This window comes from Artemia sp. Qi Xiang Cuo, chromosome 1 (genome assembly GCF_049724085.1).
Source record: "Artemia sp. Qi Xiang Cuo chromosome 1, ASM4972408v1, whole genome shotgun sequence".
Lineage (NCBI taxonomy): Eukaryota > Metazoa > Arthropoda > Branchiopoda > Anostraca > Artemiidae > Artemia > Artemia sp. Qi Xiang Cuo.
Window position 1 is genome coordinate 2,784,853 of NC_142794.1, and position 72,089 is coordinate 2,856,941.

A 72,089-nucleotide genomic window follows, 5' to 3' on the forward strand; every position below is an offset into this window, starting at 1 on the left:
CTGCACAACGTGCCCTAGCCACCCCAACCTTTCTTTCATTATAGCCCTAGAGAGTGGTATTTGAACCACGTTTTTCGTACAGCCTATTGTTTGAAATACGGTCAGTCAGCCCGATACCCAGAACAATTCGTAGGCAATTTCTCTAGAAAATATCTAACAAATCTTTATCCGCTTTTCGAATCGCCCATGCTTCAGAACCATATTTGATCACTGTAGCTTCCAATATTCTAATCTTGGTTTGCAGACTTATCTTCCTATTCTTCTAAACTTTTTTCAACTGTGAAAAAAACACCCTGGGCCTCGGCTATTCTACTTTTAACATTTTCACTGTTCCCATCGTCTTTACTAACAATACTACCAAGATAAGTGAAGCTGTCTACCTGATCAATCTTTTCTTTACCCAACGTCAGCTTTTCATCTTCATTTATTCCTAGCCTTAGTGACTTAGTCATCTTAACATTAATTTTTAAACCTATTCTAGCACCCTGAACTCGCAAAACCTCTAAAAGTTCATTCATTTTGCTCACACTTTCATCCAGAATATGTCCATCAAAATAATCCATATAAAGGGGGATAGAACACAACCCTGCTTAACTCCTGACTCATTGGTGATGGAATTGTGGAGGGTGAGCTTAATGTCCAAGAGGCATTCACTTCATTCTTCGCTAATATTGGTAAGAATATTACTTCTACAGTTACTTTGTCTCGGCCTAACCCGGACTTTAGATCTTACCTCGGGCCGTCTTGTGTTAAGTCTATGTTTCAAGAGACAGTAACAGTAAGTGAAATTACTAAAATTGTTAATGGCTTGAAAAACTCGTCCTCAAGATTCTATCCCTAATAAGGTAGTTAAATCTATTCTTCCTTCAATAGTATTGCCTCTAACTAACAAAACTAGTTAATCTTTCATTTGAATTTGGAGTTTTCCGGATGCTCTCAAGCGTGCTCGGATTATTATTTTGTATAAGGGTGGACCAAGAAATGATCCGGTAAATTATCAACCAATTTCAATTTTATCAGTATTTGGTAAAATATTTGAAAAGGCTATGCTTTCTCGTCTCCTTACTTTCTTAAAATCTAAAATTTCCTTCATGATTTTAAATTTGCTTTCCGAATGAAGCACTCCACTGAACATGCCTCTATGGCCCTTTTGAATTTTATTCATTCTGCGTTAGATTCAGGATTGATTCCGGCTGCTATATTCCTGGATATTCGTAATTCGATTCCTTAACCCATGAAATCCTTCTATCGAAGATGTCTCATTTTGGAATAAGGGGAAATGTATTTTTTTGGTTTCAGTCTTATTTGAAGGATAGTTTAATTTCTGTTGATCAACTTTTCTGGTCACCCTTGCAAGTGAATTTTGGTGTCCCCCAGGGATCAGTTTTAGGGCCTGTGCTATTTTTGATTTATGTAAATGCTCTTAATTATGTTGTAAAAAAGCAGAAACTTATTAATTGCTGTAGACTTTGTCATCCTAAGCTTTCCTTTGCCCTTAGTGGCAACTATAGTTCGCTTTCTTCTGATGTCCTTGTTTGTTTTGCTGATGATAGCAAACTTGGTACTTTGGGAAACTGCGAATCCGAGCTTCGATTAAATTTGGAAAATTTATTTGAGAGGGTGATTTTGTGGCTTGATGCTAATTATCTTACCCTAAATTTTTCAAAGTCCAGTTTTTTTATTTTTTCACGTGTTTCTCAGGTTTATCCCGAGTTATCAGAAATTCACCGGCCAAATGGAATAATTCACAGATCTAAAGACCGATATGTTCGTTTTTTGGGCATTCTTGTTGATGAAAACCTATCTTTCAAACGTAGCATTGATTTTATTAAAATGAAGATATTCAGGAGTCTCGGTATTTTAAGGTAACTTAGACATACTTCTCCTGGATCAATTTTGAAAATCCTTTTTTACTGCTTGATCCAATTTTACGTTTCTTACTGTCCAATTGTGTGGATGTCAGTCTTTCCTTCACTGTTAAAACCACTTTTTAAGGTTTGCAATAAAGAAAGAAACCTCATTAGGAAAACTGACCGTTCATTAGTTATACCATTACATGATCTTGAGTCACTATACATTCTTTCATGTGCATGTTTTACTTTTTCACAGCTCATGGTGACCTCCCCCGTCCCCGAAGTTTTCGCTATCTTTTATCTCTGATCAAAATAATTATAATCTTCGCAATATGACAAATCATGTTCAAGTTCCATTTACTCTATGCATAAGGTCAGATTTTAATCCTCTAATGGCTTGTCATATTGTTTGAAATAAGTTGCCTAAATCAGCTCGAGGGTGCCACTCATTCGGATCGTTTAAAAAAATTGTTAAAAATTCTTTGGCTTCGCAGAAGTTATTTTTATTCATGTTTTTATTTTATTTTTTTGTCTATTTTATTTACTCTAATTAATTAATTTAGTTTATATATTCTATTTTTTCTATAATTTTTTATTTTATCTATATTTTCTTTTATTCTCCTTCGTATGTGAGTAAGTGATCATTTTAAATTTTCTTTTGCTTTTCATCTCTGAGTAAGCAACTCATTTGTCTTTCCCCTTCTTTACACGCCAATGAGCCTTTGGGGGATAATAACATGTAATATTTTATGTGTAGCTAATGAAGCATAAATCTTATCTTAATACAAAACCAGCTGCTAACCTCATTTCCTACCTTAACCGCAGCAGTGTTATTCTCATACATAGCACTGATCACTTTAATATATTTGTCTGGTATACAATGTAAGGATAAAACCTTTACTAAAGCTTTTCGATCAACAGAATCGAATGCTTGCTCATAATTTATAAAACTGAGAACCACAGGTTTTTGACAACTCAGGCACTTCTCAATTATTAACCTAAGAGTGAAAATTTGGTTGACACATCCTATACCTTTTTTAAAACCGCACTGTTCTTCTCTTAAGACTTTGTCTACGGCATCTCTCAGTCTAAAAAGTATCATATTACTTAGTAATTTGCTACCTACAGAGACCAGACTAATGCCTCGATAGTTACCACACTCACTTTTATCACCTTTCTTATAAAGTGGCTTAACTAAGGTTCTCCTAAAATCGTTAGGAACTTCCCCTTTTTCAAAGATCATATTCATAATCTTCAGTAACTTATTTCTAACCCCAGAGCCACCATATCTAAGAAACTAATTTACCACCCTATCAGCATCTGGAGCCTTATTATTTTTCAATCCTTTTAGTACTGTCGCTAATTCTTCCTCACAAAACAAATCTTCCTTCACATACAAGGCATCACAAAATTTTTCATTTTCCTCTATACCTTTTCACGCAACTCTATCTCGGTTTAGCAAATTCTCAAAATGTTCTGCTCATCTTACTTTAATTCTTTCCTTATGGCTAATTGTGGCCCCATTCCTGCTACTAAACTACTCCAACTACTACTTCAATTGCAACAACTTGTAATGCTTAGAGTATTAAGGTGAAAAGGGCGTCAAAAGAATGTCAAAAGCGCACATCAACACTTTTTTTGGAATGGCTTACCGTGTCAAGTTGAAACATTTGGGGCATCATGAAAGCGATATTCATCTGACCACAACTGATGCTATTACTGCTACTATTAATACTTATACAACACTAACACTGTAACTACCTTTACTATCACCGAAACTACTGTGATAATCAAACAGTTCGTGGTAACGAACTGTAAGTAAGGAGCGACCCGGCTTAGTAATAAACGAAACTCTAAGAAACGGAATTTTGATACCAATAGATACACAAAAAAAGTTGGCGTATTATGCTGATTTCAAATATATAAGTTTCATTAAGTTTAGTTTTATCCATTAACTGCTACAAGCCTGAGAAAATTTGCCTTATTTTTGAAAAAAGGAGGAAACATCCCTTAAAAGTGATACAATCATGAAAATCACACCATCATATTCAGCATATTAGAAAATTCTACTGAATAGGTTTCAACCTCCTATGTGCAAAAATGTGGAATTTACACTGTTGGTACGTTTTCTTCCTAGCCCCTTACACCTCATGGAGCTTGATATAGCCCTAGGCTATTACACACGTTTATGGGCTATGGCTTTGCATTATTTTGTTTTTTGCCAAATAAAACCAACTTTTAAACCAACCCATAAAATCAGAAAACCTTTGTATATAGCCTAGGGTTATACCTAGCTCTTTTATGGGGGAGGGAGCTGTGACGCGAGCAAAACGTTATTGATTAGTATATTTAAAAACACATTGAATAGGAAACCAGATGGTGTTTTTTCTCTATCTGATTTCTGCTCTATAGCACAGATTTCAACAAAGCTATTTTGTGTCAATGACTCTTTTTGTGATGACCATATTCAGTTTTATAGATTAAACAATACCAAATTAATTTATTAAAATCAGACAAGTATTCCTGCTTCGTCCTTCAATGAGACGCTAGGCTGGCTGGCACTGAAATATTTCGACTATTACGAAGCCAAAAAACATTGCCATCTATATGAACAAACTCCTGTACAGAATAACACCTGTTATCAATGACTTCTCCTGACATTGGAAACTGTATCAAAAATTAAATGTGTATCAAACAAAAATTTAAAAGTAGGCTAAACGATCCACTATACTGCATATAACTAAGTTAGCAATGCATCCTTAATATTTTTAGATGGGAAAAATTTACTTCACTATCATTATTTTGGAAGAAGGAGAGTATTAAAATTTGAAAATGATTACAGCTCTGATACTTTCCTTGTTAATTGTGCTTGGTAATAAACTCTTGTATTTTAAAGTTTTTTCGATTGTTGGGTGCATTTTAATAGACTGAGAGAGATATTGAATGAATAACTTACAGCAAAAACTTGGATTGTTAGGTTTCTCTTAAATCCTTAACTTACTTGATCACCCTGGGATAACATTGCTGTGTATAGGTTTTCTTAAAAGAAGTATTACAGTGAAAAAAGGTAATTTTTTTGCAGATCATATTATTGACTTACAAACAAAGTAAACAAACCACTCAATGCCTTTTATTATGCTCTTTTCAAATATATTTATTATTTGCAGAAATGAATTTTACTCCCACCCCTATTTATACAAATTCAGGGTATATATTTGCACATTGGGGGGGGGGGGTAAATTTTATTTCAGATGTAAATGAGAGGTAAGTTTAAACTTTCCCCCACCCCTCTAATGTGCAGATATACCTAGGGTTAAAAAACAGTATCCAATTGAGCAAAATTATGTAAAACTAAAACCCTCACATTTTGTTACCAAAGAGGAATTGAGAAGGATCGGGTATATTAATGAATAGCTACAAGTCTAAGCAATGCATCAATATGGTTGTTATTCAAATTATTTAATATCAACCACTTAAAACTAGGCTATTAATTTATTGACTTACCTGCAGGGACCTCTTTTTGGAAATACCAATTGTCTTATTTTGATGTATATAATCCTTTTAGTGTTTCAGTTTTATTCATATATTAACAGAAAGCTGATTTTCTTCTGATTCTATAAATATAACTTTTATTGCTTGATATTTATTCTATACATCACAAATATTTAAATATAATTTTTCTTTTCAATTGCTTTTCAAAACAGAGACCACATTTTCAATTTATCCTGAAAAATCATTGGTGAAAATTTGACCAAGAAGGCGGGGTTCTTGTTACTGCCCTCACATTGCTTCATGTTGTAGTAAGAAGGGGTGGTCCAAAAACCCATTGCTATTTTTCCGGAATGCCAAAGAACAGTGGTCTTTCCCAAAAAGAGGTCTTTTACCCTACTCTTAATTGGTATATATAGGGGTGGGGCTGAAATTCATTTCTGACAAAAATAATTATTATATTTAGGAAGAGCATAAAAAAGGCATTGAGTGGCATGTTTACTTTATTTGTAAGTCAATAATATGATCTGCAAAAAATATACAAAAAAAAATTAGTTGACTTCCATTAAATTCCCCAAATAACACCCTTTGTAAATGTTGGCCGGGCTAAGAATAGGGTAGGGTAGCCTACTCATTTAAAGTAGAGTATAATGAGCTTGACTTATCTAACATATTTTCAAGCATCAATGGACATTTTATCAATCCATCAATAAACATCTGATGCCATTTGAAGGAGTTTCAGACTCTTTGGCAATAATTACAAGGGGTCAATATCTACCAAATCATATTATTGAGTTAGGACTAAAGTGAATACACCATTTGATGCCTTTTTTAATGCTGATTACGAATATAATAAGCATTTCTATTGGAAATTAATTTCAGCCCCCCCCCCCTATATATGCCAATTCAGGGTAAGGTTAGGTGTAGCCTATATAGGGGAGGGGGCTGAAATTCATTTCTGATAGAAATGCTTAATATATTCGTAATCAGCATAAAAAAAGGCATTGAACAATGTATTCACTTTATTCCTAACTCAATAATATGATTTGGTAGATATTGACCTTACAAGGTCTATTTGCAAAGCTAAATAATTGTTAGGCTATTATTTGTGAATCAGCATCCATTTGAAAATGATCTTCACTAGTTAGGTTGGTAAAACTCTACTTTAGCTGATTTTGGCTATCTTGGAAAGGGATTGGGTTAAGAAAATGAAACTTTTCAGGGATGGGTCTACAAGCTAAAGTATGTCCTAGGAAGGTATTTTGAAGTATCTGCCTCCACTCCTTCTCCCTCTAGGAGGTCCTGAAATTTGCCTACATGACAGGTCTAGACCTATACCTATTGAAATTTTGACAAAACAACATCTTACCTTAATTTTCAGTTATCAGTTTTTTTTTCTTGGGCTTTAGTTCTGAAAATGCAATTCCTGTTATTTGAGTTTAATTTTAAGCAATATCAACATTTTTTTCCAAAATTTAGGAAATGGATTTACATATCTTTAAAACCTTAGCCTATTAATTGGGATTGAGCAAATTTGTGAAGTTGAAAACAATTTTGTTGTACTTCATTTAAGCAGTAGATCTACTCTACTCTTATGACACAGAGATGTTTAAAAGTCATCTAAGGTCAGGACCCTCTAGAGAGAGAAGGAGTAGACATAGCACTTCAAAATACCTTCTCAAGACAAACTTCAGCCTGTAGACTCATCCCTGAAAGTTTCATTTCCCTAACCTAACCCTTTTCCAAGATAGTCAAAAGTTGTTAAAGTAGAATTTTACTGGTAGGTTTTTATATCTTTCAAAATATTTTGCAATTTACCATTGTTATTTCAGTACTTTCTCATTATGTGAACACCTCTAAAAAGTCAAGTTTGGTTAATGCTACTGAAATAAAACAAAATAGGATGAATATATAATAGTTTATAAACAAATTTGGGCTATATTTTTGCACATTAGGGGGGGGGGTGCGGGGTAAAGCATTGCATATATTAAAAATACATATATTAAACCAAAGGCAGATACCCAGTTATAATGGTTTATTAACATAACTACAAGAATTACATGTTACAATTATCCCAAATTGTAATTTTAACACTCATATTAGATCACCTGTTACACTCCATTCCACTGTAACAACTGTTTTAGTTCCAGGTTGATAGCTGTCTCACCCATTTCACTGTTAGCATTAACCAAACTTGACTTTTTGAGGTGTCCACATAATGGGAAAGTACCATTATTCCTTCAATGGCATTGCAATAAAAACTAAAGATTAAGATAAAAAGTACAGCATTGGTCTTTACAGTATCTACTGGTGGTGAAGATCTCCATTGCATGGCCGTTCAGCCAGGAAGTGCAATGAGGGACTGGGGGCCACCCTTCCTTTGCTTTTGCACATACTTTCTCTTTACCTTCCCCAGATTTCTCTAGGTACCCATTTAGAGCTGGTTTGACTCTGCTTAAGTGTACAAAATTGGGCCTCTGACCCATTAAACACTAGGATTCAAACCCCCTGTCATCATGTGCAAAGTATTTTAAGTTTATTATGCTTAAATTTGACTTGACCTTGGCAGAAAATTAGGATATGGATAATTTGCTTGGGACTTCTCAAAAGCTATATGAATATCATCCTAGTTTTAGATGTTGAATTGCCACATTTGTCTCTAAATATTAAGTTACACAGTTCATACAAAATAGAGTCAGGTATCCACTATTGTATTATTGAGCACAAGCTTTAGAAAATTTGGGGAAGTCAGTGAATTTTTTATCTTATAAGAAGGGGTTCTGGAAACCCTCAAATTTGTAGTTTTTAGGGCCAAAATCTTGTGAGCAGTTCTTTTGATCAATATGAAGAGACAATTTAACTTCTATTGTCTCTTCAGCTGGAGGAACATATTTAAATTATGCATGTGGTTAGGCTATAGAATGGAATTTTACTTCCAAATTATCATAAATTATTTTTGTAGTGAATTAAAAGATTGTATTTACATTATACTATTGGATGAATTTTATGTAAATCAGTTTATTTTGATTAGAATCTATTTAGTTACTATTTTTTAAATTTTGTTTTTTGCCCTGACCCAGTGGATTCCAGCTAGACCCCGGCGCCGCGCCGATGAGGGAAGACTAGCGGCGGCGGGGCAAAAAACAGCACGCCGCGCCGCCGGCGGTGCGCCGCCTGTAAGATGTTGGTGGCGCGCCACCAGCGTGATCAATGTTGACCGCAAACATTAATATTTTCATCAGTCTTTCTCAAATCACAGCTTAAATTTACAACAGATTCGAGCCTATTCATGAGTTCAAAAATTCACAAGTTGCTGGCTGAAAACTGATCTTCTTTGTTATTCATCAAGAGAAGTAGAAATCTGGTAGAAACAAAATGGCTGTGGCGTTTCAGAACCCTTGCATAATACAAGTTGTTCAAGTATCTATTAGCTATGTATTCTTAACATAAATAATTATCAAAATTAGTAGTTTTTTTCATCGAGCATTACTGCATACAAAACTTCAAATGCCATATCACAAAATTCGTCAGTTATCTAGGTAATAACTTTGAACTTAAAAGCTTAATATTTTCATAATGCCTTTTGCCTATATCTGTTTTGTCACCTTTAAAACAGTTGAAATGGGCAACTTTGATATTGATTGTTTTTTTTTTTTCTCTTTTTGATTCCTAAGAAGCCTTCTTGTATTAAAAACTGATTTTTAATTACAATTTTAAAAGAATGCATTTTAAAGTTTTTTTTTGGCTTCTTTATAGAATATATGTCATGTAGGCTAAGGCTGAACTGCTGCTTTTTTATCGCTTTCGGCTGCTCTTTTGGATATTATTCATTTTTTCTTTTGGGGATTCATTCTAAATTATAAACTGATAAATACCTAATATCAGTCAAATTATAAACTGTATCTAAAAGGAGTAAATTTATCAAATTGAAAAATACATGATGAACACTTCACATGAGAACACTTCAATTACAATGACACAAAAAATGCTTAATAGTTTATTTGCTATGAAGAAAAATGAAGTAGCTATTTTCTTAGGTAAAAAATGAAAAGCTTATCTGTTTTAAGTGTAATTAAATGAAATAATATGCAGACTGAAGTAGCTCCAGGAAGATGTTGAAATGTTCATCCTAGTTCGTCACTTTTAATCCAAGCAAAATGTGAGGAGACCTAGTATCAGTTATTGAGTTTAAGCTTTGATTTCCAAATGCTCACAAGAATTACCAAATTTAAGAAAGTCACAACAATAAGTCACCTGTGGTCAAAATATTTAGACACGTCTTTGATCCCCACCCAGGCTCAAAGCTTCTGCTATGGTCATTTCCATGGAAATCTCTAAAGAGTTTCTTTTTAAAATAGCTTTCAAGCGTAGTTAGGGGTATTTAGACTTTTTTGCTTTTCTTCAAAGCTTTGAAAAAAATGTTATAATATTCCAAATGTTACATTTGTGCATATTTTTGGTAATCATTTATGGGGTGATCAAATTTTCTAAACCACGGTAGATACGTAAGAACGTTGCAACATCTAGTACCCTGAGGTCATAAGACTGTCAAAGACTCCTCCTTGAACCTCCCAAATTGAAAGCTTTTATTATGACCTGGCCTTTTAATGTAACTTGGGCACTGGACCAAGGGCGCCATTGTTACTTGAGCTAACATTAGGTGGGGATGTCGATATCGCTTTCATCACACCAATTTGTTTTAGTGTGAATCTGCCTGGTACATATGAATGAAAGTTTTCAAAGTAAACCTGTTTCATCAATAGGAAAAAAAAACCGGATTGGATGCATATGTCCCTTTCCCTTTGGACGATAAAACCATGCAAGTCCTGTATCAAGTATAATTCACGAAAATCTTGTTAATTTTGTCAACTTTTCAACTTTTTGGCATCCCTGCTTTCAATTGAAAAAAAATCAAGGTACTATCACTTAAATATAATAACTCCCTTTGCCCCCCTTCTGGATACCATCTTGATAGGATACCGTCTCTGCTTTAAATAAAAAAAATAATTAACTTATTGGCACCCCTGCTTTAAAAAAAATTGAGATGTTATCATTTAAATATGATAGCTCAATACCCCCACCCCCTCTGGATACCACCTTGATAGGATGCCGTCTCTGCTTTAGATTAAAAAAAAAGAACTTTTTGGGATCCCTGCTTTCAATAAATAAAATTTCGAGCTATTATCATTTAAATATAATACCTCCCTACCCCCCCCCCCCCCCTCGAGAGACCACCTTGATATGATACCGTCTCAGCTTTCATTTGAAAAATAATTTACTGAAGAAGTAACACGGTCACGATAGGGTTCAAACAAATACGAAAAATACCGCTAAACCGATTAGTGTTCCTTGAAAAAAATTGAGGGTATGAGTAAAGGAGTACAAAGACAACAACAAAAATGTCGAAATTATTCAGATATACCTCAAATTATTGGAAAACTGAGTGATAGATTCGCCATGGCATTCCATAAGATCCAAAGAATCAAAATAAAAGGGAGCACACACAAAAGCCAAATAAGGCCAGTAGCCTATGAGAAATCGCAAAATACCCAAGACAATGAACAAGTCCTAATGGGGGCCCCTGGGTCTGTCAAAATATTTCAATGGTTTCCCAGGGAATTTGATATCATTTTCTTGTCTCCACTTTAAATGAAAAAAATAATTATCTTTTTGGCCTCTCTGCTTTCAATAAAAAATTTTAGGTATTATCATTTAAAAATGATAGCCCCCTATCCCCCTCCCCTATAGGCAATAATTTACAATTTATTTATGAATCATATTTTTGGGGTAACTTCCAGCTCAATCTTCAATTCCCCAACCTTGTACATAGCTAAGTCTATAGCTAAATTTTGTCTCAACCGAAGGCTGTTTTTTTTTGGGGGGGGGGGGGTAAAAATGTTACAGAAAGAAGATTCTATTTTCTATAAGGTGTTCAATAATTGAGTATTAAACATTAAGAAAATCTTATCTAAAAACAGCAAACAAAAAAAAAAAAATCTGCAAACTTACAATTCAGCTGTAGAAACAATCTGTCGGCTGTCAATTTCAAAATCCAACAAAAGGCTGAAGCTGTATAGCAGTGAATGCATTCTATAATTCTATTCAACTTGAAAATAAACTTCTTGACTACAAATGATGTAAGAAACAGCAATTGGGAAACTGCACTTGAAATGATTTAAACTCATTTCGTAAATACGATACTTTTTTTTGTCAACAAATGAAAAACTGTGTATATTGCAATATTTGCAATAGCATATTGCATGTGTCTGGTTTTTCTGCAAAGTAACAAAAGAGCCGAAAATTAATGAACAAGAGAGCAGTGAAGAATTATGGTATGCAAAGTAATATTTGGCAGGGAAAGTTACTGGTGATAAATCACTAGGGGTGGCACCATGATTGCGTGATTTTCGGGGATTCAGGAAACCAAATTTTTTTTCGGGGTGACGCATAGATTTTCGGGGAAATACCCGAATTTCGGGGATAGTGCAAACTACGCTTGATTTCTAATCAGGAAAATCGAAATACTAAACCACACGAGAAGGAAAAGCTCTGACTTTGCGGTTGATGCAATAATAATTGCCGTAAAAATAATTTGAAGTCGACCAAATGCCGCCACCTCTGTCGGCGGCGGCGTGCCTGCGGCGCGCTGGCGGCGTTACGACTCTTCGGCGGCGTTCGACCGGGCTTCTTGTCGGCGGTGTTCAGTCGATCCGCCGGCGCGGCGCCGGGGTCTAGTTCCAACACTATATGATATGAGGAATTCACCAGGAATAATATTTTGCAGTGAATTCTCATCTAAAAATATAATTGTAACAACATGAGGCTGTAATTTCAGGAGCTGTAAGTAGGTCAGCTACTCCTATCAGTTGGTTGAATGTGGCTTTAGTGTTTTCTCAAAAGAACAGCAACTCTAAATTTTCTTATGGTTCATTATCATGCATCAAAGAAGAGGATGTTGCTTGATCAGATGATGTCAGGGTAATGAGGAAGTAGAACAGGAAAAAAGTAATAATGTTGGCGTTTAAGTCCCTCTTTAAAAAAAGTATTAAATGGACAGTTTTTGAGGGACTTTTTTCTGTTTTGAGGCATTGTAAATGCAAAAGTTAAACTTTGGCATAAAAGCTAAGAGTGGATTAAAATGAGTATGACAATGAAAATGAATAGAAATCAAATGTATTTTTTTTTTTATGAAAGTGAAGAACAATATTAGAACTTCAATAAACAGTAATAAATTTACATAATAAGGGGCTTGATACTTTCCAATATCTTACTGTCCATGCTACAGTGACTTTTGTTTCTCATTGCTTCACAATTGAATCCTCTCCTCTACTACTAACAACTCACTGCAGCACCAAGCTGCCTGAGGCCAACACAGCTATGCATGCTCTACCACCATCACAATCTATTCAAAGCCTCCCTCTTTATATCCTCCCAGAAACTTCCTATTTCCCTTAAATATTTCTTTATAAAATCCTCCCACCCCAACTGTGGATCACCAGCTTTCTCTTTAGCCCTTAATGGTTGTCCAAAAATGACAATCTGTCATCCTTCATCTGCAGAACATGCAAACGCCATCCCAACTTTTCTATTACAGCCATAGAAAGCAGGATAGAATTACTTTTTTTGTTCAGTCTACTGTTTGAAATACAGTTAGTTAGCTGGGTACCCAGAACAATCTGTATTCAATTTCTCTGGAAAATATCTAGCAAATCTTCATCCACTTTTTGGAGTGCCCATGCTTCAAAACCATATGCTTCTGATATTCTAATCTTGGTTTGCAAACTTATCTTCCTATTCTTGCAAACTTTTTTCAACAGTAAAAAAATACCCAGAGCCTTGGCTATTCTACTTTTAACATCTTCAGTGTTCCCACTGTCTTAACTAATAATGCTACCATGGTAAGTGAAGCTGTGCACCTGATCTATCTTTTTGTTGCCCAATGCAACCTTTTCATCTTCCTAGTCACAGCAATTTGGTCTTCTTAACATTAATTTTCAAACCTATTCTAGCACCCTGAACCTGCAAAACCTCTAAAAGTTCATTCATTTTGCTCTAACTTTCATCTAGGATGCTTAAATCATCAGCAGAATCTAAGTCCAGGAAGATCTTTCCTCCCCATTTGATTCTGTGTTTTCCCATTGCCTTTCCCGTGCTCTTTAAGGCAAAATCCATTAAAATGATCCATATAAAAGAGGATAGAACACAACCCTGCTTAACTCCTGATATAATACAAATCCAGCTGCTAACCTCATTTCCTACCTTAACCACAGCTGTGTTATTCTCATACATAGCACTAATCACATTAATATGTTTCTGTGGTATACCATACAAGGATAAGACTTCTGCTAAACCTCTTGTATCAACAGAATCAAATGCTTGCTTATAATCTATAAAACTGAGGCCCAAAGGTGTTTGATAACTCAGGCACTTCTCAAATATTAATCTAAGAAGTAAAATTTGGTCAAGACATCCTTTACCCCTTCTAAAACTGCACTGTTCTTCTCTTATCACTTTGTCTACGGCATCTCTTAATCAAAAAAGTTTCATATTACTAAGTAATTTGCTACCAACAGAGACCAGGCTAATGCCTTAATAATTACCACACTCACTCTTATCACTTGTATGCAGTGTTTTTAATAAGAGTTTCCCAAAAATTGCTATGTACTTCCCCTTTTTCAAAAATCACATTCATAATGTTCAGTAACTTAATTCTAACTTCAGAGCTACCATATTTAAGGAACTCATTTACCACCCTATCAGCATCTGGGGCCTTATTATTTTTTAATCCTTTTAGAACTGTTGCTCGTTTTTCCTGACAAAACATCTTTCACATCTAAGATATCACAAACTTATTCATTTTCCTCTATATCTTTTCCTGCAATCTTTCTTGGTTTTGTACATTCTCAAAATGTTCTCCCCATCTCGCTTTAACTCTTTCCTTATCACTAATTCAGCTATAGTCAGGACCCATTTTAACAACAGGCGAAATACCTGAGTTAAAAGCTGATTTCATTGAAAATGTTCAGCTTGTTATCTGTTAAAATTGCTAATACCTGCAGTGGCAGAGGGTGTTAAAATTTCTGTACCAGTATTCATCTGAATGTAATATTTTTTAGTGCAAGGAGAAACATTTAATTGCCACAAGGTATTGAATGCATTTAGCATTTAATATACTATAAGGAGACTAAAGGTTTAATTCTATTTAAATAAATAAAATTGAAAAAGTAATTGTTTTTTATAATAAATAAAATTTGAATAGTGTAATTTTCATTTCAATGCTGTAATAAATGGAAAAGAGAATATTTGTAATATAATTTGCTTTTGATGAAGTACCAATGATGCTGTAGGCTTTAGATTTATACAGCTAGGGAAGGAGGCATTAGCTTAATTCTTGTTTGTAGTAAAACCAAATTTCTTGTGAATGGTTTTGGGTAGAAATATGATTGAACTAAATATTTTTTATATAATGATATCAGCTGCTGAAAAGCCCATCATTTCAAAATTAAATTTTACTGTAATTATGTTTTCATTTTCAATGTTGTAACAAGTACATTAGAAAATATTTGTAATATAATTCATTTTCAGTAAGCACCAATGATGCAATAGGTTTTAGACTTTAACAACTAGAGAAGAAGGTAGTAGCCATACTCTTTTCTGTAGGGGCAGCCCGCTCATATATGGAATAATTTACTTTTGTTTTCAGTTTCAATGTTGCTCCTTACTTTCAGTTGAAAACTAATTGTTTTTTATTACCAATTAAGTTTTCAGAACTGTTTAAAAGCAGCCAAAAAATTTCTAAAAAAGAACAAATGCCAATCAATTGACTGCCAATAATTTATCAGTGTTGTGCTGCCAAAAAAATCGCCACTGCCAAGCGTAATTGTGTCTGCTGTTGCCAAATTTTACTTTGGTGCTATCTTGGTGTCTATATTTTTGTTGTTGCTTCTTAATGATTTTCTTGTATAATAGCTACATGTGGGGTGTAATTTTGACATATTTTGCAAAAGCAATAGTTGCATATGTTTTGTTGTTGTTTTGGAATTTTCTCCAGCAATAGAGAGGTAAAAAGTAGTTTTTGTGTGTGGGCCTTGCTACTATTTGTTTCAGGAAATTGACAATATTACAATAGCAGGTTCACACAGTCTAATTATAAAAGATTTGAAAATTTTTATTTCTTATACTTAATGAAAGCAGAGTAACAATAAAAAGAGTAATATGTAATACAGTAGGGGCATGAAAATGCTTTCAAGCAATGTGGAGAGCCTCTGTAAGTTTGCAGCAATATCAAAGATTCTATAAACAAATTTTAGTTTCCAATTTCTAAGTGATTGAGTAGCCAGGTGAAGATGGGAAGAATTAATATCCCCCTATCTTCTCTGCCTGTCTCTCTCTCTCCCTCTCTCTCTCTCTCTCTCTCTCTCTCTCTCTATCTTTTGTTCTCTTTTCTCTCTCACTCTTCTCTTTCACTTTTTTATAGTCATTGTTTGCTATTATAATGAACTTTTTTTTGCCAAATCTTAATATATTTTTTTTTTCATTAAAACAAAGTTATGACTTACATTATTCAATTACTATTAAGGTTTGAATTATAGTTGGCAAAACTTTGATGTTGTTTGCCTGTTGTTTTTTTTTTCTTTTTAAGATAAATATATGTACAATTTAATATTAAATTGTAGTGCCTCATTTATTCTCTGAAAACTTATTTAAGAAAACAGAACAGCACATCAGCTGTGAATGTGTTTTTCTAATTTGATTTGTAGCTAAAATGAATAAGATTCATTTTTTCTGTTGGGTTAAGAGGACCCAGCTCCAAATGGGTACCTTAAAAAATTTAGGGGAATGCAGACAATAGAGTGTTCAACAGCACAGTATGGCTGGCCTCTACTCCTCTGTTCCAATTTATGGTTGAAGGGCCATGAACTAGAAAATCATCACTGTAAAGTTTGGTCACTCTTTGCATTTTTTATAAATGCATATGCAAGCAACCTTCTTTCAGATTCTAGAGTTTGTTCAACCATATGTTCACAATAAAAACTCTTAAACATGGTTTCCCCCATAAGGCTCCATGGCCAGGAAGAAATAGAGGAGAAAAATAAAAAGAAATTCACCAAGAAACATTTTCAAGACAATGCCTTCATACCTTCAGGAATCTCAACACAAGAGCAAAAAAATACATAAAAGAAATACACATTTTTTCTTTTCTTACTTTTTTTCAAAAAAAGTAAAAAAGTCTTTCATTGTAGGCCAAGCTCAGCGTTTTCCAACAATTTCGTATATCTCCCAAGAGAAGATCCAAGATATAGGTGGTGTTGTTGAATTAGAGTGCTCAGTTCAATATGTCAGGGATTTTCCAGTGCTTTGGGTGAAAGTAGACTCAGTAGACCAATCCAGGACAACATCAATTTCTACAGGATCCACACTGATTGTGAAAGATTCACGCTTTTCTCTTCGTTATGATCAAGCAAGCTCCACATACACTTTACAGGTAAATATTATATTCAAACAGCTTTATAAATTGCTTTGTCTAAAAATAAAATACAAAAGTCAGTGTTTTTATTTTTGTTTTAAATACAAATATACTCAGCTCATAGCATAAATTAATATTGAGTAGGCCTACCAGGGGACTAATCTTTGATTGGTGAAAAGAAAGACAAGTTTTGTAATCTCTTTCGCAATACAGCTTTAGTTTCATTTTATTTGCTGTAGAAAGTAAAACACCTAGAGCATTGGATGTCTGGGTAGTTGTGGATGAATAGAATATCACATGGAATAAGCATAGCATATATTAAATATGTAACCTAACCTAGGTACCTTTTCCCCGTTAACCCGAAAAAACAACAGTTTAAATACTGTAAACACAATAACTTCCCTAGGCTTAGCAACAATCTTTACAGTATTGTGTATTTTAGTTAATCTACTTGATGTCATTTATATAAAAAAAAATTTTTTCAATGTCAAGGCTCTATTAAATTTTCCGTTGATTTTGAATTGAAGTTATCAAGTATTTTACAATAGGTTGTATAGGTTGCGTCAAGACTGGGCTGGGTAACTGTAGGACAGAGAAAAGTCAAGACAGATAGTCCAAAGTAATTGAGAGGCAAATGTTTAAATGGCTGGGGCACGGGTAAATGGCAGGAGTATGCATGACTCTCTTATTGGACCTATCTAGGTTATTTTTTCATACTGGGAAACAAACAATTTTCTTGTACAAACAATCTTATTAAACAAATAATAATTGTATATACTTGTATTTGGTCCCCCTGTGTACAAAATGTGTTGACACAAATTGTGTTTTGGAACTCCTCCTACTTATGCTCAAGGTTTTCAACTTTTAGGGGTCTCTAAATTTAGTTAGCAGACGATTTATGAAAAATTATATGTGTTGGGAGGAGAGAAATGAATTTCTTCAAAGTTGTGCACTGTCTAGGTTGTATTTTCCTTTCGAAAATGGTGGTATGCCAATTTCTAGAACAAAATTACAGAGCTGTTTTTGAGAAAAAATTTTGCAAATACCCAATTATTACCTGCTTAATAAGCTAGATATATTAACTTAATAGGTCTTCTGTACAGGTATTTCGTTTGGAGGTTCGGTAAGACAATTTGTGTTCCTTGTTTATTTATAATTTTTTTTTATGGGGAGATTAATAAAATACCTAACAAATACTATTTTTGGTGCAAAAAATTAAAACAATTTAATATGAAAAAGGAGACACCAAACTCTTCAACAATGTACCCACTTTTGACCACAGCCCACTCTAATTCTTATCCCACCCAACACCATCTAATAAAGAACACATTGACTAACTTCATTATTCTTCTAGTGTCAACTAAAAATTTCCACAGGATATACAAAGCACCAAGTGCTTTCTTGCACCTAGAATATTAAAAATTCTTTTGTTAGCTTTGAATAGCTAATGAAAAAGACTTTGATGTGCACGGCAGTTAAAGATTTTTTTAATCAGTGTTATGATGAAAAATCAACAAAAAATAAGCTAAAATAATATAATAATAAGCTAAAAAACTGCTTAGGATTTAGCTTTCCTATGAAAGTGTAGTTGTCCTGGGAATCAACAGATGGCTATTATTTGAATTATTATAAACAGAAAGCTTTGTTCAATTTAACAAATAGGTTTCACTTATTTATTTTCACAGTTCGACTTGGCAGCACTGACAAAATTTAGATTGCAAAATTTTGAAACAAACACAAGACAATTCTTAGAAAATCATTTTTCTTGCAAATTTTTCTTTGTATTACCTTGTTTTTGTGTGTGTGTGTCTGTGTGTTTTTTTTTGTCTTGCTATTACATTTATTTGTCATTAAATAAAAGTGTATATTATATTAAAATCCGGCATGTTAGAGCAAGGAAAAATTTGGGAACATTGGGAAAATGTTAAAGCTTGAGATAAATTAGATTTACTTCTTGGGAAGAAGTACCTAATTTGGGTAAAAACGTGGCTTATGCCAGCATATCCATTGTAGAAAACTTGGTATCATTCCATGATAAAAAGAGGGACAGGAAAGGGAGAAAAAAGTAAAACTGGATCAAACAGTGCAAATCAAAAGGGTGCAGCACCGGAAAATCTGAAAACTCCTACTCTGTATAATAAGTTTGATGTAGCAATGTACCATTATTTCAGTAGAAAACAACTATTTTATGTCCATAATGGATTTTTTTTTTCAGACACGAGTAGAAAGAAAAATAAAACTAGAAGTGAAATAATAGATTCTAAACAATGTTTTTTTTCAGAACAATGCTACCATAAGACTTGTCTTTTTTCTGCTCATTTTTTTACTCCATTTAACTTTTATTTCCCAACCTGATGATTTCTAATTTTATGTTACCTACCCTCAATCATTTCCATTGTAGCATTTTTGCCAAGTAATAGAGGCTCAGTTTTTGATATAAGTTGTCAACGCATGCGTATCTGTGTGCAGAGGTTATCTACTAACTTATTTCTTACAATGCATAAGTTGCGTTCCAACACATACTCATATTCCTTGCCGCCAAGAAAAGTTTATCTTGGTTCTATACTTCAAAATAATGTGTAGAAATAATAACTGAAGCGAAAGTCAGTTTAGGTAATACCTTGTGATGGTGCAGTGGATGAGGCCGTGGCTGTTGATCAAAGCTTCTGCGGTTCAATCCCCATGTCACGAGGAAGTCTTAATGCAACAAACTTTTCTACATAATTTTTCTACTACATTTTAAGCCTTTGATATTAAACAATCATGTATTTTTGGACCTTTGTAGGAAATCTTTTTTATTTTTGAAAACTTTCTTTTTTATTTGACTTTAGACTAAAATTTAAAGTAATAACAAGAAGAATGTGGAGTCACCTGTGTTCTTCAAATATTTTTTTTTATATTCAAAAAAAAAAATCATGAAGTTGTTGACATCCAAAAATAAAGCTAAATAGGAAAAGCAAACCATAAAGTCTTAAATCTGCTTAATTACATTGTATAAATATGTTTAAATACTTTGAAAGATTGTGCATGAAAAAGCTAAGAGAAAAATTACCATTTAAAATGCTCGTCTTGCCTTTTTCTTCTTTGTGCAGGTAGACCTGCGAATATAATATTTTAGGCTACATAGAAAAAGACTATCGTAATAGGGGAAGTCTTATTGCTAAACGGTAAATTCTTGCCCTAATCCCTTGGTGTCTTCAATCCTAGCAAAAAAGAAGAATGTTTCAAATAAAACACTTCAATTTGTTTTGGAAAAAAGGTAGATTTCTTTTAAATTTTTTGTTAAATTTTAAATATTTTGTTTGAATACGAATATATGCATATACAATATTAAAAAACAGTGCATATGTCTAGTAGCATCCTGAAGCGCTGCAAATTAAATGAAAACGAAATTTACCTTAACTAACTTATAAAAAAAAGAATTGGAACAATTTCCAGGGGTGTTTCCCAATTAATTTTCCCAAATCAAGTGAAAATGCCAGTAAAAACTAAAAAAAATGAGCTGTTTGGTACCATAAAGGTACTATTTTGTGCTTTAAAAGTAGTATAAAGGTACTTTATAGTACTATAAAGGTAAATATGTACTAAAAAACTGATCTGTTTCCGTTGGTGCCTGAATTTTGCAGGTTTATCTTAGTTTTGACAAGATTTTGGAAGAAACTAAATTTCAGCTGGGGAGGGGGGCAAACCATGGCCTGGGAGGGACAGTTGCCATCCGTGCCCCATGGCAAATTACGCTCCTGACATTTTTCCTGCAGATTTAACTTTCAGATAATTTTCAGCAACCTCTAAAATTAATGTTTATCAGAATGCTCCCAAATTTTCATCTGGAATTGAGTTCCAGATTTTTGGCCCAGTATGACGAACGCTAAAACACGCATCTTTTTTCATGATGGAGTCTTTTTTTTTACTTTTTCTCCTCCGCAGCTAGTGGGGCACTGGAACATCATAGAGAGCTGTTTAATGGCTCATTTTAAAGGAAATTGATGTATTTAAAAACCCTTCGTAATTGACAAAACTAATTTTTAAAATAGAATCATATCTTTGAAAAACTGTATTTTCACGTACAAGATTGATAAATGACGTCATACTCTTAGTATATATAATATACACTTTATAATATATAAAACTGATACCCGTAAAAGTTAATGTCCAATTTACTGAATTTCCTCAGGATAGTCCTATATTAGAGATTTGTTCTACATACGTTAACTACTTTACGTACGTAAACTTCTATGCAAGTATATTTTATTTAAATATTTAATGTATAGAGAGGGCCCCGCAAAAAGTAAAATCCAGTTTGGCCCCACACCTGTTCAATCCATGCCTGAATACAATGAAAAAAATCTGGATGAATGAACGAATAATTAATGGTTTTTAGACTATTGTTTGGGAAAATATGGCAAAGGCGTGATTGCATACCGTTATTTCGCGAAACAATGTATGCAAAAGCCATTTTAATTGAAAAGTTTTTGGCTGTTTTTCTAGTTCATTGAGGCCACTACCTTTAAAACTTTTTCCAGGGTGATATCTTGGCTGGTCTTAGGGATCTCAATCCTCTTGTGCTATGAACAGGTATGTACATACCCTTGAAATATCTCCCTTAATTTTTCTCAGGAATGGAGGTCTCAATTTTGATACTATATTCATTTGGTGACTTTTCTAGATAAAAGACATTCAAGAAAATGACGCAGGGAAATACCAATGTCAGGTGATATTGACTATAACTGAGAAAATAAAAGCAGATGTCATGGTTTCAGTTCGAATTCCTCCAATTATTTTCGATAATTCGACTCGATCAGTTGTTGTTAGTGAAGGCCAATCTATAAAATTAGAATGCTATGCTGGTGGATATCCCCCTCCAAGAGTGTCATGGAGAAGAGAAAACAATGCCCTCCTACCAACTGGGGGATCCCTCTACCGGTAAGATTTGATTTCTCAAATGCTAAGTTGTTGTGGGCCTAATTGTATCTTATTATACGTTTTTGTTTTTTATTATCATTATTATAATTATATGTACATTTTGTTCCATAATTTAAAATAGATGTAACTAAGGTAGTATAGGATTTCAGATCGGTGGGTGGTGTGTGGGTGGATGAGCTTTCTGCTTGCATGTAGTGTGCTTGCAAAAAAAAAAAGTATGCCTTTTGCCAAAGGTAAGATGTAACCTTTTGATGATAAGGCGGTGATTCATTCCTTTTATCCAGTATAAGTAAACGACATGTTTTGAGACGCTCTTTGGGATTGTTATTTTTGTATCGAGAAGTGGTTTTAAATTGGTTTCTCAAAACCCTATTTTACTTTCTGTTTACTGAAATTTGTTGCAAATTTGGAGCAATTTGTTGCAAATAATTGTTGCAAATTGTTGCAATTTGTTGCAAATAATATGACTATGCGTTTTGTTTGTAAAATAAATCGATCTTATGTGGATGAGAAATGAAAGAGCTAGCCATTTCTTAGCTAAGTTGCTCTGATATGGACACGTTATGCAAATTTTATGCGAAACTAGGTAAAAAATTAAATTTCAAGAAAATTAAATTTCTATGAATAAATATTTGAAATTATTCGAAAACTTAGTTTACCATTCTTGGGCTTCTGGGCGAAACATGTTAGTCAGCATGTTTGAATAGACAATCAAGAGTCGTTCAATGGGCATCTTAAAACCAAAAGACGATTATTCAGTGGGCTCAGTTCAGTAAACAGTTGGGGAGGGAGGGGGGGTAAAATGTATTTTTCAAAATTTAGTGAGGGCAGTTTTGCTGTTTTTCGATGAAAATAACAACAAAGAAGGGATCGTATTTTTCCAAATGAAGGGGAGGGTAAGCAAACCTAGGGAAGAGGTCAATGCCTTGATTGATATTTGTGGTCGGGAGTCCTCCTCCCCCACCTTGCCTAAATAGCTGCATTCAGTTTCTGATGCATGATTTTTCGATTAATTCAGTTGACACTTGCCAGAGTTTCTGGCTAACGCTGCTGGGATAGAAAGACAATCTTGCAATAATCTATGGACCAAAGGTCTTAAGTAGTTCTCACGAGAGGACATCGACTCATTTTAGCTCATCAGAAACTTTGGAAGTCTTTTCGTGAGCAAACTTACTAAAACTTAGTTCATGGGTGAGTTAATTGATGATGATTAATTTATTAATTGAGTGATCTTATGTATCATGAATGATTACTCATTCATTAATTATGAGTGATTGATTAATCATAATGTTTTTAGTTCCTGTTATGTAGATTTTGAAATGCAAAAGAAAAAATTGACTTAGTTTGTTTAACCCCTCAAATGAAACTAGTAAAATGTTAAAGGTAAATAAGGTAAAGGTAAATGTAAGGAGTTAGAAAAAGAGTTGGAGGTAGGACCTCCAAAATTATCAAGGCAAAATTGTCATCACTATAAAAATTGATGATTTAAATGGATATTCAACAATAGTGCGGGATGAAGGAGGGACTTAGTCAAGTATTTCGGTCTCCGGTGGTTTAATTCTTTGGTTTTGTAAATCTCATGGACTCGATATGTAAATTTTCTGAATAATTTAGATGATTCTCTTACTTTGGAGGGAAATCTACTTTTGTTTGCCTACACAGATGAGAGGGGGAACTGTTCCTCTTCTTGAAATTGCTTGGAAATTTGTCCCCCCCCCCCCTCTTCCCCCGTAAAACTCGAATATTAGTGGCGGCAATGTTTGATATATCAAAAGTAGTAGAATATTTTGATAGTGATCGTAATGTATTGTGTATCACACATTACACAATCACACATTGCACGATTAACTCAATAGAAAAGTGACTTACTTCTAAAATAAAAGACACATTCCTCAATAGAAAAGTGATGTATTGCCAAAGATTGATATAACATTATTTAAACTACGAATATTATTGCTGAACATTCTATTCAATATAAAAATTAGAATAGTGTTAATTTTTTCTGTGAAGGGGGTGACAGATGTTTGAAATTTGAGTCTTCTACTAAGAGAAAACCTTAAACCTGCGACAGAAAAGATAATAATTTACTTTTAATAAATATTTTGACTCAAACTTGCGCCGATTCATGTTCGTTTATGGCATATTTAACATAGGGCAACGCGGCATATATTCCGAGACAGGCACTAAAATCATTAGCTAAAACCTGTTAAATTATTAAAATATTAATAAAATTATTATATTAAATCATTAAAATAATTTTAAATAACAAATCCAACCTGTTAAAGGTTTGATTTGTTAAAAATATTGGAACTGTTCCATTATAGTGGATATCAGGCTTATAGTACAAAGGAATTTGTGAATCTTGCAGTGCTGAGTTTGATTCAGTATTAAATAAAGTATTGTTTGAGGAGCCATTACTTAGCCTAATTTCTTATAATTTATTTGTTTTAGGGGTAACATACTGTCAATTGCCTCTGTAAAGAAAGAAGATCGTGGAACTTATTACTGTATTGCTGAGAACAACGTAGGGAAAGGCAAGCGGCGCAACATTGCTGTTGAAATCGAGTTTTCGCCTGTTATTACTGTACCAAAACCACGGCTTGGACAAGCGCTGCAGTATGATATGGATTTAGAGTGTCATGTAGAAGCATATCCACCCCCTGCAATTACCTGGTACAAGGACGAACAGCAGCTGTCAAATAACCAACATTACGCGTAGGTCTTTCTATCTCGCATGTAAAGTCTGTTTACAAAGACTTTACAAATTTAGAGAGTCTCTGTAAATCTGTCTCTTCGTGCATGTAAAGTCTGTTTTTAGAGACCAAGAGAGTATCTCTTAAAGTCTCACTATTTGCGTGTAAAGTCTCTTTTTAGAGAGTTATACAGGCTTTAGAGACTTAGAAAGTCTCTCTGCAGGACTGTCTGTTTTTTTACTTGTAAAATCTCTTTAGAGACTTTAGTTGACTTACAGAGACTTAGAGTTTCTCTGTAAGTCTGTTTCGTTTTTCGCATGTAAAATATCAACTTCACAGACTTTAGAGACTTAGAGATTCTCTCTGTAAGCCTGTCTCTTTTTGCGTGTAAAATCACTTTTTAGAGAGTTAAAGAGGCTTTAGAGACTTAAAAAGTCTCTGCAAGAGTGTCTCTTTTTTGCTTGTAAAATCTCTTTAGAGACTTTAGTTGACTTACAGAGACTTAGAGTTTCTCTGTAAGTCTGTTTCTTTTTTCGCATGTAAAATATCAATTTCACAGACTTTAGAGACAGAGATTTCCTATATTAGCTTGTGTCTTTTTGCATGTAAAATCTCTTTAGAGACTTTAGTTGACTTACAAAGATTTACAACAGTCTCTCTCTTTTTTGCATGTAAAGTCCCTTTTTAGAGGCTTAAAGAGGCTTTAGAGACCTAGAGAGTCTCTCTGCAAGCCTGTCTCTTTTTTGCTTATACAATCTCTTTAGAGACGTTTAGTTGACTTACAGAGACTTATAGAGTCTGTCTCTCTTTGTATGTAAAATCTCTCTTTAGAGACTTTAGTTGATTTACAGAGGCTTTAGAAACTTACAGAGTTTTTACAGAGATTTATGAAAATACAGAATTAAACGAAGATGACTTACTCTTTTTTAGGGTACAAAACGGTTTCGCAAAAGGTGTGGCCTATAGGTGACCTTTCTATCCATTTTGGATTTTTTTTCTTTTTGTGACGTGCTTATGCCATTGTTGTTATGTTAGCATATGAATTAAATTCTATACTAAAGAATATAAGCTGTCTTTTTTTTTTGCATATAAAATCTCTTTTTAGAGAGTTTAATTGACTTAAAGAGTTTTAGAGTCTTTCTGTAGGTCTGCCTCCTTTTTTTGTATATTAAGGACTTTACTTGACTTCAGAGATAAGGAGTAATGTCTGTGAATTAGTCTCTTTGATGTTTTGCATCATATGTACAGTGCATTTTAGTGCCACCTATGATCCTATTATGCAACAGTTTAGATGGCTGTTTTGCCATTGTGCCTTTTGTTTGACATGGGTATTCTTTCAAAAGCTAAAAATTTTCTACTTGAAGTTTATCATCCTTATGCGCTAACTATCGGTGTTTTAAAGTCCATTTATTTAATAACTTGTTTGCCTTTCTTCTTCTTCCTCCTCCTTGTTACATTTCCGTGGTTTGCTCCCATATACGTTTTCCAGTGTCACGGATTAGTATGTCAAGCTATGTTCACACATTCATTGACATGCTATGTTAATAAATTTGCGTCTTGAAATTAACCTATGTTCTAACTCTCATTGATTAAAATTCATATTAGCTTGTTCGATTGTCCTTTTTTTACATTTTTGCAGTTTCCTTCCGTTGACTTTTTCTTATATTAGAATTTCTTGTGTTGGTAATATCTCACAAATCCACCTAAGAAACAAGTTGACGTTCAGATTGAATTTTAGCTCAAAGGATTTTTCTGAAAAGCGTGGAAGGGATTTTTCAGTATCTATAGGGGGAGCGAATTTGTCACTTTTTTCATTTCTCCCTGAAAATGCCAAAAAAGTAGCTTTTCAGTGAAAATACCCATGGACTGGTATTTTCAAAATATAGGGATGGGGAGGGGTGAAAATTCTAGAGAGGGCACATCATCCCCTCCTCCCTTACCAATCGACGCCACTGAATATGTCATATATGTTTGCTATAGGAACTGTATTTCAGTTTTACATATGCTGGTTTTTTTCTTTTTCGTTTTCTTTTTTTTGTATCAGTAGAAGTGTAATAATTTGTAGCATATTTAAATACAGGAATCACAATAAAGAGCATAACTTTTTTTTTCTCAAGAATTAGAGATGAAATTATAATTCAATGATGCTTTATTTTATCAATTCACCTTCATCTTTCCATTTGCATTTTCGTGTGGACACGTTCTCTTTCAGTGGATAAAAAAATTATGAATAATATAAATAGAACTAATAAGCTGAAGAACGCCTTCAGATTCGGGGCTTAATTTTTATAGGGCAGGGGGGCAACTGCCCCTCCCAGATCTTGGTTTGCCCCTCTCCCAGACTCCGTTTTGGCCCCCCTCCCCTTTCCAGTACATTCACCTTTATTGAACTATAAAGTATCTTTATAGTACTTCTAAAGTATTAAATAGTACCTTTATGGTACCAATTGGCTTATTTTTTTGGTTTGTACTGTCATTTTCGTTTGATTTGGGAAAATTGGCTCCAACTTGCCCCCCCCCCCTCCCCCCGGATTTTGAAGAAATTATGCCACTGCTTCAGATTGAACTATTGCTAGTGGTTATTTGTCCTTGTCTTCATTATTATCGTCTTCCTAAGGTATGTCCTGTGAGGCAGCAACATCGGATTCTTCACACACCGCAATGTAATCTTCAAATTCGACAAATTCTGAATTGCTTGTGGACGTTGATGTACCAGGTGTTCGAGACATCGTGAAACCACCTGATATTATGGGCGTAGGGAGGGGGGCAGGGGCGTAGGAGGAGGGGGCAGGCAGGCGCAGCTGCCCCCCCCCCTAGACCTTCAAATTTAAATTATATATGGCTTAAAAAGCATATGGTTTGGAAAAAGCATTTTATAAAACTCCATCACACTATCGACTGCCCCCCCCCCCCTAGACAATATACTGCCTACGCCCATGCCTGATATGATACTGATAATGATAGGGACAGTAAAAGAGTTTTTCTTGGTATTTTTGAATGAAACTAAACAATACGCTGGCTGGGCCACAAGCCAGATAGCTGGGCCACAAGAGGTAAATTGCACAAAATGTAAGAAACAATAGGGGAAATTTCATTTTGAGATGATATTGAGAGGGAGAATACGGTTTTTCGTCTAATTTGTCAGATTTTCAGCCCAAATCCCCTCATTTGGCTTGATCACCTATGAATGAGTGTTTAGACCTTCAACTGTAGTTAACTGCAGTGAAGTTAGAGTTGAGTCCGAGCACTTTAATCTCCGCCATTTGTAGCTAGACACGGCTACTCTGAGCTCGCGCCTTAGAATTCTTGTGTTTTTTTTTTAATTTGAATTATTTCAAAGTGAAATTTGAAGGATAATCCATAATTAAGGGTTCATTTTTTATGGGTGAAAGACTTGACGAAAATAAGACATAAAAGGTAAACGAAATAATGGTGCAAAACAAAGAGAAAAAGTAATGAACGGGTTTCCTGAAAAAGGATGATTTTTTATTTTAACAAAATTTCATATGATTTTTGTCTTCAAATTTTTATTACATTTTAAATTTACAAGTGTTTGCCATGAGAATTCCATGGAAATATTGCTACAAGGCAATGAAGTCCTTTCTAAGAGACTCAATTCTATCTAGGATTAATTTGATTCAAAATTCATAAATTCAGCAGACTTCCGAATAGTAGCGGTTTCCTTAATGCAAATTAGGACTCATGTGTCCTAACAAGCACATAAAATCTTTTTACATCTCAATCTTGATGTTTTAGAGAGGCATGTAGTGTATGTTCACAACTTCATCAGAACCATCTATTATAAATAAGGGAGATTAGCACTATATAAGGCTTTCTTCAGAAACTTTTTTTCCGATGGACATGGGGGGAAGTAGAGAAATCCATCCGCAGCAGCTATTTTTTTTTTTTTTCATTCTCATCTTTTTAACTGTAAAGACATAGTTTGGGATTGAAAAAAATTCTTGTCTCGCCACACAACTAGGCTTGTTAAAACGGTTATATAAAACCAAATTATTTTTTGAGGAAAATTTGTTTTTCAAGGAGATGGTTCTAATGCCCAAATTCGAGCTTGTTTTGTGACCTAATATGTTAATTTCGCTTCTTTTATTTTCACCGAAATATCGCTCAGATTTTTTATTTTTCTCAAAATTTTCCCGATAAATTTTGACCAATCCTTAGGGGGGAAGCATTACCTCGCTGTTTGAGCGTAGCTGTCTACTTTCTTTGCATCTGATTTGTTCTAGTGTTCAATAAGTGTTAATTCATGTATCATTTTAGAATTTCTCAATTTGCTACTGCAGACGAGTATACTGACACAACGCTTCGAATCCTTTCGGTTGAAAAACGCCAATTTGGGATGTATCAATGCAGAGCTGCTAATAAGCTTGGAATTGCAGAGGCAGAAGTAGAACTGTTCGGTAAGCATCATGGTTGTTTTCTTAAGACCAATCATTGTTAGCAGCTTGGGGATAATTAGGCTGCAATTTTTCATACCAATGTTGGAATGATGTATGCCCAGATGTTTTTTTTTTTTTTCATAAAAGTAGTAGTTACCATATGTAACAAATATGGTTACAAAAAGTAACAGAGTGGTTAACTTTGTTGTTGAACATAGGCAGAGTACTTGGCCAGGGTTTGAGACAAGTTCACTTTTGAAACTCTTTGTACGTTAATAATTATGTTAAATCTTAAAGTTAATAACTATGTATGGCAATATATAAGTTAAATCTTTAAATTTATGACTGTATCTGTGGTAATAATTAAGTCGTCAAATTAGTAACTATGCACGGTAATAGTTAAGTTAAATTTTCAAATTTATGATTATGTACTTTACTAGGTAGGTTAAATCTTCAAATTAATCCAGACAAAGGATATATTGTTGTTTTATATGTAGCTTTTAATGTTGAAAATTTCTTCTCTTCTCATTTACTTTATCTTTGAAATATTTTCGACTATCAGTTCTTTTTTTGTAAAAATCAGTTATTTGTTTTTCTGGGTCTCGAAATCCCTTTCCCCTCGCGATATGTGCGACATTTCTTTTTCTCCGATCCTGTCAAAAGAGTATATGCTACATTTTTTTTTTTATGCTTTTCGCCCTTTTCTTACTGTCTGTAGATCAGATTTACTTATATTATATTATATTTTTATTCTTATATGTTAGATCATATTTTTAACATTTACTGCTTTGTTGATTTTTTGCCCAAGAGGGCATGTTGGAATATGCCCAAGAGGGCATGTTGGAATATGCCCAAGAGGGCATATTCCTGGGTCCATGAAAATCTATAAAAATATCATGTCTCACTTTGCCCTTATTGAAAAGTTATTGATGCAGTCACATGCGATTAACTGTTCTTTGTTTTGTTTTATTTGCTTTTTTTGTAACATACGTTGGTAATTATGTAAAAAAAAGGCGAGTTCTGTACGTAAAAATTTAGGGATATAAATTTTTAATTTTATGACATTAGGAGGGCCTTTGCTTTCTTGCCTATGTCGAAAAGCAGACTCAGGGTCCAGTTGGTTCTGGTATAAAACGTAATCACTCACCTAATGCTGTATAATAGGGGATGATTGATGTTTTCAGTAAAGCTGCCGTGCAAAGTAGTAGGCTTTTGGATATTAGAAAAAATAAGCTTTCTCCGTTCTATTGTCTTGAAAGTATATATTTTTCATAGTTAGTGCTTTTTTTCTTTCTGTTTTTATATCATTTACTCTGCTATTTAGATATTTGTTATTAGTGGATTATAAATAAAATAATAATAATACCTGGCGTACAAGAAATCAAAGGGCCAAATGTGTGTAATAACCAAATTTTGCCCTTTAAGGACAAAAAGGGAAATTAAAGAAAGTGTAAACCCGCATTTAGCTTTTTTTTTTATGTAGTCTATTTAGTAAGTTTTAGGTGTATTTTTGTAAATTCTATGGAAGTTAGACTTTTCATTGACCTTGAAATTCAGGGGTCTGATTATTTGAGGCTTTGGCTCAGGCAAATATTGCAATGATTGCTTTTGTTTCTCTTCCTTGTGCATTGGTGTTCGCAGAAATTTCTCTGGGGTATTAGAGCCTGGAAACATTTCCTAGGGAAGGGGTTAATGTTTTAAAAGGGTCTCTGTTTGATTTCCACGCGATTCGCAAAAAATTTTCTAATCTGAAGTTTGTGCATTGGTGGTCTTCCTAGGGAATAAACTACCGATCTGCCCCCCCCCCCCAGATTCCTTTCGCATGTCCACCCCTTCAGTTAGAATCAATGTGAACTTAGATGAATAAAAAAGGATAAAGATAAAATAAATGAAATAATAATAATACTTGGCGTAGAAGAAATCAAAGGGTCAAATGTCTGTAATACCGAGGTTTTGCCATTCAAGTATGTTGTATTGCAGTTGTCTATCAACGAATACTCTAAAGTTTCTACGGCTTTTGTTTCTCTTCCTTGTTCATAGGTGTCCGCAGAAATTCCTTTGGAGGATGGGAGCCTGGAAAGATTTTTGTAAGGGATGGGTAAAAGTGTTAAAAGAGTCTATTGTTGGTCTTTCCAGGGAACAAATTACTGGTCTCCCTCCCCCCCCCGCCCTCATTCCCCTTACGTGTCCACCCCTTCGGTTAGAATCAATGTGTACCTAAGATTGATAAAAAAAAAAGATAAAGATTCTCTGGAGCCATTGCTGGCGCATAGGGCTTCGAATCAACGTTTCAGTTTCTGGGTCTTTATTACAGGGACAAGTAGCAAGCTTGTGGCCCAACCTTGCTGAGGCGGGTATCGAACCCCAAGACTCGTATTAACCTAAGATGCATGGCTTTCAATTTTGTTTTTTTTTGTATTCTAGAGACCTCTATCCCTATTTGCCCGCCAGCATGCGGCCAAGTCAATTATTCTAGTGGAGCCAGCTCAAATGATATGGCCTTTCTCATTGGATTAGTTTTGGTTATGATTAATATGGTCAGAAGATAGTGCATGAGTAAGTTTTCTTTTTGTTTGTCTTCTTTTTTGCATTTATTTAGCTCATTTTCCCCTGAAGTGTCTTTCTTTTATAATAGCATTTATAAACTAATTCTGTTTGTCCTTATTTTATTGTATTAAGTGCGAATTGTTTATTTTGGCTTCTGGATGTCTTGATTTTTGTTGCAAATCAGCTTCAGCTATTTAATCTTGGTCGTAATTAAAGCCATGGTCAGTTCTAGGAGCCTTTTACCTTAAACGAGATCTAGAATGATCCTCCTCTTCTCTGCACAGGAGGGGCTTCTAAAAAAATATTTATCATAATGGCGTAAAATCGGTGGATACCTGAAAATAAGTGTTATTATATTAATTTGTATTAAATGGCAAATTATGAATAAATACATAATTAATAAATAATAGCATTAGGCATAGAGTTTTTGTGCAATCTTTATAGACTGTTAATTAGTTATACAATGCTTCTATGAGTTCATATTAATATTAATACCTATCTATATATATATATATATATATATATATATATATATATATATATATATATATATATATATATATATATATATATATATATATATATATATATATATATATATATATATATATATATATATATATATATATATATATATATATATATATATATATATATATATATATATATATATATATATATATATATATGTATATATCATATTAATCCCATCTAATTTGTAAAACTTTACGGTGTATTCTAACCAACGTTCAGAATTTTTCGAACTTAATCAAAGTAAAAATTAAAAGATTTTATCGCTTAGGAATGTTTTTCTTTTTATCCCATTTTTCTTCCATTTTTTCGAGTTGATCGCCATAACATATAGAAATCATTACGTAGAGACGTTGAGCGCTAGAGACGCTGGAAAAGATATTTGATTATGTTTTTCTTTTTAATATAAAGAATTCAATTAAAAAAAAACTTCTAAAGAGCTCTGTCTTTTTTATGGACCAAAATTTTTAGGATCAAAATTTTAGTAAAATTAATTTTAAAAAAAAATCTGATTTATTTGTATATTTGAGATTCAGCAAACAATCCCCCCCCCTGGTTTTCTTTTTTTTGTTAATTTCGGTCCCGTTACTGCTAAAAACTATATAACTGCATATAGAGGTCTTTTTCATTCAAACTTTTATTCCCAATTTTTTCTAAGTTTAAAAATATATACAGTTGTGTAAGTTCCCACTTATTCAAACGATCAGATTGTATTTCACTGCTCTTGATACTTCAAAGATTACAAAATCCAATAGCAACTAATTACAAAAAGATTGTAACTCGCATGCTTGGTTTTAAATAAATAGACTAGTAGGAAAGATACATTTTTGTTTTTAATTAATTTACAAATAATCAAATATTCAGAATAACCGATTGACCGCTGCTGGATACCAATAGGTATTACTGCCTATTGAACTAAAACAAAGCAATTGTCAATTGTCCTTATTTGTGTTTGAAATCTTAGAAAACACCATAATACTAATTAGAGCCAATGATGATTAATGAATCCATAAAAAATAGTCGCCAATAATTAGAAAATAGGGTCTACCTGACTCATTGCTTTTGTCATTTTTTTTTCTTCTGTTGATACATTCCTTCTCTGATACTTATTGAATTTTAATGCTCAATTAAACAGGTCTTCCAGCGTTTCAACAAAGAAGACAAAAAACTAGTATGTGTCTTTTGATGAATTGAAAAAGGACAAGTTTTAAATGACTTAACATGTGATTTTTGTTGAAGAATAACTGAGAGGTAAATAGTACCTTCAATTCCTTAAAGCTCTCAAATAGATTAAGGTTAAGTTGAAGTCTCCTTGACTTGGATCTTACAGTGGCACCAGGAGTTTGCCACCTGACGTAGTGTCTCAATTTCAGATGTTATGTGGGAATTTGTTTAGCCTAAAACTCTCCAGACTCACGTCAGGAATTCAAGTCACACTCCCTTTAAAGTCACAAATAAATTTTATTTATATTTCAGCCTCTTTTGAACCACCTTATTTGGGCCTCGTTTGCAGTGTCATGCACGTACGTGTTTTGTTTTGGAGGGGGGCGGTGGCCTCAATATTAGAAAAAAAATATTTGATAATTTGAAATAAAAATTCAGGAATTTTTTGGATTTGCAGAGGATGCAGTTTCGATTCCCCTTTCCCTGCGTACGTCCCTATCCTGTGTATTCCTTATTTTTCTGGCCCTTGGTGTGTTCGTTCTTTTGACTCCTCTCCTTCCTCTGTCCTCTCTATACAGTTTTTTCGAATTTTCTAAATATTTTACACAATATCTCTTACACATCTCATACAACAATATCTCATACAATAAAAACAGTGTCCTCACATTTTGCATTGTATATCATTTGAGGACTATTAGAAGTCCAAGGTTTCGGTGTCCTAGTGACTGCTAATTTGTCGCTAATCAAGAATGTGTTATAGTCAACATAAATTAGGCGTTTGGTGTTAGAGTTGATACCTTATATCGAATACCTTAAATCAATAATAATCATAATTTATTTATAACCCACTTTTATACAAAACAAGTGGATTAAATTACACTAAAAAGGAAGAAAAATCAAATACACAGAGACAAAGATAACTTAAACCTTGATCACTGACAAAAACACACGGATAATATTATGATTTGGGCCTAGGGGCACAAAGGTATGTCTTTTTAAATTATTTCTAAGCGATTCAAACGATTGTATAATGTCGGTAGCACCATGCTTCTCAATGATACGTGTATTACGATATGAAATGGGAAGGTACAGTACAAATTTGCAATATCTAAAATAAGCGATACGGATCTGACGCAAATCATTCTTATTCAATAACAAATACATTCGACTTAAAAAAAAAGACAGAATGGTCACAATATGTGGAATATATTTTAGCTAAAGCTCGGCGTGAATATTTTCCACGGTTAGGTACAATTTTCGCATGTCCGATCTTCAACTTTTCTTTAACATCTCTCAGAACTTGAAGTCGCAAACAATGGAATCCAACTATGGGTAAATTTACGATGAGATGATATAAATTTCCCAGAGGCAAAATTTTTTCCAGAATTGTAGTTACACTCATTCTATTGTTCTGTTCTTTCTATAGTATTCTTTCTACTGCTTTTCTCCCCTAAAGTGTTTTCTGTTCACAAACAAAAACGCAAAAAGATTGCTTAAAATAACTTTTTAGGGGTCTTTAGCATTCTAATGTTTTTGATCACAATCTAAAGTAAGGCGATCATGCAATTCAGCACGGGCGGTCGCGCACAGGCAAAGCTATATTCCTATCGTACTCCAACTGTGTTTACAGTCTTATTCCACATGTTCTCGAAAAATATAGCCTATGTACTAAACATATTTTTGCTTGCCATCGAAAACGAACATGATTGTTGTCAGGCTTATGTATGTTCGATTTACGCTAGTAAAATCGATACAATATTTTCTTACCATCCAAGATCAAAACAGAGTATTTGCAACAAAAAAAGTTGCATTTTAGCAAGATCTAGGCCGATCGAAATAAAAATGTTCCCTGTCTTAATATCCTCATCTCTAAAAGGGAGAATGGATTTGACCTTAAGTATTTACAGGAAACCTACATAAATTATCTAAGTATCATGATATACTCTTTTTACCCTGGCCCACTAAATCTTGACCATTATTATAAGACCTTCATTGGTCAAACAAATCCCTTGGCTCGTGTTCCCCAAGATACTAAACGAAAGATCAGAGAATCAATAGAGATGGCCAAAAAACACTGCGGTCTAAATAGGGGCCATGGTGAACTCAAAGTAAGTGAGATATGAGACCCTGTGATTTTGAGAAAAGTTTCTGCTGCCTTGTAAACCTCCAGCAACAGAAACTGCTCCTGCTTCATTGCAAAAGGTGGCTCTAATTGCATCTTGAAGTTTTCTACCTTGTTTGATTTATGCTAGCTAGTTATTGCCAGTTTTTTTTTTGGGGGGGAGGGAGGGAGGCACAAAAAACTTTTGAAAAGGGATCAAAATCTTTTTCTATAAATTTGTGTTACATTTTTACGATTCAGACAAAAATTTTGGTACGCCCTTGTATATAGTTATATTTCCCTTGTCTATAGTTCTATAGTTTATATAGTTATAGTTATATTATATAATAGTTAGTGATTTGGTTTTGGTTCGTTTGGTTCATCTGGTTGGGGTGCAGTTTCAAAGCTGAATAACGCCATTCTCATGGTTGAGATTGACGAGGCGCAAACCTCGTCGAAATTGCTTCTTGCAAATTATGTCCTAAATACTGACTTTCTTTCGCTAAGTTCTTAAACACCATTTTCATTAAGATGCATTTCATTTTTTTAATGCATAGGCAAGGTGATCACACAATTCAACGCTCGCACAGCCAAAGATCTTTTGTTACTTATCGCCAACTGTAGTTACAATTTTATTATAAAACCCAGCACGATTTAAATTTCTCGTGAGCATGGTTTTCAAAATTACAATTTTATTTCCCATGGGCTATATTTAGTATTTTCCCTTGTAAGGTCAAGGTGTACTTTGCCCACAAAGAAAAGACACATGGAGATTGCTTAAAATAGCGCTTTAATTTGGGGTCTGTAGTATTCTAACGTCTTAGGTGGAAATGAACAAATTCGTCGATGTTGATGTTCTGTTCTTTTGGAAAACCAAGTTATATTGGAAGAAAAAGACCTGGCTTGGGGTGCACTGAAAATAGGTGCACTGTGGCGTTAAGCAAAATGGTCGTAAGTCCACTTTTTATGATTTTACAGGAGAGCAAAATGAAAATAAAAACACACAATGAAAAAGTCTTTCTCACAAATCAGAATTTAAGAAACTTAAAACTTTAAAGATTGATTCCTAGTGAACTTTTTGATCAGAATTCGCTGGAAATGTCCAAATTGCTGAATTGTTCGTTACTTAGAAAATAAGAGACTTACACTCCCACGCTCAATTTTTCTCAAAGTCACCAAATCAAAATTTTGAGATATACATTTTGTTCAGCATAGTTGAAAATCTAATAAATATGTCTTTGAGGAAGACTTAGTCCCCCACAGTTCCCGGGGGAAGGGCTGCAAGTTATGAACTTTACCCATTGTTTACATATAACATTGGTTATTGGGAAGTATACAGACTTTTTCAGGAGGGATTTTTTTCTGGTAGGGCGAGGGCTCGGAGGAGGGGGTTCCGTGGGAGGATCTTCCATGGAAGATATTTCCTTGGGGGAAGGGATATTTTTATGAAGGGGGCGCCGGATTTCCCAGCATTATTTAAAAAAGATCAGAAATTAAATAAAAAAAACAAGTTGTATCAATTGAAAGTAAGGAGCAACATTTAAACTTTAAAACGAACAGAAATTATTACGTATATGAGGGGGTTCGCCACCTAGTCAATACCCCGCTCTTTACGCTAGTTTTTATTTTAGTACTTTCAAAAGAGCTATCTATTCTAGTTATTGGCCTTTGTGATTCAGGGATTTGTGTTTCGAACAAAATTCGAATCACATTTTTTTTATTATTAAAAAAAAATTAATTATTATTAATTTTTATTATTATAAATATTATTTTTAAAAATTTATTTATTATTATCACAAGTTTTTTTTTATTTAATCCCATCAAAGAGATATTAGTCTCAATTAACCTTATTTATTTAGGACATGATTTATTACGAAGCTTAAAAATTGTGTCTGGCACGAGCCAGTCTTTTCCGCCAAAAAGTATTTCTACCTGACAAATTACACAGCACTATGACCGTTCAAAATAAAAGCACATTTCAGGCCACGTGTTTTGATCAAGGGGTCGCCTAATTTAAAAAAATCGTGAACACCAGGTGGCGTAATTCATGGGTCAAAGTTTGCACGCGGGGAGAAAAGTTCATCAAGCGTGGCATGAAGGATACCATGCGTGGTGCGAAGAGGTACTTCATGGTGGGAGTGTACCAAGCTTTTGGTATATTTCATTATGATTAACCTATCTTTGCTTCTTGAGTGTGGCCGCTATAAGAGACAACTACCTACATTTGTTTCAAAGCTTCATTTAACTAAGTTCACTCATTTGAGGCTTTATAAAATTATCTGGAACCAAGGGGAATTAGAGATAATTAGAGGGAATTAGAGATAGAGTTTATGAATTTTATTGTTCAGATTAGGGCTTTTAATGTTTAACTTTATAATCCAATTTAGCTGTAAAAAAAAACTAAATACACCATCTATAAGCTGAGCTCATAGATGATGTATTTAGCGAATATGTTTTTTTTTTGTTTTTTTTTTAGCAACTTTAATTTATTTTTGTCTATAATTTTTTTTTCTTTTCCTCATTCATTAAATTTGTCTCGGTAGTTTATAGTCGATATATTTTTTCGAATTTCTCCTTTTCTGAAACAAATTGCTCATTATTTTCATTCATATCTTAGGGCTATGTCTTTGACCCATTTGACGCGAATATGATGTTCGGAAAGAGCTTAAACTCAGGAATCTAATAGTACTGTTTTATTTTATTAACATGCTTTATTCTGTAGAGTTGCTAAAATCCTCTGCTGCCAAAAAAAACAACATTATATTAGGTTTTTACTTTTAAATCCTACCAATTGAACTATATGATTGAACCTACCAGTTGATTTTGTAATTGAGTTTTTCCACGTTATCCTTCGTAGATCTTGAATATTCCTGTCTATCCTATTTGTTTTCTAAGTAGAAAACTCGTGTATTCAGTGGTCCCTTCTCTCCTCCATAGTTTCTCGTTTTTCTTTTACGATTTTTAGCTTTGATTCCTACATTTCTCCCCAGTTACTATCTGTCAAGTTATTTTTCTAACAGAAGTTTTACTTATTATTTTCATTATTGTTTCCCATTCCTTTTGATTTCCGTGTTTTTTTTTTATTTATTTCTTTTTTTTGGATTACTATTAGATTCTTTTCTCAACTGTTGTCAGATTTTTTTAGTTTAGAACTCAAGAAAAATTCATTCTCTTTTCTGGATTTTTTTTTTATAGAAGGGGGGGGATTCAGGAACCTCGAAAATGTATAAAAATAATTTTTGACGTGCCACTGTTTTCATTTCTCACTATTTTCATCATTTTTTCCAATTCCATTTGCTTTCCGCAGTTTTTTTCCTACAGTTTGATTTTTCGCCTTAGTTTTTGCATTGTTGTTACATTCTTTTCTTAATTGTTTTCCCCTCTATTTTCATTATAATTTTCCTTTCCATTTTCTTTCCACAATTTTATTTTCTTAGATTTAATTTTTCGTCTTGTTTTTCGCATTGTTGTAATATTCTTTCATCGGTTGTTTTCAATTTTTTCTCATTTAGAAATCATTAAAAAAATTAATTTACTGTTCTTGACTTTTTTGAGATATGGGGTCAGGAACCTCAAAAACTTACCAAAGTAATTTTCTTGACATGCCACTGTTCAGCAGTATTGTAATTGAAATTTCAATTGAATAATAATTGACATTTCTTTATTTCAGACATTCCATACCCGAACCTCAGGTATCCAGGAATATTGCTTGTCCCGCTTTCGAATAGTGCCTACTGCCTGTGTTCCAAATCTTTTATTGTTCTTTGTTTATCTTTATACTTACTCCGTCCATTTTCGTACCTTGTGTGACATTAACTTTTTTTATGTATACCACGTTTGTTTATATACTGTATTTTAAAATTATGGGTATTTCATTTAAACAAAATCATCAAGGTTTTATTATTTCTGTTTTTCTATAGATCGAGCTTAGACGATCATTTGAAGCAAGAATTTACTTGAGGGGGGTTGTCAAAATACAGAATATAAACTAATGAGTATTTTGAATCTTTACGGGATTGTGTAACAGATCTTAAAAATAGGCAGATTTCCAGATAGCATTTGCCCCCCTCCCCCTCCTCCCTTCCCCCAAGAGGCTTATCATAAAAAAACTTGAGTCAAACTAAACGAGCTAAAAAATTGGTTTATGTTCATTGAAGAGTCGCAAGCAAATACTAACCCCATGAGATAAAAATGTAAATTTTTCAATTCGAAATAAAAGTTTCAATAATAATAATGACTATTGAAAATCCAAAGCGAAAACCAAAATTAACAAAAGCAACTTCGAAAAAAAGTTTTTTCTTCAAATTTGGGTCTCCCCCCCCCCCTCGAAAATAATTCTCAGGTATGTTTGTGCGTGAAATATACAAAGAAATGTCACAGTTTGTTAAAGAAAAAAAAATCTAGATTTAGGTAGAAAGGGATCTTATCATTCCTACCCTATGAAGTTGCGTGGCAAAAGTCTAATTTAGAGGGTAAAGTCGATTTCTGTGGATATGCGAATTTTCCCCCTTGTAATTTTTACCATAATGGCGGCTTATGTTTTCCGTTATGGTTGTTGTAAGCCCAGTTTCAAAAGGCTTCTTTTCTATTCTGATAATTGTTCAATAGTGTATTAGAATAGCTCTTTTACAAATGTTATCTTTTTTCTTTTATGAATATTTTTATTTATTTAATTTCTTTTTTCAACAAAAGTGCAAATTGCTATTGAAGTTTCGAGGGAAATGATTATTTGTGAAAGCGGATTTTCATTTTATGAACCATAACAGAGAGATTGTTATATTTCGAGTTCAGTAAATAATGTCAGTTATTGAATTGTGTCCCAAATCTCTTATTTTATGGACCATATCCAGGATTCTTTTTTTTGGGGGGGGGGGGCACAAAAAAATAAATTTAAAAATGTGCATGACAAATTTGTTTGTATCCATTTTTCTTATGTTTTTATGAGGTGAACAACTATTTCGAGGGGAGGGGGGTTAAACCCTCTAAACCCCCTGGGTGCGGCCTTGCTTAACCTATTGCGATTATTCTTTTCTTATTATGCTCCAAAGATTTATTAGCTGCAAATCGTTGTTTGAAAAATATGATATTCTTGGTATGTTTATTATCAGGATAAGCTAAGAATATTTTTGGTTAGTTTCAAAGATTCTATGAGATCTTTGATTCTATGAGGCTTTGAGCCTAACTTGTTAATACAGCTTCCACTTCACCAATTCAAACAGTCAGATTTCAATTTTATTTTTCAGGGTTCTCAGCACCCAGAGACAATAACGGTTTTTGCAAACTTACTTAGCTAAACTTACTTGCGCGAGTGTTGCTGCTGGATAGGGGTTGATGGAACATTTTGGCTATGGGGTTCAAAAGTTGTTCTTTGGTTCTTTATAAAATTGAGATGAACAACCTACCCCTTTGAAACTCTACAAGTTAATTTACTGGTTTCATCTTTTTTCACCTATCCTCTATTACCTATCCAATGTTATTTCTTTGGCTTGCTTGATAAAATAAAATAAAAATTGTATCGCTAAAATAAAATAAATTTGAAATTATGAGGGTTTTTGGGAAAAATATTCATGTTGGGACGCCGATCTATTTGACTTCAAATATTTAAAAATATACTGAAAATGTATACAAAAAGTAAATTTTGCTTTGAAAAATAATATTTACAAATCAATTTTTTCTGTTATAAATTTTTTGAACGTTTTCAAGTAAGAATTCTGTCATTATAGTGTTTAGGAGAAGGGATAAATTGCACTATTCTAGTAACTACTTCAAAAGATTATGCACAAGATTATAAATTTTTATGCTCATTTCAGTGAAATTAATCTATTACTATGTTTTAAGTAATCAATTCATAAATGGATTATGTTTAATCCATATAAAATATTAATTTTGACTATTTTATTTAGTTCTCTAGATATTAAGAACTTTCAGTTTCTCCATAATTGTTTGTATCCAATTTCAAGTTTTTCTTGTTTTGATTCAGCCCCCCCCCTTGAATAAAATCCTGTTTGCCTACCTGTCCCAAGATCTTTAGAAGAACTCAGTTTTCTAGAATATATTCTATCTTTTTTTCTCAATAACATAAACCACTAACAACTCACTGCAACACCAAGCCCCCTGAGAACAACGTCTATGCGCCCGCTCCTGCTCCGCCCCAATATATTCACAAATCCACTCTCACCTTCTCCCAAAAAGTTTCAATTTCCTTTCAATCCTTCCTTATGACTTCTTCGTACCGCATTCGGGGCTATCTGTTTGGCCCCAGATAGTTGGCAGTCTGCCATCCTTCATCCACAAAACGAGTCCTAGCCATCTCAACCTTTCTTTCACTATGGTTCTAGAAAGTAGGATAGAACCACTTTTTTCGTATAGGTCATTGTTGGATATACGTTCAGTCAAACAAATACTACCCTTAGACAATTCTTCTGGAAAATATTTAACAAATATTCCTCGGCCTTTTGAAGTCTACACGTTTTAGAGCCATAATTTTAATTACTTTAAAGTTAGAAAACTTAATGTTGAAATACTTTAATTACTAAACAGTTGGAAAACGGGGCTTTTGACATCAAAATAATATGAACGTATTTAGACTATGCATTATGGCCGTCCAAAATCAAAATACTGTTTCGTAGTTTCAATCTATTAAGGGGCTTGTTTTGACTAGATAGCTTAGATTTTATTTCCCAAAGCAATTTGCAAAGGCATCTTAGGCCATTATTGTAAATTATAAAGTTAAATTTTTACAAATATTGTTCTTAATTTTGAATGTGTATACTGAAAAAAACTAGTGTCTGATAAATTAAGAAATTCATTTTTTGCCTATAAACCGAAATTCCAGAGCTATAGTCATGGCCGTATCCAGGATTTTTATCAAAGTCGTACAAAAGTAGCAAAAACACAACTAAAACAAGCCGGGAGGAGATTTTTTGTGTAATCATCCCAACCCCCGAAGAAAAATCCTGGGTACGACCCGGGTTATTGCACACAATATGTTTAAAGGAACTTTAAATTATAATCAAATCGAAAAAGAAATTTTTAGTGTTTATTTTACATATCTTTTCTAATGAGAGGTCATTAGCTATAGCAAATTTTACAAATGCTTCATTGGTAGGTAACTATTTTCAATAATAGGGTGAATGAAATGAATCCATCGGTTAGAAGGCTATCTGATGGCTGTAATGAATCTCTTCCTCTGAAGTTTAGTTTAAGAACAATCTTTTAAAACTGTTTATTAGCTACCCCTTCCTCTGCATCCCTCTCTCTCTTTTTCTCTCTGTCTCTCTCTCTCTCTCTCTCTCTCTCTCTCTCTCTCTCTCTCTCTCTCTCTCTCTCTCTCTCTCTCTCTCTCTCTCTCTCTCTCTCTCTCTCTCTCTCTCTTTCTCTCTCTCTCTCTTTCTCCCTTTCCATATTTCCAATGTGTAATAGATTTTTACGTGTTCTACTTTCTAATTTTATTCTTTGTCCTTTTCTTTTGTATAGTCAAAATGAAATGTTTACATTCCATTTGAGTGAATTGTATATAATGTCCAACATGTATGTGTCATATTTTGTTTTAGATTAAAAATAGCGTGACAATAAACTTATTTCATTTAGAAAAAAACGGAAGGCTTTCATATTTTTTTTGTAAATATGTGTCAACCGACAATTCGTATGACTTATTAACGCTGGAAAATAAAAAATAAACGAAAAGGAAAAGAAGAGACAGAATAATTAAATATTAAAATTAAACGAAAATTTGACTAAAAAATAAAATGGGTCAGGAGGAAAACTGCTCTCCCGGACCCCAGTTTGCCCCCCTCCCGAGGTGAAACTTAGCCGCCATCTAGGGTCTGGAGATACTTGGCATTTTTTCAAGATTATTAATCGCTTTTCTATCAGTAACTCAGATCAGACAATTATAACTACCATAATTTTGCAAATTACACTAATTATTTTATTAGTACACTGAAAAGAAATGCCAAGTTTCGCCAATCGCTAGATGGCGATGACATTATTTTTTGTCTACACTAGCGTCAGTTTCCGTTCTCATAAGTTACCCATACTCTTTGTGACACAAATTTATACCCTGGATTGTCATAGTCTGGCATTCCAGAGAGATTCTGGATTGACAAAGGAGGGCTCATTACCCATCTACTTCATAAAACAAATAACTGAGAAAATTCAAAACGACAATTCATTGGTGGTTGTTATTGTAATTCTTCTGTCATCGGGTGGAAAACATTCACATTTTTTTCTAAAGGCTATGTGTTCTTAAATGTGATGGATTTTAGAGATTTATTTTAGCTTTAAAGGAGATTTTAGTATGAGCTTGGTTGAAGTCGCTTAAGAAACAGTTGTTCAATTTCCAATAGATTTTTGGCATCAATCCTTATTTATAGTGAATACTCTTATAATTTCAAGGTATTAAGAGTTAACTGCTTCAATGCTAAAACCTTTAAAAAGTATAAAGGTGAACTTGGTTGAGCTGTCCTCCGAAAAGTTGAAGTACCTATTCCAGTGAGAATCCAGGAATCCTTTTCCATTTTGGATTATTCCGATAGTGTTTCAAATAATGTTTATTAATTCTGATTTTTCTTCGTTTTGCCCGAAATACACGAACTAATACACTTTTTTCTAAACCCTGAACTGAAGCAACTGTCTTAAATCTTGATTTTCTTTTTGTGAAAACCAAAAAAGATTCTAATGAAAATGTTGATTTTTTTCAACAACCAACTTCCGTCATATGTGTTCGAGTAATTGTCACCAAAGTATAAAACAAAGCCAACACTTAAGAGAATTTTTAGTTTTATAGCTTTTCATTTTTTATTATGTGAAGTTTAGTTTCAGTTAGTTTGGTTAATTTATCAGCCAAATGAACCTTTGTAAGGTAGAAGTCATGATTAAATGACTTGATACCCTTAATTTTAAGGAAAAGTTCCGATGGAAGATTATTCAATAGCAAATTTTCATGGTAGCTATTATCTCTTACTAAATTGAAACTTCTTTTTTGTTCTGTAATTTAGTTTATTAGTTTTAGTTAGTTAGTTTTCAGTTAGTTTCAGTTCAGTTAGTTAGTTTCATGTGAAGTTTTTTTTTCATTTAGTTTCGAAAAAAGTTAGCAGACACGCGTAGGGCCTCCAGATCTACAATTATCTTGGAAATATAGTGCTATTTTATGAAGCAGGTGCCAAGAGCTAGAAATTGTTTAAAGTTTGTAGCGACGACTTAAGAAGTTTGATGATTTTTATTGTTTACACGCGGGGTGGGGGGGGGGGGAAGATTCCGTTCGGAAATGCTGCTTCTGGGATCCTATTCCTTTACAAAAATGAGTTCAAATGGATTCTAGAAAGTCTGTTGATAGCTGATTTTAGTGTCTTGGGACTTGATTAGACAGGAAATGTTGAGCTCCAGTACTCCTCTAAAAAGACTAAAAACTATTTAAACACCAAGGCCCCTGTCAGATTACTGAAAATTTCAAAGAAAATCAGACTTTGAATAAAACCAGGCCAAAAAGACCAGCCTTTTCTTGGTCGTAATTGTTTACCATTTTATAATGCCACCAAAGTTGGTTCCAAACCAAGTTAGGGAAAATTAAAGGGGCTAGGTTTTTGTATATCCACTCTCACTCCCTGCCTCGCATGTGAGAATCAAGCGATCATACATGCTTTTGACAGCCTCTAGCAGGCCTGAAACCTGCTTGCTCTGATATTTTAAGCTTATATAAGGGGCCTTTGTAGTCAATGAAGACTGTTTTACAGAGTAATTCGAAGGAACTCCCTTAACTCCTTTTTTTTACTGGTACATGAGCTGATAGTTTCCAATCTTTCGGAAATTCCTTTATTGCTCACGCCTAAAAAAGTAGGTTTTTTAGCTGGCATAAGAGAGTTGGGAGGGATTTTTACATCTGGGCTGGAATGCCATCATCTTCATGGGCATTAATATTCATTATCTGTTCAAGAGGTTGAAGTGAACCAGTGAGCGTCTGTGGCTGAAGATCAAGCTTGCAAGGCTCGCTCAACACGTTAAAGAAGATTTTCCTATTGGAAATGCAACACAAGCACATAATTCCCCTTCCCAAAAAATCTCTCTATACTTCCCAATAACAAATAAATTTTGATTGAAATAAAAATCAAAATAAATTTTGATCAGATAAATTTGGGAAATAAATGGGCAAGGGAGGGGGGCTAGTTGCCCTTCAATCTTGTTTGTCACTTAAAATAACACTATAACTTTTAATTGCGATTTGAATATGCCCTCTCCTGATCTTCTAGGACCATTATTTCAATATGATCCCCCCTGAAAAAACAAACAAATAAACACACACCCATGATCTGTCTTCCGGCAAAATTCCACATTTTTGTATATAGGAGCTTGAAACTTCTACAGTAGGGTTCTTGGGTAGCTGAATCTGAAGGTGTGATTTTCATCAAAATTTCTTGAATTTTAGGGGGTTTTTGCCCCCTATTTCAAAAATCAGGCTTGTAACTTATGATGGGTAACAATAAAATTGATGAATCTGTTTGACATAAGCTGATCCTTTTTATGTAGGTCATCTATTGATATCAAAATTCTGATTTTTAGAGTTTTGGTTAAAATTGAACCAAGTCACTCCTTACTTGCAGTTTGTTGCCATGAACTATTTAATAAAGCCGAAAAGAAATATGTGGACCCCAAAAAATCTTGCTTAGAAGGGATTCTGAAAAGAACTGATACCAATTTAGTTTTTGAAAATTTTTTAAAAACAAACAAAAAAAATTATAAAAATGGAACAAATGCCAAGCAATTGACAGTGCAATGTCAATTAGTTTTTGGCTGTATGCTGCTGAATTTTTTTTTTTTTTTTAGTGTGCCACTGCTGAGCATAATTGTGTCTGCTGCTGCCAAATTTTATTTGAGCATAGCTTTAGGGACCAGTCAGGAAGGGGGGAATATAATCCATTTTCCCCCAAAGTGCTTCCAACCCTAGGAACAGCTTTGCTTTTAGCTGTACTTTTTACTCATTACTTCCATTTTTACACCAAGAACGGTTGAGCAGAGGCCTTGGCCAAAATATTTGTACACTATTCTTTTTTTTTATTGGCCACAATTATCCTTTTTTTTCTTCATTTCATTTTTTTTCATTTTGTAATTTTCATCTTTTAATCTTAGATATACAGATTTATAGAAACAGCAACCTTGCACCTCAATGTAAACTAAAAAAGGAACAGAGTAAAAAAAAGAATGTCTATGTAGTCTTTAAGATACATTGTAGATTGGAAAATCAGATATACATAAGAATATTACATCTAAAATTCAGTACATTAGGGTGAACTTGGGTAATTCCAACCCCTTATCGATTTTTTTTTTCAGCTTAATTTGGTAGCAAAATTTTTCTGGAGTTGTTGGCACAATAAAAACCATTTGACGTTGTTCTTGGTCATAGTAGTAATATTCTTCAGAATCTAGAAAGTTCACAAGTTGTTGTTTCCGTGATCTACTGCACTTATTGCACCCATCTCATAGGGGTCGGACTTGCCCCCTAGTTTGGGGCTAATCTGACACCCCTGGGCAGATCCTATGTATGCAAAGATAAAAATTCTGTCACCTTAGGACATGATGGAGAATACCTTGATGTACAGGGAAACCATACAAAACAAAAACTTTCGTTAAATGTTTATATGTGCCACAGAGGAACACAGGTTTTCTGCTTACTATGGGGTAATTCTGACAGTGTCACTCTTATCCCGGTCTTTCTCCATATATAGAAGAAGTCTCTGAGAATGGTATTTTTGAAGTTTTTATTGTAAATATGAAAAGATAACACCGTACTTCAAATAATAGGGAAAAATTGTAATTTCAATTAGTATAAGAGGTTTTTTTTCTTAGTTGAAAAAAGTAATTTTTATTGAAAAAACAATTTCAATCAGAATCAGAGGGATTTCACAAAGCCAACTTATGATCACTTGTGTTTCTTAGTTTGATTCTTGTACAGAGTGATTACATGCCAAATTTGGAATGATGGTAGAGTGAATGGACCAGTCCCAGAAAGCTTTAATGGTCCTGCAAAGATGTATTCTGCTTCAACTTCGTCAATGTCATCTTTTTTTGGCCAGTCATATGAATAGTCGGCTAGGCTCAGGCAACAAAGATATTTAATATAAACAAGAATTTTGTCAGGAAAATCAAGCACTCTTCCGATATACCAGCCTTGTTGATCACGTATGGTATCGTATGCAACAGCATAGTATTCATTTAGCTGTATGTTTAGCTTCTTTTTCTGCTCTTCTTCATTCTCACTATCAGCAGTATAACTTATGTCCATTTGGTCAGTTGAGGAACCCAGAAAGATGTCAGAGTCTTCACTGGAAAGATCATCTTTCTTTTTCAGCTTTGGCTTGTTTGTCTTCTCTTTTACTTTCCCTTCTTTGTTCTTGGGCTTTTTTTGTCTTTCTCTTTTTGTTCAAGTACTCTCAAAGCCTCTACAGAAGTGATTATTTCAGCTTCCCAAGCAATTCTCTGCCTACCAGATGTCCCGGATGCTGAGACACCAAGAGGAGGACGGCGTGCTGAGTCCAAGAGAAGCTCTGAAGGATTTCTCCTGCGTATGAATCTTTTTTGAATTAACCAACACTGAAACAGTAATCTTATCAGTTGCAATATTCACTGTGGTTGTTAGTCTTGTTAAATTTTTAACGTTCTGATTTCTTTGTCTCAACATAGCTTTTTAACTTGGCTGGATCAAACTTCGCCTTGTCAATCACATTGCAGTTGATATGTGCTGGAATAGCAGATTCATCCATTCCTGACACTTGAAATGATTTTTAATCAATGAAGGGGTAAAGTAAGTCTCCCAGATCTGACATAAAATTTTCAGTTTCTGCTCATAGGACGATTTCAGTCCTTTGAAAATAACTCTGTCAAGTGGTTGCAGAAAATAAGATGCATAGGCTGGTAACTTGAGGATAATAACGTTCTTTTGTGAAGCAAGCTCCACAAGAGGTAAGGATAAATGGGAGCCATGGCCATCAAGAATAAAAATTGCTTTTCCTTTTACCTGAGGCAGGAAAACATCTTTAAACCAGTTGTAGAAGAGGTCTGCTGTCATCCATCCTTTCTTAGTAGCTGCAAAACATGCATCAGGATGGTCTTTGATGGGTAGCCATGAACTCCACGTGTTCTTCCCTGTGAGTGCTACCATGTGACGGGTGAAAACAGTAGTGTTATCACATCCATTGCCACCAGTTTGACGCATTTCTCGGGATCCTTTCATGCCAGGGATTTTAAGGCTATCAGGATCGCAACAAAACGAATTTTCGTCCAAGTTCTACCAGCATTCTGGTTTATCTAAGATGTCAAGCTCTTTTGCTGCTTTCTGTAGCAGGTCATAAAATCATACAATGATGAAAGGGTCTGCTCGTTGTTGCTCTTTGCACTCTTTTATGAAAAGATGATAGAAAACGTATTCAGCAAAAAAAAAAAAAATCAAATTAAATTATTTAAGTACAAAAGATAGAACAGCTAGCCGATATTATCTCTTTTATCTCTGCCTGGGCCGTCCCCCATACATCTGTCTGGTATTTTCAACCTTTTACGGAGAAGTAAATCAAAGTATAAATAACAAGTGAAAACGTGGTAGATTCCAAATCAATTTTTATAGAAGGAAGTTAAAAGTTGTTGGGCACTACCATTCTTCTTAGAAATTGAAAAGTGAGCACCTTTTAAAGCGCGAATGACCCATCTCTACTTGTGATACCCAATTTTTCTGAAATAAAAATCTTATCTTACCAGCCACGGGTCTAACAATTTGCTTTGGATAGGACCCCTACTATCAAAATGACATACAAGGGTACATTAGAAAAATATGGGGTAGCCTAAAGTTGGAGTTTTGACACTTCTTGCTATCTTGGAAAGCAGTTGAGTTAAGGACACCCTAGACGGTCAATCATTTTGATCCAAAGCTTCCGTCAATCGATTGATTCGAGCATGATTCACCGTCTCGGAACCTGCTTGACGCTTGTGTCAAGTGCTGACGGTGATTGATGGAAAGTTTGAATGACTCAATCGGTTGACGAGGGTGATTGCCCATCTAGAGTAGTTTTGTTAAAATCTTGCGTCAGTCACGTGCCAACAACTATGGATGGTACACCGGAAGAAATCAAAATGTGGAGCGCGGGTCTATTTTTTTATTAACAGAGGTATGCAGGGACCACCCTAAGTTATGGAGAGTAAAGACTATTTTAACCGAAATATGAAAAGTGCAACATTTGGCAGGATATTCCAGACGGTAAAGACATTGAAACCCTATTATACAGTTTCCGAACAAAAAAAGAAAATTAATATTTTAAGAACAAATTTAATTCACGAATACAAGGTGATCGAGCAAAAAAAGAAGTCTGGAGCGTCAGCGGAGGACATCCCACAGCCTTAATTGAGAAACTCGATTATTTGGTGGGGGGGCGTTTATCTCCCCCCCCTCCACCCCTCATATTTGCACACATGACGAGTTGTCTTCCTTAGATTGTTATATTCTCCTAGTTTTTTTTTTTTTTTTTTAATAGTCTTTTGAGGTACCATATGCTTGTAGTTGTATGAAGTATAGTTGTTTACAACAACTATCCTTGTAGCGGCAAAAAGAGCTGGGAGTAAATTATGAATTATTGTTGTTTGTGCGCTGGGGACTATTCTTTGAAGATATAATGAAAATTCGGTTTATTAGCTTTATTATTGTATATGAAATTCTGTGTAGTTATTGATGGACTCCGACTTCTCCTCGATTGACACTGCAAATGCATCAAAGTAAAATGTTATGTCACATGTAGACTCCAAAGCCGTGCCGAAAAGTTGGCGGCGAGCCGCCGAAAAAAATGGTGGCGTGCCACCGAGCTTGCATCACCGTGCTGATGCCGCCACTGGTTTTATCGGCGGTGGCGTCACTAATATGCCGCCTTTTTTTTCTCTCTCTTTTTTCTTATTGATATCGACCTCCGGGCCTCGACCGTCATCCCAGCTAATCTGTTTCTTAAAGATAAATACTGTCATCTTGGGCTCGCCATGTATATCGGTTCGTAGGAAGGAGAAGAAGAAATTTTTCTTGAAACAAAAATTCTACCTTCCACTTTGCAACTCTATTCATTTTTCTTTCTGATTTTTCTGATGAAAAGAGGTAGGTACAAGAGCATTAGGCAATTCAGGATGTTATCTGGAAAAGAGCTAGAGTTATTATAGAAATATATCTATAGAAATGAATTACATTTTTTTTTGCATAGTGAAAAGAGCACACTAAAGTTGAAGTAGCCTTAAACTTTGACTTGAAACTTCATAACTCGACCACTTCTTTCAGAAAAGAATTTTGGAGGGTTATTCCGTGTTGATAAGAAAAGAGGGTAAGGGTATTGTTTGGTTCCCCATGTAGTGTAGGGCGCAGGGGCCCTATGGTAAAGGTGCAGGTTAGTTCTCCCTAATAAAAACAACTTATTTCAGCAGATACAAAGAAGTAGCCAATTTGCAGCATTCTGTGGGACCCCAAGGTCCAATGCTAGTATCAGACCCCACGAGTGGCAGGTTACGCTTGTCAAGTTATGGTTGTACCAGCCACAAGTGCCCCAGCTAAACGGATTTTTAGCACGGCAGGACTGATAGTGACTGCAAAAAGATCAACGCTGGCTCCGAGCTGAGTGAACAAACTCACTTTTGTCCATGACAACAATAAACTTGTTCAGAGTTTTATCTCTGAATTAACCTTCTTGTTCCCGCCGACTTAAACTTTTTGGTGTTCTTAATCTATCCTCTACTTTTATACAGTGTTTTTTATGTTGCTATTTTTTTTTTCACTTCCTTTTCGTATGTATTTGATGAACAGGAGATGTTTCAACTTCAAACTTTCAAAGTTATACACACATTAGTCCAAATCATTAACAAGAAGAAAATGACTAAACACGGGATTTTATAGAAACCATGTGATGTTAAATATAAACACAACATAGGTCTCCCTGGGTCTAGTGGCTAAAAATGAGAATTCTCCTTGGTCTGATCGACGGTGAAGATAAACACTTTCTGCACGGTCTAACAAATTCCTGTTTTGTCATATTGTTCTTGTATGTTTTTAGCCAACCATTTAAAAATCCTCACTAAAATCAAGTTGAGGTTGAACGTGCTTGGTGAAATGGAATTTCTATTATAATTTTTAATCAGAAAAATCAGCGTGCACTGGCAAGCCGCCGGTCAGAAATCGGCGGCGCGCCGCCAAAAAAATCTTGGTATCAGTGGCGCGCAGCCGCCGATACTAAATCACACATTTGCCGCCGTCATGTTGGCACGTCATGGCTTCGGGGACTAGTCACATGCATTGTTGAACATTTTTACAAGCTATTGATGTGGTTTTTCTATAGTAGAAAATTTAGATTTGCGCTTCTGTGTTGTAGGGATAAACAACCCAGAAACACCTTTTGGTACTTATGCATTATACGGTAGCCTACTCAACGTTACCGCTATTTACTTTATAAGGAAACACTAAAAGAAACCAGTCAAACAGGTATTTGCAAGAGATAAATGGATGGCAAAGCGTGGTTTCTCATTGCGTTTACAATATTTAAACTATTGTTTTTTGGGGGTTAAGGCGGGGAAAGGTACCTAGGTTAGATTAGGTTCTGTATTTAATATGTGCTTTGCTTTGCTTGAAACAAAACCTTATATAAACATTTGATTAAGTCAACTATAGTTCAGTTAAAGATCTAAGCAATCAAAATAAACACCAGCACATTTCAAGCAGAGCATTACTTATTTAGCTAAAAAAAAAGGATGAAAATCAGTGTCTCCCATTATTTAGAAGTTGGATTTAAGTAGGCAGTCCTCCAACCTATATCTTAAATACATTTGAAAAATAAGAATGTAATATCTTTATTCATCATAAGATAATTGATAATTATTTCTAAATAGCGTAAGAGTGACCGAAAGAGTGAAAGGTGTTGCGCAAGGGCCGGCAGCCAAGCATACACTATTTTTTGACTTGCATTCTTTTTTAACAATTTGCACTCTTTTTTCCTTCATTTGCACTCTTTTTTTAAGTCGACAGTTGGCAAACCTGCTTGAATGGTCTTATTAAAATACTTAGTTTTTACTGCGTCACGTTATGTTGATAGTAAACCGGGCCTTAATTCAATTACTTTAAACAAAATTGTAGATAGGGGTTTTCTATTCTTCCCTTATGGCACTGCCACCCCTCCCGAATTAATACTCTGGATCCGTGCTTGCCCCATGGTCGCGTCCCCTCCCTAGGGGGGTATTCAAAAGTTTCGTCAAACCTTTTTTTCCTTTCATGTCTGTTTCTCTCAGTCGGATAGAAATTCAATCGGCAACTTTGTTTTGGCATCTGTATTTTCAATATATGCGATCTATGCCTTTAAAAAACAATTTTCAGGTTTAATTTTGATGTAACTTATATTGAAAAAGATTAAATAGTTAGTAATAATATTTGTTTGAAAGGAAAGTTTTAACTTTAAAAAAACCTGGCGAAAAACAAAAGGTTTAATGCTAAAAACTCAATGTAATGTTTGTTAAAATATATATGTGTCGAGTTTTTATTGATACTTAAGTTATTAAAAAAATAATCAAAAAATAATAATGCCAAAATCTCAAAAAAGCTGAACCGTAGAAAATTAACCAAGTAGCCTGGTGTCTAATTTATTTTTAAGCAATGGCTTTGATTGGTGTAAACTGCCAACATAAGGATGTATTGGTTAGGCTATGCATCAATTGTAGATGAGAAGCAAGTGACCTTTGCTTGCCTTAAGGCTGTGGAAACAAATCTGATCCTTAATCTATTCACAGTAGGGACCACAATATGGAAAAATTCTAGTATAGCCAATTTTTGCTGGCTTGGAAAGGGAAACGTTAAGAAAATGAAACTTTCAGGAATGGGTCTAAAGACTAAAATATGCCTCGGGAAGGTAATCTGAAGTACCTACCTCCACTCCTTCTCCCTCTAAAGGACAGTGACTTTTTGGTGACCTTTAAAAACCTTTGTGTTATAAAAGTTAAACCTTGCAAAATAGATATTCTGCATAAATGAAGTACAACAAAACGGTTTTTAGCTTTACAGCTTTGCTCAATCCCAATTTATAAGGTTTCAAAGATGTACAAATGCGTTTCCTAAATTTAGAAAAAAACCATTGATATGGATTAAAATACACTATCTGCCATTACGTCTTGCAGACAGCTTGGTCCCTCTCCAAAGAAAATTATATCCGAAAGACCAGGCCCTGGAAGGGGTCACTTTGGGTAAACGGAAAACTACAATAATTTTGTGACAGAATTTTTTTTTTGGTACTACATAACCAGATAGTCGAGTTTTGCTAAAATACTTTTTTTGCGTTTGCATGCTTGTCAGTAGGAACCTATCATGATTTCCGGGGGGGGGGCACAATATATGGGCATGTTTTATGGTTTTCTCACTGAGGATGCATTTTCATGGTTTTTCTGACTTTGATGGATGTTTCTTAGATGTCAATAACAATTTATGTAAGTTTTCATGGTTTTTCTCACTTTGATGGTTGTTTTCATGGATGTCAGCAACAATTGCTGGATGTTTCTTAGATGTCAACAGTAATTTATGTATGTTTTCATGTTTTTTCTCACTTTGATGGTTGTTTTCTTGGATGTCAACAACAATTGCTGAGTGTTTCTTGGATGCCAACATCCGGTTGGAATGCTATGATAAGAAGGTGACATCATCAGAAAAGGAAATTATTTTCTTGAATGTCAACATCCGGTTGGAATACTGTGATAACAAGGTGACATTATCATATAAGGAAATTTCAATATTCGAATATTCGTATCCGAGAGTTGAAAATACAGACATGAAAAAATAACTGATTGAAACAATTTCTCCATGAGGCAAGATAAATTTGAAAGCAGAAACGAAAATGGTAAACCATCTGAGGGAATGCTAACTCCTGTTAAGAGATACATATTATTATTTTATTAGGGCGTTTTCGACTGTCTTCGTTATAATACACAACTATCATTTGAATAGTGTTATAAGGTCCCCTAGCCCAACCCACAAGGACCCCCCCCCCAACCCAAAGGGCCCTCTGGGCCTCTCAAAGGCCCCTGGGCCCCCAAAGGGCCTCCAAATGCCCCCGGGGTCCTGCCAACTCCTCTTAAGAGATACATATTATTTTTTTATTAGGGCGGTTCTAGACTGTGTTCGGTATAATACACAACTATCATTTGAATAGTGTTATAAGGTCCCCAAGCCCCAACCCCAAAGGGCCTCCGGGCCCCCAAAAGCCCCCCGGCGTTTCATTCTCTTGACGTTTCAAAGTTCATTTTGCATCTTTTTTGTTGAAACGCAAGAGTTGGAATATTCAGTAGTGTTTTGTTGTGGTTTACCTTGTCATTATTACATTCTCTTGATGTCTCAAAGTTCGTTTTAGATATTTTCGTTGAAATTCGAGAGTGGGAATATGCCAGTAGTGGTTTGTCGTGGTTTACCTTGACACTATTACATTCTATTGATGTTTTAAAGTTCATTTTGGATTTTTTTTTTCGTTGAAATGCAAGAGTCAGAATATTTCAGTAGTGTTTTGTCGTGGTTTATCATGTCACTGTTACATTCTCTTGATGTTTCAAAGTTCATTTTGGATCATTTTCCTTGAAATGCATGAGTTGGATTATTTCAGTAGTTTTTTGTCGTGGTTTACCATGTCACTGTTCCACTCTCTTGATGTTTCAAAGTTCATTTTGGATCTTTTTCCTTGAAATGCAAGAGTTGGATTATTTCAGTACTGTTTTGTCGTGGTTTATCATGTCACTGTTATATTCTCTTGATGTTTCAAAGTTCATTTTGGATTCTTTTTTTTTTGAAATGCAAGAGTTGGAGTAATTCAGTAGTGTTTTCTCATGGTTTACCTTGTCACTGTTACATTCTCTTGATGTTTCAAAGTTAATTTTGGATTTTTTTTTATTGAAATACAAGAGTAGGATTATTTCAGTAGTATTTTGTCGTGGTTTACCATGTCACTGTTACATTCTCTTGATGTTTCAGAGTTCATTTTGGATATTTTTTTCGTTAAAATGCAAGAGTTGGAATATTTCAGTAGTGTTTGTTGTGGTTTACCTTGCTACTGTTACATTCTCTTGATGTTTGAAAGTTCACTTTGGATTTTTTTTCGTCGAAATGTAAGAGTTGGATTATTTCAGTAGTGTTTTGTCGTGGTTTACCATGTCACTGTTACATTTCCTTGATTTTTCAGAGTTCATTAAGATTTCTTTCGTTCAAATGCATGAGCTGAAATATTTCAGTAGTGTTTTGTTGTGATATACCTTAACACTTTTAAAATCTCTTGAAGGCTCAAAGTTCATTTTGGATCTTTTTCGTTGAAATGCAAGAGTTGGAATATTTAACAACTATTTTCTCGTTGTTTACCTTGTCACTCTTAGATTCTCTTGATGTTTCAAAGCTCATTTGGATTTTTTTTTCGTTGAAATGCAAGAGATTGAATATTTCAGTAGTGTTTGCTATGGTTTACCTTGTTAATGTTACATTCTCTTGATGTTTCAAAGTTAATTTTTGATTTTCTTTTTCGTTTAAATGCAAAAGTTAGATTATTTCAGTAGTGTTTTGTCGTGGTTTACCTTGTCACTGTTACATTCACTTGGTGTTTCAAATTTTATTTTAGATTTTTTTTTATTGAAATATAAGAGTTAGGTTATTTCACTAGTATTTTGTAATGGTTTGCCTTGTCACTCTTACAATCTCTTGATATTTCAATGTTCATTTTTCATTTTTTTAGTTAAAATGCAAGAGTTAGATTATTTCTGTTGTGTTTAGTCGTGAATAACCTTGTTACTGCTACATTTTCTTGATGTTTCAAAGTTATTTTTGGATTCTTTTCGTTGAAATGTAAGAGTTGGATTATTTCAGTAATGTTTTGTCGTGGTTTACCTTGTTACTGTCACATTCTCTTGATGTTTCAAAGTACATTTTAATTTTTTTTTGTTGAAATGTAAGAGTTAGATTATTTCAGTATTGTTTTGTCGTGGTTTACCATGTCACTGTTATATTCTCTTGACGTTTCAAAGTTCATTTGGATCTTTTTCGTTGAAATGCAAGAGTTAGATTATTTCAGTAGTGTTTTGTCGTGGTTTATCTTGTCACTGTAACATTCTCTTGATGTTTCAAAGTTCAGTTTGGATCCTTTTCGTTGAAATGCAAGAGTTGGATTATTTCAGTAGTGTTTTGTCGTGGTTTACCTTGACACTGTTACATTCTCTTGACGTTTCTTAGTTCATTTTGGATTTTTTTTTCGTTGAAATGCAAGAGTTGGAATATGTAATTAGTGTTTTCTCATGGTTTACCTTGTCATTGTAACATTCTCTTGATGTTTCAAAGTTCATTTTCGATCCTTTTCGTTGAAATGCAAGAGTGGAATATTTCAGTACTGTTTATTGTGGTTTACCTTGTTATTGTTACATTCTCTTGTTGTTTCAAAGATAATTTTTGATTTTTTTTTTTCGTTGAAATGCAAGAGTTAGATTATTTCAGTAGTGTTTTGTCGTGGTTAACTTTGTCACTCTTTCATTCTCTTAATGTTTCAAAGTTCACTTCTGATTTTTTTCGTCGAAATATGAGAGTTGGGCTATTTCAGTAGTGTTTTGTTGTGGTTTACCATTTCACTGTTACATTTTCTTTATTTTTCACAGTTCATTTAGATTTCTTTCGTTGAAATGCAAGAGTTGGAATTTTTCAGTAGTGTTTTGTTGTGATTCACCTTATCACTTTTGTATTCTTTTGATGTCTCAAAGCATATTTTGGATATTTTTAGTTAAAATGCAAGAGTTGAATTATTTTAGTAGTGTTTTTTCTCATGGTTTACCTTGTCTCCTGTAGCATTCTCTTGATGTTTCAAAGTTCATTTTGGATCCTTTTCGTTGAAATGCAAGAGTTGGATTATTTCAAGAGTGTTTTGTCGTGGTTTACCTTGACACTGTTACATTCTCTTGACGTTTCAAAGTTCATTTTAATTTTTTTTTTTAATGCAAGAGTTGGAATATGTCATTAGTGTTTTCTCACCTTGTCACTGTATGGTTTACCTTGTCACTGTAACATTCCCTTGATGTTTCAAAAGTTAATTTGGATTTTTTTTTTCGTTGAAATGCAAGATTTGGAATATTTCTGTAGTGTTTTGTCGTTTTGTCGTTTCATTCTCATGACTTTTCAAAGTTGATTTTGGATTTTTTTTTGAAATGCAAGAGTTGGAATATGTCATTAGTGTTTTCTCATGGTTTACCTTGTCACTGTAACGTCCTCTTGATGTTTCAAAGTTCATTTTGGATCCTTTTCATTGAAATGCAAGAGTTGGATTATTTCAGTAGTTTTTTCTCATGGTTTACCATATCACTGTTACTTTCTCTTGATGTTTCAAAGATCATTTTGGATTTTTTTGTTGAAATGCGAGAATTGGATTATTTCAGTAGTGTTTTATTTTGGCTTACCATGTCACTCCTAAATTCTCTTGACGTTTTGAAGTTCATTTTGGATCTTTTTCGTTGAAATGCAATAGTTGGAATATTTCATTAGTGTTTGTCGTGGTTTACCTTGTCACTGTTATATTCTCTTGATGTTACAAAGTTCATTTGGATTTTTTTTATTGAAATGTAAGAGTTGGAATATTTCAGTAGTGGTTTGTAGTGGTTTACCATATCACTGTTACATTCTGAAAATGTTTCAAAGTTCATTTTGGACTTTTCGTTGAAATGTAAGAGTTGGAAAATTCCAGTAGTGTTTTTTTGTGGTTTACCTTGTCACTGTTACATTTTGAAGATGTTTCAAAGTTCATTTTGGATTTTTTTTCGTTGAAATGCAAGAGTAGGAATATTGCAGTAGTGTTTGTAGTGGTTTGCCTTGTTACTGTTACATTCTCTTGATGTTTCAATGTTCATTTTTGATTTTCTCATTGAAATGCATGAGTTAGATCATTTCAGTAGTGTTTAGACGTGGTTTACCTTGTCACTCTCACATTTTCTTGATGTTTCAAAGCCCACTTTGGATTTTTTTCGTCTAAATGTAAGAGTTGGATTATTCATTAGTATTTTTTCGTGGTTTACCATGTCACTATTACATTTTCTTGATTTTTCACTATTAAACACTACTGAAATAATCTAACTCTTGCATTTCAACGAAAAAATATTCCAAAAGTTGGAATATTTCAGTACTGTTTTTTGTGGTTTACTTTGTCGCTCTTTCAATCTCTTGATGTTTCAAAGTTCACTTTGGTTTTTTTTTCGTTGAAATGTAAGAGTTGGAATATTTAAGGTTTTTTTTTATATTTACCTTGTCACTGTTACATTCTCTTGATGTATCAAGGTTCATTTTGTATCTTATTCTCTGAAATGCAAGAGTTGTAATATTTAAGTAGTGTTTTGTCGTGGTTTACCTTGTCACTGTTACAATCTTTTGATGTTTAAATGTTCATTTTTGATTTTTTTTTCGTTAAAATGTATGAGTCGGAATATTTCAGTAGTGTTTTGTAGTGGTTTACCTTGTCACTGTTACATTCTCTTGATGTTTCAAAGTTCATTTTGGATTTTTTTCGTCAAAATGCAAGAGTTGGTTTATTTCAGTAGTGTTTTGTCGTGGTTTACCATGTCACTCTTACATTTTCTTGATTTTTCACTATTAAACACTACTGAAATAATCTAACTCTTGCATTTCAACGAAAAAATATTCCAAAAATTGGAATATTTCAGTACTGTTTGTCATGGTTTACTTTGTCACTCTTACAATCTCTTGATGTTTCAAAGTTCACTTTGTTTTTTTCGTCGAAATGTAAGAGTTGGAATATTTAAGGTTTTTTTTATATTTACCTTGTCACTGTTACATTCTCTTGATGTCTCAAGGTTCATTTTGGATCTTATTCTCTGAAATGTAAGAGTTGTAATATTTAAGTAGTGTTTTGTCATGGTTTGCCTTGTCGCTGTTACATTCTTTTGATGTTCAAAGTTCATTTTTGATTTTTTTTTGTTGAAATGTATGAGTTGGAATATTTCAGTAGTGTTTTGTAGTGGTTTACCTTGTCACTGTTACATTCTCTTGATGTTTCAAAGTTCATTTTGGATTTTCTTTCGTTGAAATGTAAGAGTTGGAACATTTCAGTAGTATTTGTTGTTGTTTACCTAGTCACTGTTACATTTTTTTTGATTTCTCAAAGTTCATTTTGGATTTCTTTCGTTGAAACGTAAGAGTTGGATTATTTCAGTAGTGTTTTGTCATGATTTACCTTGTCACTGTTACATTCTCTTGATGTCTCAAAGTTCATTTTGGATCCTTTTCTTTGAAATGCAAGAGTTGGAATATTTCAATAGTGTTTTATCGTGGTTTACCTTGCCGCCATTACATTCTCTTGATGTTTCAAAGTTCATTTTTGATTTTTTCGTTGAAGTGAAAGAGTTACATTATTTCAGTAGTGTTTTGTCGAGGTTTACCTTGTCACTGTTATATTCTCTTGATGTTTCAAAGTTCATTTTTGATTTTTTCGTTGAAATGCAAGATTTAGATTATTTCAGTAGTGTTTCAGTAATGAAAAATCAAGAAGATGTCTAATGGGGGGGGGGGGGTTATACTTCCACCTGACGCTATATTGATACGATAAGTAACTGACTTCAAGAGCACCGGAAAATAATTTACAAATAAAAAGTTTGACATATTGATAGGTTTAAGCTTAATGTCTGATTGCACACTGGGATAATGTAGCTTGCACTTGTTTTCATCTGTTTTATGAAAAGTTTCTCAATATTCACTAAAGTTACAAGTTAGATACATAAGATTCACACTTACTTCATCATTCTACGTGTCTGTAATTCTCAAGTACGTTGTCACTTTACTTTGCGCGCCCATTCAATTAATTACTGGGTTGGCTAATTATTTATGGTTTGTCTTCGTGGTGTTTCACTTTTTGCCTCTCGTTCCTTGGGATAAGCGTTTATGTTGTTCATAAGTATGACTACCTGGACAAAATTGTCCGTGCCTGGTTTGTCACGTCATATACGAGGGGTTGATGATATAGATTTGTTGAAATGTTTCCTAGGTACATAACCCTTGGGGAATTGATTATATGAAATGAGTATCTTGATCGCTGGGCTGGGTAACTCTTCTTGGGCACTTGTATCCTTTGGTAAATTTAATACTCGTACAGTCTATGTTTCCCGTAGATTGTTTACGTTTTAGTCCTTCTTTTATTTGAATAAAGGGCTGTGTTAGGATATGTAATGGTAATTATGGTTGGATCAAAACTTGATCTCAGGTTCTATGTTTGACGCATTATCTTTGATTCTTGTTTAATGATACAATAACCATTGAGGGCTTAGTCATGGGGTTATAGCTAAGATAACTTGGTTTGGTCTCTTCTCTGACACTATTTTGTGAAAGTTTGCAGGTATAGTTCATATTTCCCGCAAAATTGATTATGTTTGGTTCTTCTTCTCATGGAGGATGGTTTGGTTTAGCGACATCTAATGATTGGATAAGGTCAAAACTTAAACTTTGGATCTTGGTTCAACATATTGTCTTTGATTTGGGCTTAAGATATATAATCTTTGAGGGATCGATTCCAGGGTCATTCTTGGTCCTTAGGATTTAATGTTTGGGACCTTGCCGTCTAAAGATAGTTATCGACGGATTTTATGCAGTTTTGCGACATGCTTAGGTCGGGGTGGTTCTCTAGGTAATCATTAATTTAGATATATACCTATATATGGGGTTCTCGGTTTGGCGATAATGGTTGGGGTAGTGTTACCTGGTACTAGGCTTGGGTGACTTGGATTGTCATCAGGGTATTGTCTTCAGGGGTTTCCTTGGTGAGTACTTATAGGTGGTTGACGAATGATGAGAGTAGATGCTACTGGGTTGTATCCGTGTTGCGTGCTGGCACGCCAATAATGAATTTGCATTGATTATTCTGTTTCCTTGAATATAAATATCCAGGCAGAATCGTAAGCTCTTTACAATTACATAATTTAAAACACACATGGCAATAATGCATAATTCATACAAAATTATACGAGGAGTATATTTTGAAATAATAATCGTGATTGGTCGCACTAATAATATTAACTTAATATGGGTAAGGTTAAACTCAAAGATAAAACGAATAAGAGCAATTTTCATGCTTTTACATGCATATTGCAGCAACACTTAGATTACTATGAGATAAGCTCGATAATCATAAGAAAAAAAATGATTGTGTATACGAAAAGTAACACAATATGAGATTTTAAAGATTTAGTGATTATATATATACATATATATATGTGCGTTTGGCACATGTTCAATATTCCATACATTTTAAATTTTATTCTACACTCATCTACTTTAGCATTTTTTTTCTTTTATATAACTACATGCGAGGTAGGTTACATGGTTCTATGATAGGTCTCGATTTACTATAAATTTTCAAGTCTTTACTGTTTACGCGCGTCCATGCTGCTTAAGAAATACATCTTTGTAGCTGCATGGGTTTAAGCAAGCAAAAAGAAGAGATTTGGGACTGGACATGGCACGAATGAGGACCTCTACTCCCATTCGCTCGATCATCTCCTCCCTTAGTTTTTGGCTTAAGGGTTATCAGGGAGTTCCGGGTTTAGGTTTTGCATCTCATTCGATTTGACATGATTTGTCTTTGCCCTTTTTCTACGTGTTATCATAATTTTTCCGTAATTCAGGGTCAATAACATCCTTATAGTCAGATAGATCATGAATACGAAGCCTACCGTCAGGAGGATATTCCGCCAAAAAGTTGTTGAGAATAGTCCGTATCTACTTTCTACATACGTCAATCTTTGGTCTTCATTAGTAAATATGGGAATTTGAGAGTCTAAGGCTTCTCTTATTTTTGTTAGTGGTAAGGTTCCCTTGACATTCTCTATTTTTGACCATATTGTGACTTTTACTTCTTCGTTTTCAATATTAGGAATGGTATGCGATAAATTGGCTGGTTTGAAATTGATCACCTTGGGGCTTATTATATTCGTGCTTGTGGTTATCAATGGTGTTTGTACCGTGGCTTCTTTGGTTACTAATCGACCCCCTTGTTTTATGGTTATTGTTCCCACGTCTTGTAATAGTAGTTCAGTTCTGTAGCTTGGATCGATTCTTTCTGTGTTATTATAACAAGAGATAGTCCCAACTGTTTCTCTTGGGACAGAAAATAGCCACAGATCATTTGTAAGATGAATAAATATTTCTCGTTTTGTACTACCTACTAGCGCTTCGCATGTATTGGGAATTTCTTCTTGTTGAGTCTCTTTTAAAAATATATCTAACACACAGGATCCAGATTTTACGTTATAAATAGGCAGGGTTAACTGACATACTAGATTTTTGAATGCTACGCATTCCTTAAGGTCCTGTGGATTAGCTAAGGCGTATTTCCTTCTATCTTGATCGACTAGCAAGTATTCCGCTTCGGGAGTGATAGTCATGAACGAATCAGTGTTACCTATATTGGCTGGAAACGTAGAAATTGTATACAAGTCATATATGGATTGTTGATTTATTAATGGAATTGTTACTACTGCAAATAGTTGTTCGTTTATTTCCGTGATGTGAGCCTTTAGCTTGGTGTAATAGTGGAATAGGTTTGCTACTTCTGGTTCTGTTGCTAGATGTAGGCCGAACGTTAGATACTTTTTTATTTCATCTAAAATACTTTTTAGGTTCGAAGGGTCCACCAGGTCATATGACAAGGTTCCTCCAGTAAGGGCAAATAATGCAAATTCAAATTTGCTGACGTCAGTTGCTAGGTTAGGTAATGACATTGTCACTATGTCTAGTGATACTATGATGAGGCTCGAATCGGAAATCATACGATCTACTTCATTTTTTAAATAATTCATTATGTTTACTGTCTTTGATATTTTCTTTGAAATTGCCTCAATTTTGTCTCTCTGATAATTGGCTATACTGGCTCGTATTTTTTGGACATGTAAGGTCACGTTCATGGTGTTATTTTGTTTTCTCACGTTTTCCCTTAGGATATCCAGGTCTTCTTCAGTTGATAGCCCGAATAAACGTGAGGCCAATTCTCCTACGATTGGTATTTAGACCAGCTGATCTGCGGTATTTGCTTTTTCGAAAGAATACTTCGAAGATTCTTGTGGTACTTTGCTTTAACTTTTGTATTTCTTTATTGAATAATTCAAATAGTGCTTGCAGTCTCTGTCTATACAATATTAAGAAGGATTGGTGAATTTATACTCTTAGGGCGTTTTTCTCATTTAGCTCTGGTAATGATTCTACGTGGTTTTTTGTTGGTTCGTTGGCCATGGCCAGTCTGGCACATGTATATTTGCCGTCAATTGTCCAACATTTATCGGGTACGTATTTTTCTTTCTTTTTACTTTCAGAAAATTTTCTTTTCTTATCCGAATGGTATCCTTGGACTAATATAGTTTGAGTCTCTGTATGCAATACTGGGAGTCTTGCTCTTAAATTTATATACATTTTGCCGAAGGAGTGGGTCTTTGTAAATGTTGGTCCTGTGGACCATGTCCATTTTGTAAACATCGTTGGTTTCAAATACGTTATGGTAATTAATTTTTCTTGGGACACTTCATTGAGTGTGATTAACTCCGGACTTGCATTGGTTGTGATATCCGTTAGTGAGGGCTGTATTTCCTCTGTCCTTGTCTCGAGTTTGGGCGTGGTTGTCGTGGTATTTTTCTTTCTTTGTGGCTTGTCGATATTTTTCTTTATTTCTTTTGGAGATACTTTCTTAGTAACGTTGCTCGCCGTATGGTCTCGTCATAGTTGCTCGAGGTATGTCCATATGCTTGGTAATTCATTTAGCAAGGCGTAATTTCCATCATAGAGTTTATTTTTCTTGGAAGTTGTCAAGGAGGAACTTGTGGTATATTTTGTCGTAGTATGTTCTCTTCTGGAACCATCCACACTACATAATGCTCTTCTTCTTCTGTTTCCTCTGTTGTTAGTTCCTAGAGCCTTATCAATTTCTGCCATTTTCTTGTCAAAGTCATCTATTATGAACTTCGATTTTAGTTTAGGAATAATAGGGGGTAGACCTCCTGTATTTTCCTTGTGGTGCATGTCTTTCGTTGTCTACAGGCTGTTGTCCGATTTTACGAATTGGAATATAGAGTCCTTTAGTTCATTAGTATTCTTCTCTAGTCTCATTGCTTATTTAACAGGGTTTCAAATGGTTTGGGATCCAGTTTCATAAATATCTTCCAGGCATTGTGACTTGCAAGTAACGAATTCTCATGTTTGAAGATTATCCCATGCTTTACGATATCTTGGGCTATAGTTTAGGCAACGAAGATTACCATGAAATTTGTTAGCCATATCCTTTTTTTTGCTGTTTCTGGAATTAATATGTCATTAAACATAATATAGGAAGATTTCTTATGATTGATAATCGAATGAGAATTTAGATTCCTATTATATGGGATTTTTTTTATCGGCGAAGGAAACAAGGTGAGATTAAGATTCGTGGTCACAGAATTTATTGATTGCTTATGGTAAACACACGGCTGATTCTTAGGCTGGGGGGATAGTTATTTTGGATGGTTTCATTCAAGGGTTTTTCCTTTAACTTAAAGGGTGTGTGGGTTGACTTTGATTTACAGCGTACCAAATTATTTCAATAGAGAAGGCTTTCTTAACTTTTGGTTGACCTTAATTTAGATTCATTGGTTTTTATTCTTTTGAATATAATTTCTTTTCTCTTCGCTCTATATATTACGCTTTTTGGATTGTAAAGATATTGTTTATAGTATTTTATTTACTGAAGTGGGTCGTGCTGACCTTGGTATTTTACACAGTTTGAATTTCCCTCAATTTTGTAAACTAATTTTTGTTTTCTACATTTGTCACGAAGCAATAAATCTGTCTGACATGGACTTTTAACGTACCAGTACCGAACTTTATATTGTTTTTGCAATTTTCTTATGTTGAATATAATGGAGGTACTTGCCCTTTCTGCCGTTATATTTTATTCCCAATTTCCCTCTCGCGGGTTGATATTTGGGTGTATTCGCTAAACGTAGTCCGAAGCTATATGATCCTATGTTGTATTTCCTTAAATCATATTTGACGTCCCACTTTTTCACTAAGACTTTTTCCTCTTATTTACTCACAATGAGGATTGCTGCCGAGTATATCACTTTTTCTTTTGTGCGCTTTATAGTTATGAACTCTGGGTCGATAATTACCTTGGGCATTGTTCTGAAATGGAAGGTAGTTTCTATTGACTTTTGTCTAGTTAATTTTTCAAGATTAGTTACAATCATGGTATACTCTAGGTCGAGGTCAAACTACCTTTTCGCCGGTATTTCCTCATACATTGGGTACTTATTCGTTCTACATAATTTGATGCTTCTAAAGCTCCATATTAACCAATAATGAATATATACTTTGAATGGAAAATAAGGTAACTTCAGGTCGAAGTTGAACTACTTTTTCACCGGTGCCACCTTGCACCTGGCTATTTGTGCATTCGAACGTAATTCGATTCTCTAAAGTTCCATACATGCTTAAAAGAATTGAGACTTTCGAAAAACTACCTTTTTTGTCAGTATATTAACAATGTATTTAGATCCCGTGACATTCACTCTAATTCTTAGTTTTATAAATATTAATACACTACTAGTTCATTCATATAATGCAGTTTTTAAAAAATAATAATAATCGATTTACATAGACATAACACTTCAGATAATAGTGGAGGGTTCTTTTATTATTCGTTTCAACGAGGTTATTTATATATACAGTTTCTTCCACTAATATTGGCTTTTAATTTCAATATGGGTGCATCATCCGGCAGTGCCGCCTTTGAACTTGGAGATGTTAGCATATGGGTGAGTCGATAATTTTTCCATGACGATACATTTGACCTGAAAAAACGTGAGTTCAAATACTATATTATTTTTACCTCTTTCAGGCGTATTTAAGTACATTAAATACACTAATAATTGGTTTGGGAGGTGCAGGCCCTCCAGTGTGGCAGTTATATCATTCCTTCCCATATTTTGCCGAATGACTTTCCGGCACAAATGAGATAATGACAATGAGTCGTTTATAATTTTTACTACGGAGAAACTTAAGTTTAAGTGAGATTGGCAACAGCATAGTTTCTCACGCACGATTACGTCTAAGCCGGGGGATATTTTGATTCCAAAATTTTTGTCTTCTTGGAATAAGTTCAGGGTTATTTTCTTTGTCTTTATTTTCCCTTGGGGTAACTTGAAAAATAGCGGATCCCTTTAAAGGGTTTACTGGATTCAGATACGTGTTATTTACACAATTGATGTATAAAACCTTAAGGAAGCTTTCACCTTTTAACATATGTCCTCGGTCTATTAGTATGGAGAGAAATTTAATGGGCCAAATTGTAGTTATGTTATTATCATCTTGATCATACTAAATATTGTCGGCAATATAATCAGACAACAAGCTATATTTTGTTGTTGGGATACTTTGTATTAAAATTCGGAAACCCAGGTTAGCTCTTAGTCTGGTGTGTTCGAGTGTTATCGTCATTGTACGCGCACTAAAGTTATAATACCCTAATCTTGCCATTAATGTTAGGATCATTGTTTGTTCCAAGATTGTCCTTCAAGGTTTCAGAAGATAATGTAGTGTTAGACAGTCGAGATTTTCGATTGTTCTGATAAGTCCCCATTCTCTTAATGAATCATTAATGTTATCCGCACTATGGCTTTTCTTGAGTTTCCATGAGGTTACATTTTCTAGTCTACAATTACTTAACTGTTGCTGGCTTGGGTATCTTATCATGATTGCTGTTTTTTTGTACCGTGTAGCCGCTTGTTTTCGGCGTTTCACTTAACCAGTGGCCGAAGGTTACTCATGTATCTTATCTGCGAATATGTTGTTATATAAAATTTATCAATGATTACAAAATAAATGATTACTTAATAGTAATACATTTTCAAAATAATTACGTTAAGTTATAGCAGTTTAAGCTATAGTAATGATTATGCAATTGTTAGGTGCTTTCAATTCGGTGTTGCTTGTATTTGCATATAGCTGTATACTTGGCCTTTTTAATTCATGGTATTTAACTTTTACTGGTATCCTTGGGTTCCTTTCCTGTTCGAGTTGTTTTTCGTAAGGAAATACCTCTGCTAGGCGCCTGTCCACCAAATAATCAACCGTGAAAACACACAGAGCAAGGGTACTCCCCGCGTATCGAACTTCTTGTCCATCTTCATTTCAGATTCCCGTATGGTCATTTTTGTTAAAGCGCTTCTTCCAATGGTGGGGGTGAGGTAGGGTAAAACTTGTGGATCACTTTTTATAGAGAGATTAGTTGATTTTGTCATGAGAGTTCGCCGGCCAAACTGTAATGACCAATGGGATACAACGCACCACAGGTCACAACAGTTGACCAGCGGGTTCCCATGTTGTAGGGTCGTTTCATTTAACTTTAATTTATAACTCTTTACTATTCATCATTCACATCTCCTGACTGAGTAGTAGTTTCTTATAGATAGCTTGGGATCAATCATGCGGAAGAGGGATAGTAGACACCACCTCCACCTGACTGTCCAAAACTTCCCACGACCGAGGATCCATCCATTTCGTCAGCTATTTCGTTGTTACGTAATCACAACTCGTATCTGCACAGTTGTTTTTCATAGAGAGCTAGGGCCAAACGGTAACGGGAACGGGATGACAATGACACCACTCCCATTCCCCTGTGGCCACCGCCTCTCATGATTGAGGGTCCACTTGTCGAAGAAGTTTGATGAATAGGCAGTTGTAGTGCTTCCCAAGCGATTTCTTGTTGTGTAATCAAGTCTCGTATTTGTTTAATCTTTTCTCAACAGAAGGTGGGAGTCAAGTGCTTGCGTGGTGGGACAATTTACACCACGCCCATCCTTGGCTCTAACCTCCCATGATTGGGGTCCATCCATTTTCACTATCTCGTATCCAATGGCTTATTTGAATTATTCCTCCTGCATCATTTTCCAAGGATTTCATGGGGTTGTGAATGAGAATTTCCATGCATAATGGGCTTTTATTAATTATCGAGAGTAAAAAAAAATATTCTTATTACCTCCTGAAATGGGTAAGGTACCCCTACTGATTTTTGACTAAAAGTGTGTTTTTACTTTGTTTTGTGTGGATTTTCGAGCCTAAACTGTTAAAGGAAAAGTTGTAGCATATTTTGCGCTAGCATATTTTAGTTAATGCGAGAACTGTCGATCAATTTGAAGGGGTTCTTAAATTTTCACTTAGGATTTAATGTGGGCATTCGATCTTTATACTTGGCAAATCCTCATATCCAACAATCTCTTAAGTATATGTAGTTAATTAGGTCTTCCCGTTAAAATGAGCTAAAGAAAACACATTTGCATTTAAGGTATCGACTTATTCTTCTCCCGAGGCGGAGTTAATGCCACGTGGCAGAGGTACTTATTATCAAGCGCGATATTACCTAAAACCTTTTTTAAGTTTGGCATAAGGTATATAAATTTAATTACCTTGTATTCCCTAAATGAATTTAAAATATATTTAAGTTTGGTATTGAACTTATTGGTGGGTTAAAACCAATTTAACCTAACTTAAATGTAATAAGCTACAATAAGATGTAATCCCCCCTTTTTGTTATAAAGTCGTTGGAAATGCGACTGAAAAATATGGAAATCAATCTGTGGAAAACGCGCTGTTTAAAACTTGATTTGTTTTAAATTTTTGTGAAAGCAAAATCTTTACGTACAGGAAACTTTCTTAGATGACGGTTTTAAAATATTGTAAAGTAAAGTATATTGATCATAACCCTACTGGGCTGTTGTAGGGCACATCTCGTCCCTATTATGGGGGTGAACAGACAGAAATTGGAGCGTTGGTCGCGCTCTCACCTCAAATGCGCGAATAGTTGCGTTTAGTCTGTTTTTTTTTTTTTTTTATATAGTCAACATCTATTACATCCCACCATTTTGCTTCTGTGGCAGAGATTGTGACACATGGCAGAGGTATGATATTAGCTAAAATTTTGCAGGGATATGTTTATGCGTTTGAATGGGCGCCTTGCCTAAGGTATAAGAATTTTTTTACTTTATATTATTTTAATCGTAAGAGTATCCGGCGTGGCTATTTGTCATTAAGTCTAGCGTGAACTAGTCTTGTTTCCAAGCGACTCAGATTTGTCGTATTTTTTTAGTTTTTCTATTTTTTTTCCTCCTATTTAAAAATCATTCTGTAGTAATATGCTGTGACTCATTATGTTTCTGAAAGGAATCCGTTAGACTTGCCTATTTTGACTTCGCAGTGCCACACGTCGGTGCCAAGAAGGTGCCGCACGAAAGTGCCACGCGACTAGGGGGGGGGGGGGTTCATACATATGATTATAATATTACCTATATTCTCTGTTACTTTTTTTGGGGGGGGTCCTATCGCGATATTTTTTTTTTACTACGTTAGACTTTTACTGGGGTTCGATTTGAAGAGAAAGTTCTAAGGGTATTAAACCTTATTGAAATTTCTCCCAATTCAGGTTTTTCAAACATGTTTCTGAACAAAAACAAATTTTAACTTTGGGCCGTTGTTAATACTTTACAGGTCCCAGGATCCTGTTCACCTAGTCATAAAATTTTGGCGTTTTATGGCTTCCACTTTCGTTTGATTAGATTAAAAATTATCCTTGACTCATTTATACTCCATATAGATGTTCGTCTTTATTTTATTGATTTTAGTTCAAACCCATATGTGCCTTAGTGAATACATATTTTTTTGAACTCTTAAATAGCGAGCATTTCGTAAAGCTTGACTTTGGTGAATAATATATCGTTGATTATGTTAAATCTCTTCTTTGGGGGATAAAGCTTAGCAAGGATCTAATGCCGTGACTTGTTTATAAGGTTAGTGAGAATTATTTGTTATACGAGCATTTATGAATTACGATAACTTTTGGAAGAATCTTCTTATTTTTACATCAATTGGTTAGTTTGTGATTAGTCTTGGTTACTAGTCCGTACTTTTGCAGGCCTATACTAGTTTAATTTTGACCTTCTCGTCTTGACGATATGTTGCGTGACTTGCGTCTTTTATGAGAACCCATAGAAATTGGATTACGCTATTTTTTGCAATTTCTCGAGAATTAGGCTAAAACTTGCCTTATTTTTTCAGGTAACGTTAGCGCAGGTTAGTTTCAAAAGTTCCCTTTAACGAAAGGGTTTTCGAATTTTAGCGGATGCTTTTCTTTAACGCCTATTATTTATTGTTTGAAGCAGAAGAATATCTGCTATTGTCAAAGAGACATTAGCTATACACTTTGCCACTTTTTATTTTTATAATGCCACAATGAATCTATGATTGATTGGCGCAAGGGTCATTTTCATTACACATGCTATGTGGTCATCCTTTAAATATTGTGTTTATTTTCTTTATCCGCGTACTACGATATTTTAGGATTTAAATAATTGGTTTTATGCTTTTATCCTTTTGGAAAGTTATTTCGGTAAAGTGCCTGTTTTATATATATATATATATATATATATATATATATATATATATATATATATATATATATATATATATATATATATATATAATTGAATTAATTGATTAGGAACATATAATTGATTCCTGGATTGTAGGCAAATAATATTATTTAAGGCGAGTCTTGCATTTGACTTATAGGTTTGTAACTATCTCTGAATTACGCTACGAAACTCTTTCGAAATTAGGTAACCATCTGGCCTATAAGTTTGTTTCTCTGACTTGCTAGCTTGCGGGAACAGTATATCGAAATAATTTTATTTATGGTGCTTGTCACACTTGACTTAAAGATATGTGAATTGACGTTTGATTATGCCACAAAAGAAATTCAACTAACTGAATGGGTCAATAGGTTAGGTCATAAATAACTTTTCTTTTTAGGTTTTCCTGTTTTACGTATTTGTGGGGCTTATTTTTATAACTTAAGAATTACACTGCCCTCGAGGTTTTGTTTGTATCTGCGGATATATTTCCTATTAAGGATTATATAGAATTTCTGTAGGTTGAAACTTACCCGCCATAATTAGCACCTTAAATTCTACAATTTTGATTTATTTTTTACGCTCAAGGTTATTGAAAAATTTTGTTTTGCGTCAAATCTCTAGCGATTATTCTTCTTTTTGAAACAGAATATTATACTTATTTTATGTATTCTGGATTATATCTCGCCAAAATATAATCAAACTATAATCAAGTATCGATATATAAGTGAAAATATATTGAAGATATCATTAACTGATACCAAACGATATTTTCCAATCATCCTATTTTTGCCGGGGCCAATGTTTTTTGCCATTGGGGTTAGCGTTTTTTAATTCTTGGTAATTAAGGAACACTTTAGCATGGTAAGTAATTTATTCCTTATGATTTTAGTTTCCAAGCAAAAGGACTGTTCGATATAGGTATCCACGTAGCTTAGATTACACGACGGTATACACGTCAATTATTCTCATTATAAGCAATGAAAAAGGGAAAGTATTTTAATTCGAGAACAATATTCTTAGGCAACTAAACTGTCATAAATCTTTGTAATTTCAACTGCATTGGGAAACTATGGGCTTTCATTTATTATCGTATCAACGCTTTACATGGGGTCAATTGAACTGTGTACGCGATTAATGACATTCGCGGCAAATAGTAAGATTTTCTTAGAGAAGCCACGACGTTATTTGTTCAATTTAATTTATGGGAAATGTTTAATTCCTTTTGTAGGGGCTTTTTTTGCTGATTTTTATTTGAAAGAACACTTTTTGTTACAATTTGCACCAAAGCCCTTCTTGAGTTTTACTGTGAGAAGCGGTTCCCAAGAATTAGCGTTTTACGTAGGGTCACTTGAACTGCATAAGCTATTTATAACATTAAGATAAGTGGTAATGATTTAGTAAAAAAAAATTGCGATGAGAGATTTTTCTTTTGTCTTGTTTAGTGATTTG

At 34.1% G+C, this 72,089-nt stretch overlaps 2 protein-coding genes across 3 annotated transcripts; one reads left to right on the top strand and one right to left on the bottom strand.

Annotated features, from left to right (window-relative positions):
• The first annotated feature begins 4,501 nt into the window (after positions 1-4,501).
• On the top strand, positions 4,502-41,552 carry Lac (septate junction protein lachesin). Of its 2 annotated transcripts, none has more exons than XM_089086343.1 (7): positions 4,502-4,561; positions 16,586-16,827; positions 21,476-21,732; positions 24,184-24,447; positions 28,704-28,843; positions 31,247-31,378; positions 38,836-41,552. In XM_089086343.1, the coding sequence occupies exons 1-6, from the start codon at positions 4,537-4,539 to the stop codon at positions 31,369-31,371; spliced, it is 1,053 nt and encodes a 350-aa protein (XP_088942469.1). In that variant the 5' UTR covers positions 4,502-4,536; the 3' UTR covers positions 31,372-31,378; positions 38,836-41,552. The 2 variants fall into 2 exon arrangements, with proteins under 2 accessions (XP_088942469.1, XP_088942405.1); XM_089086279.1 differs by lacking the exon at positions 4,502-4,561 and adding an exon at positions 4,600-4,725.
• Positions 41,553-47,877: 6,325 nt separating this feature from the next.
• Positions 47,878-48,372, bottom strand: LOC148955907 (uncharacterized). Its single transcript, XM_089086743.1, has one exon. The coding sequence runs from the start codon at positions 48,370-48,372 to the stop codon at positions 47,878-47,880; it is 495 nt and encodes a 164-aa protein (XP_088942869.1).
• Positions 48,373-72,089: the final 23,717 nt, after the last annotated feature.

Coding starts and splice junctions, on each gene's coding strand:
- Lac (XM_089086279.1), top strand. CDS start 4,686: ATGATTACAGCTCTGATACTTTCCTTGTTAATTGTGCTTG. Junction 4,726..16,585: donor TTCCTTGTTAATTGTGCTTG/GTAATAAACTCT, acceptor CTTTCATTGTAG/GCCAAGCTCAGCGTTTTCCA. Junction 21,733..24,183: donor ACTGGGGGATCCCTCTACCG/GTAAGATTTGAT, acceptor TATTTGTTTTAG/GGGTAACATACTGTCAATTG.
- LOC148955907 (XM_089086743.1), bottom strand. CDS start 48,372: ATGCGTCAAACTGGTGGCAATGGATGTGATAACACTACTGTTTTCACC.